The 57,780-nt window shown below is 39.9% G+C and overlaps 1 protein-coding gene and 2 pseudogenes across 1 annotated transcript; 1 reads left to right on the top strand and 2 right to left on the bottom strand.

Annotated features, from left to right (window-relative positions):
- Positions 1-28,636: 28,636 nt before the first annotated feature.
- LOC127675662 (ubiquitin-conjugating enzyme E2 C-like) lies at positions 28,637-29,171 on the bottom strand (annotated as a pseudogene).
- An 11,303-nt stretch (positions 29,172-40,474) lies between these two features.
- Positions 40,475-41,404, bottom strand: LOC127674592 (ribosome biogenesis protein NSA2 homolog; annotated as a pseudogene).
- A 190-nt stretch (positions 41,405-41,594) lies between these two features.
- Positions 41,595-44,227, top strand: LOC127675748 (melanoma antigen preferentially expressed in tumors-like). Its single transcript, XM_052171835.1, has 3 exons — positions 41,595-41,887; positions 42,352-42,936; positions 43,714-44,227. The coding sequence occupies exons 1-3, from the start codon at positions 41,595-41,597 to the stop codon at positions 44,225-44,227; spliced, it is 1,392 nt and encodes a 463-aa protein (XP_052027795.1).
- Positions 44,228-57,780: the final 13,553 nt, after the last annotated feature.

Here is a 57,780-nt window from a genome sequence, read left to right as displayed (position 1 = left end):
TTGCTGTTTACTATAAAGCCTTGACCCTGTAGACATTCAGGGCTCCTCCACCATCAAAACTATCCTTAGTGATGGTGGTGTGTTGGGGGTCCTGAACTAGTTCGAATAGAATTAAGGCCCTGCTGTGAGTTGCATCAGATTGGTTCTTGTCTTTTTTTGGGGGGTGGGGGGCGTGGAAGAATCAATAACATTTCCCTGGCACAACATTTTGGTGCGTTGGCTGAAAAGTTCCCCATGACGCACAGGACTACCAATCTGGAGGATCTTGAAGCCGGCAAAACTGTCTAGGTATTTGTGTTTTTATGTTTGTAGCATTGTATTAAACTTCCTGCTTTTTCCCTGTCTGAATACTGAATTGTCTGAGCTTTCTGGTGAGAGCTGCAGAGCAGAACTGAAGCAAGCTTATGTAGAGGTAAATGTGGAACTCTTCCAGACGTGCTGAGATGATTTATTTGTTTGGAACCTGGTGGACTGTGTGGCCATGGTAATTTTTCTAGGTTTGAGCTGCACTGAGGAATCTGAGTGTCAGATGTTTTCTTTGTGGTCTGAACAGGTGAGTACTTGCACAATGTCACAAAAGCTTGTGATTGGTGTGGCAGCTAATTTGTCTGAATGTTAGAAACTTTCTATGAGACCTACAGGGCATAACAAAAACTTGTGTAAAAAATGAGTTATGTTACCATGATGATTTTTACAGGTCTGAGTAAACATCTGTGAAGTACTGAGCGTTGTCATGTGTGTGAGCACCACCTTCTTTTTTTTCTATTAGATATTTTCTTTATTTACATTTCAAATGTTATCCTCTCTCTGGTTTCCCCTCCAAAAACACCCTATCCCATCTCCCCTTCCCCCTGCTCACCAACAGACACTCCTGCTTCCCTGTCCTGGCATTCCCCATACACTGGGGAATCCAGCTTTCTCAGGGCCAAGGGAGTCTCCCCTCATTATTGTCCAACAAGGCTATCCTGTGCCACATATGTAGCTGGAGCCATGGGTCCCTCCATGTGTACTCTTTGGTGAATGGTTTAGTCCCTGGGAGCTCTGGGGGTACTGGTTGGTTCATATTGTTGTTCCTCCTATGGTGCTGCAAACCCCTTCAGCTCCTTGGGTCCTTTCTCTAGCTCCTCCATTGGAGACCTTATGCTCAGTTCAATGGTTGTCTGGGATCATCCATCTCTATATTTGTCGTGTACTGGCAGAGCCTCTCAGGAAACAGCTATATCAGGCTCCTCTTAGCAAGAGTACCACCTTCTGGTTGGTTCTTGTTACTACAGGCTGTATTTTTTTCTGGTTTTGGTTGATTTTTGTTTCTTGTTCTGCCTTTTTCTATTCAATGATCCTTCTGGGTACAAGGCCTTGAATTTATTTTGGTGGCTAGTTGCAGTTAGGATAGATGTATCTGGGAGCCAGGGCTATGGAGGGGCCAGGAAATGTCCCGAGCCTCAGTTTGTGTGGGTGTAGACTCAAAGAGCAGAGGCTCCCAGACTACCAGTCTGGGAACAAGGCCTTGATTTTGTAAACATGGCTAGGTTTAGTTAGGATAGATGTATCTGTGAGCTGTGGCTACAGTGGGGCCAGGAATCGTACTGAGTTTCGGTCTGGTGTGGATGTGGGTTAAGGGGAGCCACGCTATACCCACCAATCTGGTTCTTTTCTTTTGCATGTGCACAACTTTCTGGTATTTCTCATTTCTGCCTCATAGAGAGAAAAGGTTGGCCGTGTGTTTTGGGTGTAATAGAGAGATCTTTTACATGAGCATCCCTTTCTGGTTGTTTCTTTTTTCTTCCATGGACAGGAAAGGTTTTATTTGTGTTTTTATATGTTGTGTTTGTGCTTCTCGATGCAAGATGACTTTGACAAGATGACTTTGACAAAGTGACTTTGACATTGATGGACTTATTAACATGAGACAGGTTACCTCTATCACATTCTACAGTTTCCCTTCACCACAGAAGAGGCCAAGTAGCTGGTTCCTGGCCCCACAGGGGAGTCCCCTCGCCCCCACAATATGCTTGCTTTCCCATAACTCACCCAGACTTGGATTTTGACACTGCTGAAGGTAAGAAGAGGCTCTTGGTCTACTGTCAGGCTCTGCTGGCAGGTCTTAAGGTGGCCACAGGATAGCCTACAAATTTGGATAGAGTGTATGGTATTAGACAGGGAGAAAATGAAGGGTTGCTTTTTTTTTTTTTTTTTAGAGTGAGTCATGGAGGCATTTGATAATACATCCCCATGGACCCTGAATCACCAGAAACGACAGCAGCCATCACTCTAGCTTTATTAATCAACCAACACCAGATATTAAGAAAACGCTCCAGAGAGCAGAGAGATTAATAGAAAAGAGTTTAAGAGTTTTCCTTTCCCAAGTCCAGGATAACCTTAGAAATAAAAAGAAATAAATGACTTCCCAGTGACAACAGAAACAAAACAAAACTAAATACCTCTTAGAGGCCCTAAAAAATTGGACTATTGAGTCTCCTTTTAGAAGGCCTTACTTTGTCAAATACAGGTAACCTTCCTAGACCTGGAGGATGCATATTCAGATTTGAGACCCTTGCATCAGCCAATGTGTGAATATGTCCCCAGTTGACAGAAGCTGCCCCTGCCCATTAGTGCACATTAGTGTAGCAATGACATCCTGGTTAAAGATGATGCCAGAATGATTCATTATCAGCCTCTCTCCTTGAATGCCTCTCCTTTTCAGCTTCCCTGCTACCTGACCCTGATCTCAATCAATGGGCCTCTGCATGACTGCTCAGATAGATACAGAGGCAATGTGGTTCACTAATGACAACAGCCTCATTCAGGATGGACAGAGGTATGATGGGAGTGGTGGTCTCAAACCCCAAGATCATGTGAGCAGAGCCACTCCTGGCAGGAATGTCAGCCTAGAAAGCTGAACTGGCAGCCCTGATCAAGGTGTTAGAGCTGAGAAAAGACAAGAAGCACAGATAGACGGTGTGCCTTTGCTCCCACTCATTTTTGTGGGGCTGCTTATAGGGAGAGAGGACTTCTGATGGCAGAAAAAAGGACTAAACTCTATCCCGGGGGTGGGGGCAACAAGATAGTCCAGTGGTCAGCCCTAGAAATTGTGCCTCTCATGTCCTTGATTGCTTTAGACCCAGGAGATCCCACATTCTATGACAATATAGAAGATGTGATATGCTCCCAAAACCTGCCCGTGTCTCAGTGTCATAAGAGATGACAAAGAACAGCTGACTAAAAACTAATTGTACCAGAGAAAATAGATGTATGCATACTGAAACAGATCCATTGTTCTTCAAACACTGGACCCCAGAAAATGCAGGGTTTAGTCCACCAGTCCCACATCATAATTAGAGATACCAATTTGGATACAGCTAAAATTGTTAAAAACAATTTGGACTGTCAAATTGACTAATGCGTTTGACAATGAGAAGAACCCTGGTACCCAATACTGGAGTACCAAGTCAGAGTCTATCAGGAAATGGACCTCTTGGTGATAAAACCAGGAAAATTCAGATACAAATATTTGCTAATATTAAAGATACCTTTTTAGGATGGACTTAGACTTTCCCAGTTAAGAATGAGACTGTGCAGACAGTAACAAAGAAACTACTAAAAGAAATTCTTTGAAGGTATGTTTTTATTTTTAAGTTTATAGGGTCAGACAATGAACCTATATTTGTGTACCAGGTAAGTTAACAATGTGTACAGAGCCATATTGGGGAGTCATGCCACATGGTAGGAACTTGACATTAGCCAAGGACAATCCCTGGCTTCAGGCAGGAATCTGACTTTAGGACAATAGAGAAGTAGGTTACAGCAAGAATTTCTGTCCTAGGGTGGAGAAGCTCAGAGTGAAGGTTAAGTTCATAGTTCCTCCAGGTTTATGAATTCCTGAATTAAGCAGGTGACCCACCCAGCTTGCCTGAGCAGTCGAGCCAAGGACCGCCAGGAGAAGCTAGCAGACTTCTGCCAGAACACAGCCAGGAGTCTGGGTGGAAGGGCTTGCCCAAACTGTTAAAAGATCTGACCACCATTAAAGTTGGGGCCTTGGTCGGTAAAATATCATCCTGGCCTCCTTTCTTTTTGCCCCTTCCCCATATATCCCTCAGCTTCTGTTCCAGCAACCCAGTTCGTAGTAGCTGCAGGCAGTTATTGAATACAACAACAATGGACCTCTATTTGTGTCCCACCTAAGTTAGAGATTAGCTAATATTTAGGAGCTTGATTGGAAACTTCATTGTGCTTACAGATCCAGATTTCAGGACAGGTAGAAGTGATAAATTGTAAAAGATAACCTTAAATAATTTGACCTTAGAGACTGGTGGTTACTGGGTGATTCTTCTCTCTTTTGTCCTTTATATAGTACAGAATTCCCCATACCAGGTGGGACTCACCTCTTTTGATGTTATCTCTGGTTCACATACTGACAAAAATGTTATTAGATGATCTTGAGGGTGTTCAATGGGCACACAAATGTGTTTTACTTAAACTTCTTGCTTTCCATAAAACAGGTCTACCTCCAGAGCTCCACCAACTTTAGCCTGGAGATTGGGTCCTAGTCAAGAGACACAGCCGGGGGTCACTAGAACTTCACTGAAAGGGTCCCTTTACTACAGAGTTGCAGCATGGATCTACCACACATCTGTCTGCAGTTGAAGATAATGGCCAGCAGGAGGAGAATTTAGCCTCAAGACTCCCTCCTGTCTCCCACTGATGGCTCCTATTATGCCCCAGGGACACCACAAAGACTTAGCCCTGTTACTTTTTTCATGAAGCTTCAGGAAGTCCCATGATTGGGACTTCGTCACAAGAGAAAGGAGAGGATGAGAAGCCAAATCTTTTAAGCTCAGACTCCATTTTAGAGAACCTGACCTAAGTTTGAACTCAGGTATACTAACAGACTGGTACCTAGCATTAGTTTCCAAGTTGCTCCCCAATAAAACCTGAGCCTAGCTCCAATCTCTAGGGTAATCCCCAATAAGACTAGAGTTTCCAGGTTACACCCTCAACAAGACCAGTGTCTTCAGGTTATTCCCCCAACAAACCTGTACCTCCTTGTTACAAGCCCACCCCTGCCTAATTACAACCAATATAGGGGGGGCGCAGAAAATAAGTTTATGATATGACTGGCAGTACCAGCCAATTATGGTAAAGGCCACACATAGTCCCTGTTTGCTGCTTACTGTAAAGCCTTGACCAGATAGACATTTGGGGCTCCCCCCCCACCAAAACTGTCCTTAGTGATGGCAGTATGTTGGGGTGCCCAAGCTAGCTCCAATAGAATAAAGACCCTACTGTGAGTTGCATCTGATTGGCTCCTGTCTGTTTTAGGGGGTGGGATCATTAACACTTCCCTGGCACAACTCGACCAAAGTTCCATATAATTTTAAAGGATATCACCACATTCTATTTTGGCATGTGGTTTGAAGCATCATGAAAAGGAGAATAGTATGAAAGTTGCTGCAGTCTGTTTATGTTTGAGTGAGACCAAGATTTAATGACCATTTCTCTCTCTAAATGGATCCTACAGATTGTGGTTGAAGTCCCTGACAGTGACCTACACCTAGGAAGTTAGATCAGTTATTTACTTGTATGAAGTCCATTTTTGTTCCTGTTGTATAACGTAATGATGTTTCTCTTTCCATATCTCTAGGTTTAGGATACTTATTCTTGAATGAATATTGTAAGTATTCAACGATAGGGCAATCAACATGCTTTTTATCACATCTGTTCTTGGGCTCTTAGTTGCTAATTATGATCATTAGCTAAGTTAGCAACACAAATGTTACAGGTTCACAAAGACTTTAGTTCATTTTCTGAAATTATAGAGATTCACCCTATGATTCTCAGGCAAAGTAGGTAAGACTTTGGTTTGGACTTGATTAGAATGAAGAAAAGAAAACAAAATCATACTTATGGTATATCCCAATCCTGTGAAAGAATGTTCTTATCATTTCTGAGGATGGAAGAACTGAATGTAATGATTATTCAAGAAAAATAATAAGGGATTTGAGTTTGTATTTGTCTAATGATGATCTAATTGATTTTTCCGAAGGATAGATTCCAGCTGGATGACACAGCCAGTTGAAATAATTAGTGATACATTTTTTTTTTTACTGAGATGGAATACTATCATACCATTATATGGCATGGTATTATAATTGAATATATGTTTAGAGTGTATCATAATCCAGAGAAATATATGTCCATGTCCTCAACAGTTAACTATTTTTATGTGTTGGAAAATTCATACTCTTCTAGTAATTTATAAATGTATCATAGATAAATGTATCATAAAGATTGATACATCTGGAAAGAAAAACAATTATAAAGATGTATGCCCTCAATATGAAACCAAACAACAATAGATCTAAAAGGTGAGAGAGATTTGAATATAATAGGTTGTGGACTTGAATACCCTACTTCCATGTGTCAGGTTTTATGTGGAGGTCCTTGATCCATTTGGAGTTGAGCTTAGTACAAGGAGATAAGAATGGATCGATTCACATTCTTCTGCATGCTGACTTCCAATTGAACCAGCATCATTTGTTGAAAAGACTATCTTTTTTCCACTGGATGCTTTCATCTCCTTTGTCGAAGATCAAGTGACCATAGGAGTGTGGGTTCATTTCTGGGTCTTCAATTCTATTCCATTGATCTGCTTGCCTGACATTGTACCAATACCATGCAGTTTTTATCACTATTGCTCTGTAGTAAAGTTTAAAGTCTGGGATACTGAATCCCCCTGAGTTCTTTTACTGTTGAGAATAGTTTTAGCTATCCTGGGTTTTTTGTTATTCCAGATGAATTTGAGAATTGCTCTTTCTAGCTCTATGAAGAACTGGGTTGGTATTTTTATAGGGATAGCATTGAATCTGTAGATTGCCTTTGGCAAGATGGCCATTTTAACTATATTAATCCTGCCAATCCACGAGCATGGAAGATTTTTCCATTTTCTGAGATCTTCGATTTCCTTCTTCAGAGATCTGAAGTTCTTGTCATATAGGTCTTTCACTTGTTTGGTTAGAGTCACCCCAAGATACTTTATGCTGTTTGTGGCTATTGTGAAGGGAGTCATTTCCCTAATTTCTTTCTCAGTCTGCTTATCCTTTCAATATATAAAGGCTACTGATTTGCTTGTGTTGATTTTGTAGCCAGCCACTTTGCTGAAGTTGTTTATCAGCTGTAGGAGTTCTATAGTAGAGTTTTTAAGGTCACTTAAGTATACTATCATGTCATCTGCAAGTAGTGATAGTTTGACTTCTTCCTTTCCAATTTGTATCCCTTTGACTTCCTTATGTTGTCTAATTGCTCTAGCTAGGACGTCAAAAACTATATTAAAAAGATATGGAGAGAGGGGGCAGCCTTGTCTAGTCCCTGATTTTAGTGGGATTGCTTCAGGTTTCTCTCCATTTAGTTTGATGTTGGCCACCGGTTTGCTGTATATTGCTTTTACTATGTTTAGATATGGGCCTTGAATTCCTGTCCTTTCCAAGACTTTTAGCATGAAAGGATGCTGAATTTTGTCAAATGCTTTTTCAGCATCTAATGAGATGATCGTGTGTTTTTTTCTTTGAGTTTGTTTATGTAGTGGATAGCATTGATGGATTTCCTTATATTGAACCATCCCTGCATCCCTGGAATGAAGCCTACTTGGTCATGGTGGACGATCATTTTGATGTGTTCGTGGATTCAGTCGGCAAGAATTTTATTTAGTATTTTTGCATCAATATTCATAAGGGAAATTGGCCTGAAATTCTCTTAGTTGGATCTTTGTGTGGTTTTGGTATCAGCGTAATAGTGGCTTCAAAAACCTGATACACTGAAACTAATAGAAAATAAACTGGGGAAGACCCTTGAGGACATTGGCACAGGGGAAAAGTTCCTGAACAGAACACCAATAGCTTACGCTCTAAGATAAAGAATTGACAAATGGGACCTCATAAAACTACAAAGTTTCTGTAAGGTAAAGGACACTGTCAAAAGGACAAAACGTCAACCAACAGATTGGGAAAGGATCTTCACCAACCCTAAATCCGACAGAGGGCTAATATCTAATATATACAAAGAACTCAAGAAGGTAGAACCCAGAGAACCAAATAACCCCATTAAAAAGTGGGGTACGGAGCTAAATAAAGAGTTTTCACACGAAGAACTTGGGAGGGCTGAGAAACACCTTAAGAAATGTTCAACATCATTAATCATTAGGGAAATGCAAATCAAAACAACCCTGAGATTTCACCTCACACCAGTCAGAATGGCTAAGGTCAAAAACTCAGGAGACAGCAGGTGTTGGTGAGGATGTGGAGAAAGAACACTCCTCCACTGCTGGTGGGATTGCAAGATGGTGCAACCACTTTGGAAATCAGTCTGGCAGTTCCTCAGAAAACTGGGCATGACACTTCCTGAGGATCCTGTTATACCACTCCTGGGCATATACCCAGAGGATTCTTCAGCATGCAATAAGGACACATGCTCCATTATGTTCATAGCAGCCATATTTATAATAGCCAGAAGCTGGAAAGAACCCAGTTGTCCTTCTACAGAGGAGTGGATACAAAACATGTGGTATATTTACACAATGGAGTACTATTCAGCCATTAGAAACAATGAATTCATGAAATTCTTAGAGAAATGGATGGAGCTAGAGAACATCATACTAAGTGAGGTAACCCAGTCTCAAAAGATCAATCATGGTATGCACTCACTGATAAGTGGATATTAGCTTATAAACTTTGAATACCCAAGATATAATCCACATATTAAATATTGTCCAAAAAGAATGGAGGAGTGGCCCCTGGTTCTGGAAAGACTCAGTGCAAGAGTATAGGGGAATTCCAGAACAGGGAAGGGGGAAGTGGTAGATGGAGGAACAGTGGAAGTGAAGAGGGCTTATGGGACTTGCAGGAAGTTGGGACCCAGAGAAGGGGAAATCATTTGAAATGTAAATAAAAAATATATCAATAAAAAAAGAATACCCTACTTCCTTCAGGAGATCAATAAGACAGAAAAAAAATCAATGAAGAAATAGCTTGTTAAACTATACTACAGGAAAATAAGCATACTATAATTTTTTTTAGAAGATTTCATTCAACAGCAACATACTGCACATTTCATTCCACCACCCTCTTTTTGACTTCCTGATAGTGGCTAGTAAAGGTGCTTAATCTTGACTGTATTAGCTGCTTACCTTTTTTCTAACAAAACAAAACAAAACAAAACAAAACAAAAAGACTATCTTTTGTGATAATTTATTTGGCCTCTTTCTTTGTTCACCTGCTGTGTTAAATTATTTTATATGGATGATTGGCATTATAAAGACAAGTGCAAAAAACAGCAACAGATTTTGGAATATAAGATCAAGAATACCCTATGGTAGAAAGTGTGATCAATGGACATATAAGCAGAGCCATTTAGAACCCATAAGCAGAGTTTCTAAAAGTGCAAAATGCATAGGAAATATACTGCAAATATTACTGTCGGGGAATTGTGGTAATATAATAAAATGGCCAGGATTTTTTTAATTTCTGGAAGAAGAATAGACTATATGGATAAGATTTAGGGCATTTACTGACTGGTTTTGTGTGTCAACTTGACACAGGCTGGAGTTATCACAGAGAAAGGAACTTCAGTTGGGGAAGTGCCTCCATGAGATCCAACTGTGGGGCATTTTCTCAATTAGTGATAAAGGGGGGAGGGCCCCTTGTGGGTGGAGCCATCCCAGGGCTGGTATTCTTGGGCTCTATAAGAGAGCAGGCTGAGCAAGCCAGGGGAAGCAAGCCAGTAAGAAACATCCCTCCATGGCCTCTGCATCAGCTCCTGCTTCCTGACCTGCTTGAGTGCCAGTTCTGACTTCCTTTAGTGATGAACTGCAGCATGGAAGTGTAAGCTCAATAAACCCTTTCCTCCCCAACTTGCTTCTTGGTCATGATGTTTGTGCAGAAATAGAAACCCTGAGTAAGTCAGGGCAGCAGGGAGGATCTTGTAGCAGTTTGGGAAGAGAAAAAAATCATGATCAAAACATACTGTGTGAAAAACATTTTTAATTTGAAAGCACACTCATCTAAAGAATAACAGTTTAATATTACCCAAATAAAAACCCAGAAAGTGGAAAGGAAAATACAGCCTTTGGGGGAGATTACTTAAAATAGATATACAATTTTTCTTAGTCAGGGTTTCTATTCCTGCACAAACATCATGACCAAGAAGCAAGTTGGGGAGGAATGGGTTTATTGAGCTTACAATTGCACGTTGCAGTTCATCACTAAAGATGCACTCTTATAGAACCCAAGAGCACCAGCCCAAAGGTGGAACCACCCACAAGGGGCCCTCCCCACTTGATCACTAATTGAGAAAATGCCCCACAGCTGGATCTCATGGAGGCACTTCCCCAACTGAAGCTCCTTTCTCTGTGATAACTCTAGCCTGTGTCAAGTTGACACACAAAACTAGCCAGTACAATTGACCCCTTGTCAACTTGACACACAAACACATCACTATTAAGCCTCAACCCTTACTTTCTTATTCATCCTCAAGATCTAAATTACTTTAAATCCCACAGTCTTTACATATTAAAAGTTCAATCACCTTAAAATATCCAATATCTTTAAAATTCAAAGTCTTTTAAAAGTTCAAAGTCTTAACTGTGGGCTCCACTAAAAAACTTTGTTCCTTCAAGAGGGAAACATATCAGGGCACAGTCACAACCAAAAGCAAAACTCAAACTCCAAATGTCCAATGTCTGGGATCCAAGTCACAATCTTCTGGGCTCCTCCAAGGGAGGAGTCACTTCTTCAGTCCTGCCCTTTGTAGCACACAGCTTGTCTTCTAGGCTCCAGCTGCCTGTACTCCACTGCTGCTGCTGTTCTTGGTGGTCATTGCATGGTACTGGCATCTCCAAAACGCTGCTATTTTCCACTGTAATTAGGCTTCACCAATAGCCTCTCATAGGCTCTCTTTATGGTGACAAGCCTCTGCTCCTATGCATGACCCCTTCAAGTCCTGGGCCATCAATTGCAACTGAGGCTGCACCTTCACTAAAGGCCTTCCATGGCCTCTCACTGTGCCAAGAGCTTCAGCTGCTCTTCATGACCCCTTCATGCCTTCAAAACCAGTACCATCTGGGTGACTCTTACACAGTACCTAGTCCAGCCACAGCACAAAATACAACTGTGGCTATCTCTGGAACACACTCTATGTACTCTCAGAAAACACTTCCAAGAAGATTTTACCTCAGTGGTGCTGGTCTCTTCTTAATCACTGCTAATTTCTTAGCTCCAGCTAACCAGCATCAATAGTCCCAGTAACACAAAGGTTTGCTTTAGTGGTTCTGGTATCTCACAACTGATTTTTCAGCCCCAGCTAACCAAAACCACAGAATCTTCACAATCAAAACATGGCCACAGTAAGAGTCTTTAATCTTCCCTCTGAAATTTCACAAGCCAGGCCTCCATCTTTTGCATTGTTCTTAACATTGTCTTCCAAGCTCCTACAGAACTTTCCACTGAGCTCTTAATATTCTAATGGCTTTTTTAGCTCAAAGTACCAAAGTCCTTCCACAGTCCTCCCAAAAACATGGTCAGGTAGTCACAGGAATACCCCACTACGCTGGTACCAATTTTTCTTAGTCAGGGTTTCTATTCCTGCACAAACATCATGACCAAGAAGCAAGTTGGGGAGGAAAGGGTTTATTGAGCTTACACTTCCACATTGCAGTTCATCACTAAAGGAAGTCAGGACTGGAACTCAAGCAGGTCAGGAAGCAGGAGCTGATGCAGAGACCATGGAGAGATGTTTCTTACTGGCTTGCTTGCCCTGGCTTGCTCAGACTGCTCTCTTATAGAACCCAAGAATACCAGCCCAGGGATGGTACCACCCACAAGGGGCCCTCACCACTTGATCACTAATTGAGAAAATGCCCCACAGCTGGATCTCATGGAGGCACTTCCCCAACTGAAGCTTCTTTCTCTGTGATAACTCCAGCCTGTGTCAAGTTGATGCACAAAACTAGCCAGTACACAATTTATGGCTGATAACTCTACACTTACACATTCTCAGTACTTTGACAGATTTTGAGTTTCTGCATTAACTACTGTCCACTGCTAAAAGAAGCTTCTCATAGGTCTGAGAGCTACACTAATGTACAGGAAAGATACAGGTTTTCCCGGAGCACTCTGGTACTGTTCTGTTAGAAAAGTAATAATAGCAGGTTCATCCCTCCTCCTTCCCAGGGGGAAGCTATGAGCCACGGGCTGGCTATTAGTTATTAGTAGTATTTACACTATCGGGCTCTGTTTTGTCCTGTGGATTGGGACTAAAATCCAACCAGAAAGCAGTTGGCCATTAAAATGGCATTTATGTCAATATTCCACCTTTGGGCAATAATAGCTGATATGATTCACAGCTGGGTAAAACTGTTGCTCACCTGTCTCTCCCTGGAGACTTATATAGCACCTTCTGATACTGTCAAAGCTAATACAATGGGAAGAAACTTGATTTATACATGTCCCAGGACACACAAGTATCTGATGTTTTACAGAAGTAGAGTCTTACTATCAAATGCTGGTGGGCAACCAAGAACAACGGCACTGTTCTATATTGCCAGGGACAATTTCTTTGACACCACTGACTACTGTTGGAGGAGATATCTCATACCTGGCACTGAGCTTTTTATTTCACAGCTTCTAGTCTCTGGGAGGACCATTATTCCTTCGGTAGTATTCATGGAATGTTATTAAAATGGGATAGAAAAAATGTCAGAGTTGTTGTGATCATAAGAAAAATAAAGAGGTATTAATATATGTTCTGTGGGGAGTGAGGTGTGGGGGAAGGGGGTACCTCAGTGGGCCCATGCTTAGGCATCCCTTCAACCTGAAGGACCAGACACACATCCGTATAGTATAAAATTGGAGTTTATTTAGGCCATGGGGAGGGGAGTTAAGGGGGTAGTAGGGGCAGAGAAAGGCAGAGAGAAGGAGAGAGTAGAGAAGAAGAGGCCAGCCATGAGAACATGGAGAAAGAGGGAAGGGAAAGGGGAGAGAGAGGGAGCAAAGGGGCAAGAGCAAAGAGAGAGAACAAGAACAAGAGAGAGAAGGGGGAAAGCAGCTCCTTTTATAGTGGGACAGGCCTACCTGGCTGTTGCCAGGTAACTGTGGGGGTTGAGTCCAGACAGAGTACCAACAAGAGTCAATACTGCGAAAGATGAGGGCGATATCTCCTAGATATGACAGGACTGATATACTCATGAATTCCCAGCAGTTATGGGTGTCTGTACAAGATCAAGCCAGTCCTCCTCCTGGTTCTCTGCTTTGGACTTTTAATAAATCTTTCCTTCATTTCTCCCTCATATCTTCATTTGAGTACCAGTGAAGAATGGCTTCTCTCTCTCTCTCTCTCTCTCTCTCTCTCTCTCTCTCTCTCTCTCTCTCTCTCTCTCTCTCTCTCTCTCTCCCTTCCTCCCTCTCCTCTCCTCTCCTCTCCTTACCTCCCCTCTCACACACACATACACATCTGTCTTGAATTGGCTTATTTCACTAGCAGAAAATAAGTGATGTACTTTCACACTCTTTTTAGACAGGCCCAGTGAGAGTGGAAGATAGAAGCTGATTAGGCAATTAAAGGTAACAACAAACAAAAAACAAGAAACAAAAAAACAACAACAAAAAAAAAAAACAAAACTAAAGAGAAGTTATCCTAGTCTAAAAGTCAGAGGTATTCCTTGGCCTGTTGACAGCATTGCCTTTGACAGAAATGTTTAGGCCCTCTGATCTCACATCTGACTTCTAAATGCTTCTAATGTATCTTAGTAAATGTTCTATTGCTGTGAAGAGACACTATGAGCAAGGCAACTCTTAGGAAACATTTGGATCTTGCTCATAATTACAGAAGATTAAGTCCTTTATTCTCATGGCATGGGGCGTGGCCTGTGGCAAGCTGGCATGGAGCTGGAGTAGTAGCTGAAAACTTTACATCCTGATTCCATAGACAGCAGGCGGACCGCATGCACGCGCGAGAAGGTAGTTTGGCCTTTGAAACCTCAAAGCCCACCCACCAGAGACAAGCTTCCTCCAACAATGCACACATCCTAATTCCTGCTGGCAGCTAAGTTTGCAAATATATGAGCCTATATGGACCATTTTCATTCAAACTAGCATATGGAGTTAGTAACCTCTGCAGCGGGGTGAATATTAGAGCAAGGCCTAGTCCTCTTCTGAAGGGAGACTGAGGAGAATTGAATCTGGAGTTGAGGGGGTGTGGTGGGAACAGAGTGGGAGAGAGAACTAAGGTTAGGATGCAATACATGAGAGAAGAATACATAAGCCATTAAATAAAAACCAATGAAGTCCTCCCTATTAAGGGAAGATATGTGGTCAAGAAAATGAAATCTCTGGCATGAGTAGAAAACTAACATTGCAGTTTGTCTGGGTCAATCACTTTGGCTAAGGGATTACCCATGGGTTTACTTTGAGCCTTATTAGAAAGATAGGAATAATTAGTCCCTTAATAAGATAATCCTTCTATTACTGCATCTAGCATAGTAGCCTACCAGGCTATAGCCAGACAGCTTTGTGTAGCTGATACTTTTATTTCCTAAGCATGCTTTCCAACAGTTTGGGATCACTTCATCTTTCTTCACCACTGCCCTGTGTGGCTGCTCATTCCTATGTGTCTCACCACCATGCCAGTTTAATGTCTTTTCCCTCACTTCTCTCTTCATCTGGGCAGTTGCTAAGATACAGGTTTCACTTGTTTGGTGTGTTTTGATATGTAGTTAACTGAATTTTTTCCCTCTCTTTTAAAACTGTTTTAATTGAAATAGAAATATATCACTTCATCCACCTACTGCCTCTAGCTCCTCCCAGCTACTGTCTCAACCCCCCCCCCCATGTCATTTCCCCACTCTCAAGCTGATAACATTATATACACACAAGGAAAAATGGACTCAGTAGCTTGTATTTATATTGGTATTTGTGTAAATTTAACTAAAGACATTTGTTCTTAAAACAGTAATAAAATTGTTCTCCAGCTTAAAAAAAATATTCAAGCCAGGTCAGCATTCTAGCATGGAGGTGGGGAGAGGCTTGTGAGCTTCCCATCCCTAATGGAAGAGCCATTGAGAGTTGATGGCTGGAAGAAGAGGAAAAAATATGTATCTTTAGGGGTATGCATGCTGGTAGGCTGATCATGGCCCTGAGAATGTTCACAAACCCATGCATACATGGACAAGACACATTGGAGCTTGGTATTTCAAAAAGGGACATAAGTGGAGCTGGTGGGGATATAACGGTTTTAGGCAAGAACTAGGGATGTGAATATGATCAAACTACATTGTATGCATGCATGAAATTCTCCAAAAACAAATACAAGTATTTTTAAAATACAACTATCCTCCTCTTAAAGTGATATGCTTGTTTACATAAAGTATTTCACTAGCCTCTGCCTCCCAGAGTGTTGGGATTACAGGCATGTGCCACCACTGCCCGGCCCAAAATTCTCAATATCAAACATTTAGATCATAGACTTGAAAGAATAAATTCATTCAGTTACTTGTAAACTATTTTTCACAGTAGCTATTTATTGGGTGAATGGTTAAGCAACCCATGGTAAAGTCATGCTATGGAATACTTCCAAAACAAGCATTAGTCTCTTTAGGACACTAAGTAAAAAACAAACAAACAAACAAACAAACAAACAAACAAAAAACCTAGTAATTTCCAGTAGTTAGGAATGGGGAGTTGTTATAAGAAGAAGATGGATGTACTTCTAAAAGTGTGACTTGTGAGTGATAATTTTGGTAATGGATCTTAGCCTAGCATCCTTTATGGTTGATACATGTGCACTTCCCCCAACCTGAAGCAGGTTAAACAGACCTTAAGTGTTTGCCACAGTTGAACCTTAAGGACTCTGGTGGAGTCTTCAGCTTTGCTGCACCAGCAATTTCCTTCAGGAGTGGACTGCCTGCTGAGCTTGCTTCGCAACATAATCCATCTGAAACAAAGCAACTCAATCTAGCTGAAAGAAAGGTTGGGGTTTGTGGGCTCTCTCTATAAAAATACAGTGATGAATATTAAACTTTGAGCCCTGATCAGAAACTTGGGTAGTCTGACCATATTCACCATTCTTTCACAAGAACTGGTTTTCTAAAAAAGTAATCTATTGACAGTTTTTCCATTGAACTATATTAATCGCAGCACTATATAAAGAAAAACATAATGAAGTCACAATAAAACATACATGACATTATCCTTGGTGCATGTGCACGAGAGAGGGAGAGAAAGAGGGAAACACACACACACACACACACACAGAGAGAGAGAGAGAGAGAGAGAGAGAGAGAGAGAGGACAAAAGAAAATGAAATGAAGATGAAGACAAGTGCAATATGGATCTTAAGGCCCATACATGTTATCTGAGAGAAGAGGTCAGATGGCTATTGAAACTGTTTTAGCTCCCTCTTCTGGTCTCTTTGAGTAGTGCATGCATGCAGTACACAGACATATGCAGGCAAAACAACCATACACATAAAATTAAAAAAGCTTAAAAAGATAAGGAGAGAGGGGGCAGCCCTGTCTAGTCCCTGTTTTTAGTGGGATTGCTTCAAGTTTCTCTCCATTTAGTTTGATGCTGGCTACCGGTTTGCTGTATATTGCTTTTACTATGTTTAGGTATGGGCCTTGAATTCCTGTTCTTTCCAAGACTTTAAGCATGAAAGGATGCTGAATTTTGTCAAATGCTTTTTCAGCATCCAATGAAATGACCATGTGGTTTTTTTCTTTGAGTTTGTTTATGTAGTGGATTGCATTGATGGATTTCCGTATATTGAACCAACCCTGCATCCCTGGGATAAAGCCGACTTGATCATGGTGGATGATCGTTTTGATGTGTTCTTGGATTCGGTTGGCAAGAATTTTATTGGGTATTTTTGCATCGATGTTCATAAGGGAAATTGGTCTGAAGTTCTCTTTCTTTGTTGGATCTTTGTGTGGTTTTGGTATCAGCGTAATTGTGGCTTCGTAGAAGGAATTGGGTAGTGTTCCTTCTGTTTCTATTTTGTGGAATAGTTTGAAGAGTATTGGTGTTAGGTCTTCTTTGAAGGTCTGATAGAATTCTGCACTGAAACCATCTGGTCCTGAGCTTATTTTGGTTGGAAGACTTTCTATGAAAGGAAGAAGTCAAACTATCATTATTTGCAGATGACATGATAGTCTACCTAAGTGACCCAAAAAACTCCACTAGAGAATTCCTACAGCTGATAAACAACTTCAGCAAAGTGGCAGGTTATAAAATCAACACAAGCAAATCAGTGGCCTTCCTATACTCAAAGGATAAGCAGGCTGAGAAAGAAATTAGGGAAATGACCCCCTTCACAATAGCCACAAACAGTATAAAGTATCTTGGGGTGACTCTTACCAAACATGTGAAAGATCTGTATGACAAGAACTTCAAGACTCTGAAGAAGGAAATGGAAGAAGACCTCAAAAAATGGGAAAACCTCCCATGCTCATGGATCGGCAGAATCAATATAGTTAAAATGGCCATTTTGCCAAAAGCAATATACAGATTCAATGCAATACCCATCAAAATCCCACCTCAATTCTTCACAGAGTTAGAAAGAGCAATTAACAAATTCATCTGGAATAACAAAAAACCCAGGATAGCTAAAACTATTCTCAGCAACAAAAGAAAATCTGGGGGAATCAATATCCCTGACCTCAAGCAATACTACAGAGCAATAGTGTTAAAAACTGCATGGTATTGGTACAATGACAGGCAGGCAGATCAATGGAACAGGATTGAAGATCCAGAAATGAACCCACACACGTATGGCCACTTGATCCTCGACAAAGGGGCTGAAAACATCCAATGGAAAAAAGATAGCCTTTTCAATAAATGGTGCTGGTTCAACTGGAGGTCAGCATGCAGAAGAATGCGAATTGATCCATCCTTGTCTCCTTGTACTAAGCTCAAATCCAAATGGATCAAGGACCTCCATGTAAAGCCAGACACTCTGAAGCTAATAGAAAAGAAACTGGGGAAGACCCTTGAGGACATCGGTACAGGGGGAAAGTTCCTGAACAGAACACCAATAGCTTATGCTCTAAGATCAAGAATTGACAAATGGGACCTCATAAAATTACAAAGTTTCTGTATGGCAAAGGACACCATCAAAAGGACAAATCGGCAACCAACAAATTGGGAAAAGATCTTCACCAATCCTACATCAGATAGAGGGCTAATATCCAATATATATAAAGAACTCAAGAAGTTACACTCCAGAAAACCAAACAACCCTATTAAAAATGGGGTACAGAGTTAAACAAAGAATTCTCACCTGAAGAACTTCAGATGGCGGAGAAGCATCTTAAAAAATGCTCAACTTCATTAGTCATTAGGGAAATGCAAATCAAAACAACCCTGAGATTTCACCTTACACCAGTCAGAATGGCTAAGATTAAAAATTCAGGAGACAGCAGGTGTTGGAGAGGGTGTGGAGAAAAAGGAACACTCCTCCACTGCTGGTGGGGTTGCAAATTGGTACAACCACTCTGGAAATCAGTCTGGCGGTTCCTCCGAAAACTGGGCACCTCTCTTCCAGAAGATCCTGCTATACCACTCCTGGGCATATACCCAGAGGATTCCCCACCATGTAATAAGGATACATGCTCTACTATGTTCATAGCAGCCCTATTTATAATTGCCAGATGCTGGAAGGAACCCAGGTATCCCTCAACAGAAGAGTGGATGCAAAAAATGTGTTATATCTACGCAATGGAGTACTATTCAGCCATTAGAAACAATGAATTCATGAAATTCTTAGGCAAATGGATGGAGCTAGAAAACATCATACTAAGTGAGGTAACCCAGACTCAAAAGGTGACTCATGGTATGCACTCACTAATAAGTGGATATTAACCTAGAAAACTGGAATACCCCAAACATAATCCATACATCAAATGAGGTACAAGAAGAAGGGAGGAGTGGCCCCTGGTTCTGGAAAGACTCAGTGAAGCAAAACCAGAACGGGGAAATGGGAAGGGGTGGGTGGGAGGACAGGGGGAGAGAAGGGGGCTTAAGGGACTTTCGGGGAGTGGGGGGCTAGAAAGGGGGAAATCCTTTGAAATGTAAATAAAAAATATATCAAATAAAAAATAAAAAAAAAAAATAAAGCTTAAAAAAATTAAACAGGCCAGAGAGATCTGACAGCGCCAGGTATGCAGACATAGTCTGAGGCTGACATTGCTTGGGTCTAAGCCTGTCAAGTTTTCCTGGCACCCAGGCCCTGGGGAGCTCTGTGGGCCAATTGTGTGCCAACCTGGCCAGGGTATCGTTTGCACTGCAGACAGCCCAGCACTTGCAGGGGAGCCCCGCCATCTTGGCTACTGGATGCCAGAGTGATCTAATGGACAGAACTAGCTATGCAGACATAGCCCAAGGCTAACATCACTTAGGTCTAAACCTGTCAGGCTTTTGCCTGCACAGAGGCCCTGGGCAGCTCAGTGGGCTGTCTGTGCTCCAACCCAGCCGGGGGTCATTTGCCCTGAAGACTGCCCAGCACTTGCAGGGGTGCACACTGCCATCGTGGCTACCAGACAGAACCAGTTAGCAGACATAGCCCGAGGTGAACATCACCTGGGCCTAAGCCTGTCAGGTTTTTACCTGGACTCAGGGCCTGGGCAACTTGGCAGGCCATTTGTGCACCAAACCGGTTGGGGGATCTTTTGCCCTGCAGAGGGATCAGCACTTGCAAAAGGTCCCCACAGCACCCCCCATCATCACTCCTCAAAAGAGCAGACGGGCAGCACCAGGTTCATAGAGACAACTTGGGGCAGAACACACTAGGGCTCCAAGGGCACCCAAGAGGAGGGCAGCACATTGGCAATCTGTGCCAGGGGAAACCCAGTCATCCAGAGGTGCTGAAATAGCCTTACAGGCTCACAGTTCAAGCACCAGTCAGGGACAATAAGACCAACTAACTCCAGAGATAAGATGGCAAAAGGCAAACAAACGTAGGAACGTTACTAACAGAAATCAAGGCAATATGGCAGCGTTTGAACCCAATTCTCCAACAACAGCAAGTCCTGGATACCCCAACACACCAGAAAAACAAGATTTGGATTTAAAATCACTGGTCATGATGCTGCTAGAGGAACACAAAACGGACAAAAATAAATCTCTTAAAGAAATACAGGGGAACATGAATAAGTTAGAAGCCCTTACAATGGAAACACAAAAATCACTTAAAGAAATTCAGGAGAATATGGGTCAACAGATAGAAGCCAATAAAGAGGAAATGCAAAAATCACTTAAAGAAATACAGGAGAACTTTGGTTAACAGGCAGAAGTCATGAAAGAGGAAACACAAAAATCTCTTAAAGAATTACAGGAAAACACAAACAAATGAAGGAACTGAGAAAAACCATCCTGGATTTAAAAACAGAAGTAGAAACAGCTAAGAAATCACAAAGGGAGACAACTTTGGAGATAGAAAAGCTTGGGAAGAAATCAGGGGCCATAGATGCAAATATCAACAATAGAATACAAAAGATGGAAGAAAGAATCTCAGATGCTGAAGATACCATAGAAACCATGGACTCAACAGTCAAAGAAAATGCAAAATGCAAAAAGCTTGTAACCCAAAACATCCAGGAAATGCAGAACACAATGAGAAGATCAAACCTAAGGCTTATAGGTATAGAGAGTGAAGATTTACAACTGAAAGGGCCAGCAAATATCTTCAACAAAATTATCAAAGAAAACTTCCCTAACCTAAAGATAGAGATGCCCATGAATATTCAAGAAGCCTACAGAACTCCAAACAGACTGGACCAGAACAGAAATACCTCCCGTCACATAATAATCAAAACCGAACATGAACTAAACAAAGAAAGAATATTAAAAGCAATAAGAGAAAAAGGCCAAGTAACATATAAATGAAGACCTATCAGAATTATACCAGATTTCTCACCAGAGACTATGAAAGCTAGAAGATCCTGGGCAGATCTCATGCAGACTCTAAGAGAACACAAATGTTAGCCAAGACTACTATACCCAGCGAAAGTCTCAGTAACTATAGATGGAGAAACCAAAATATTCCATGACAAAACCAAATTTACACAATATCTTTCCACAAACCCAACCCTACAGAGAATAACAGGAGGAAAACTCCAATACAAGGAGGGAAACTACACCCTGGAAAAAGCAAGATAGTAACCTTCTTTCATCAAACCCAAAAGAAGATAACCACTCAAATATAAAAATAACATCAAAAATGACAGGAAGTAATAATCACTATTCCTTAATATCTCTTAACATCAACGGACTCAATTCCCCAATAAAAAGACATAGACTAACAGACTGGATAAGGAAACAGGACCCTACATTTTGCTGCATACAGGAGACACACCTCTGTGCCAAAGACAAAAACTACCTTAGAGTAAAAGACTGGAAGAGAATTATACAAGCAAATGGTCTCAGGAAACAAGCCAGAGTTGCCATTCTAATATCAGATAAAATTGACTTTCAACCCAAAGTCATCAAAAGAGACACTGAGGGACACTTCTTGCTGGTCAAAGGCAAAATCCAACAAGAAGAACTCTCAATCCTGAACATATGCTCCAAATGCAAGGACACCCTCATTTGTAAAAGAAATTTTACTAAAGCTCAAAGCACACATTGTACCTAACACAATAATTGTGGGTGACTTCAGCACTCCACTCTCCCCAATGGATCGATCAGGAAAACAGAAACTAAACAGGGACACAATAAAACTAATTGAAGCTTTGTACCAATTGGATTTAATATATATATATAAAGCATTTCATCCTAAAGCAAAAGAATATACCTTTATACCTTTTTTCTCAGCACCTCATAGTACCTTCTCCAAAATCGACCATATAATTGGTCACAAGACAGACCTCAACAAATATAAGAAGATCGAACTAATCCCATGCCTCCTATCAGATCACTATGGAGTAAGAGTGGTCTTCAATAGCAACAAAAACAACAGAAAGCCCACATACACATGGAGGCTGAACTCTACTCAATGACATCTTGGCCAAAGAAGAAATAAAGAGAGAAAGAAATCAAAGATGTTTTAGAATTTAACGGAAACGAAGGCACAACATACCCAAATCTATGGGACACAATGAAAACAGTGCTAAGAGGAAAACTCATAGCCCTGAGTGCCTCCAAAAAGAAAATGGAGAGATCATACAGTAGCAGCTTAACGGCACATGTGAAAGCTCTGGAGCAAAAAGAATCTAATTCATCCAGGAGGAGTAGAAGCCAGGAAATCATCAAACGCAGGGCTGAAATCAATCAAGTGGAAACAAAGAGAACCATACAAAGAATCAATAAAACTAGGAGCTGGTTCTTTGAGAAAATCAACAAGATGGATAAACCCTTAGCCAGACTAACCAAAGGGCACAGAGACAGTATCCAGATTAACAAAATTAGAAATGAAAAGGGAGATATAACAACAGAAACTGAGGAAATTAAAAAAATCATCAGATCCTACTACAAAAGCCTATACTCAACACAACTGGAGAATCTGGAGGAAATGGACAATTTCCTAGACAGATACCAAATACCAAAATTAAATCAGGACCAAATAGATCATCTAAACAGTCCCGTAACACCTAAAGAAATAGAAAAGGTCATAGAAAGTCTTCCAATCAAAAAAAAGCACAGGACCAGATGGTTTCAATGCAGAATTCTATCAGACCTTCAAAGAAGACCTAACACTAATACTCTTCAAACTATTCCACAAAATAGCAACAGAAGGAACACTACCCAACTCCTTTGAAGCCACAATTACGCTGATACCAAAACCACACAAAGATCCAACAAAGAAAGAGAACTTCAGACCAATTTCCCTTATGAACATAGATGCGGAAATACTCAATAAAATTCTTGCCAACTGAATCCAAGAACACATCTAAACAATCATTCACCATGATCAAGTAGGCTTCATCCCAGGGATGCAGGGATTTTTCAGTATGTGGAAATCCATCAAAGTAATGCACTACATAAACAAACTCAAAGAAAAAAAAACACATGGTCATTTCAATAGATGCTGAAAAATCATTTGACAAAATTCAGCATCCTTTCATTCTGAAAGTCCTGGAAAGAACAGGAATTCAAGGCCCATACCTAAACATAGTTAAAGCAATATACAGCAAACCAGTAGCCAACATCAAACTAAATGGAAAGAAATGTGAAGCAATCCCACTAAAATCAGGGACTAGACAAGGCTGTCTCCTCTCTCCATATTTATTCAATATAGTACTTGAAGTTCTAGCTAGAGCAATTAGACAACATAAGGAGGTCAAGGGCATACAAATTGGAAAGGAAGAAGTCAAACTATCACTATTTGCAGATGACATGATAATATACTTAAGTGACCCTAAAACCTCCACTAGAGAACTTCTACAGCTGATAAACAACTTCAGCAAATTGGCAGGTTATAAAATCAACTCAACCAAATCAGTAGCCTTCTTATACTCAAAGGATAATCAGGCTGAGAAAGAAATTAGGGAAATGACATCCTTCACAATAGCCACAAACACTATAAAGTATCTTGGTGTGACTCTGACTAAACAAGTGAAAGATCTGTATGACAAGAACTTCAAGTCTGTGAAGAAGGAAATGGAAGAAGACCTCAGAAAATGGAAAAATCTTCCATGCTCATGGATTGGCAGGATTAATATAGTTAAAATGGCCGCCTTGCCAAAAGCAATATACAGATTCAACATAATACCCATCAAAATCCCAATTCAGTTCTTCACAGAGTTAGAAAGAGCAATTCTCAAATTTATTTGGAATAACATAACATCCAGGATAGCTAAATCTATTCTCAACAACAAAAGAAATTCTGAGGGAATCAGTATCCCCGACTTCAAGCAATACTACAGAGCAATAGAGTTAAAAAAAAAAAAAAAACTGCATGGTATTGTTACAGTGACAGGCAAGCAGATCAATGTAATAGGATTGAAGATCCAGAAATGAACCCACACACCTCTGGCCCCTTGATCCTCGACAAAGAGACTGAAAACATCCAATGGAAAAAAGATAACCTTTTCAACCAATGGTGCTGATTCAACTGGAGGTCAGCATACAGAAGAATGTGAATTGATCCATCCTTATCTCCTTGTCCTAAGCTCAACTCCAAGTGGATCGAAGACCTCCACATAAAACCAGACACAGTGAAACTAATAGAAAAGAAACTGGGGAAGACCCTTGAGGACATCAGTACGGGGGGGGGGGGAGTTCCTGAACAGAACACCAATAGCTTATGCTCTAAGATCAAGAATTGATAAATGGGACATCATAAAATTACAAAGTTTCTGTAAGGCAAAGGACACCATCAAAAGGACAAATCGACAACCAACAAATTGGGAAAAGATCTTCACCAACCCTACATCTGACAGAGGGCTAATATCCAATATGTACAAAGAAGTCAAGAAGTTAGACCCCAGAGAACCAAATAACCCTATTAAAAAAACGGGGTACAGAGCTAAACAAAGTATTTTCACCTGAAGAACTTAGAATGGCTGAGAAGCATCTTAAAAATGTTTAACATTATTAATCATTAGGGAAATGCATATCAAAATAACCCTAGATTTCACATCACACCTGTCAGAATGGCTAAGATTAAAATCTCAGGAGACAGCAGGTGTTGGCGAGGATGTGGAGAAAGAGGAACACTCCTCCACTGCTGGTGGGATTGCAAGATGGTACAACCACTCTGGAAATCAGTCTGGCAGTTCCTCAGAAAAATGGTCATGACACTTCTGGAGGACCCTGTTATACCTCTCCTGAGCATATACCCAAAGTATTCCCCAGCATGCAATAAGGACACATGCTCCACTATGTTCATAGCAGCCCTATTTATAATAGCCAGAGCCTGGAAATAACCCAAATGTTCCTCATAGGAGGAATGGATACAGAAAATCTGGTATATTTACACAATGGAATACTACTCAGCAATTAAATACAATGAATTCATGTAATTTATAGGCAAATGGATGGAGCTGGAGAACATCATACTAAGTGAGGTAAACCAGTCTCAAATGGCCAATCATGGTATGCACTCACTGATAAGTGGATATTAGACTAGAAACTTGGAATGCCCAAGAAACAATGCACATATCAAATGATGTCCAAGAAGAAAGGAGTGGCCCCTGGTTCTGGAAAGGCTCCCTGCAGCAGTGTAGGGCAATTCCAGAACAGGGAAGTGGGAAAGGGTGGATGGGGGAACAAGGTGAGGAAAGAGGGCTTATGGGACTTTCGGGGAGTGGGGAGCCAGGAAAGGGAAATCATTTGAAAGGTAAATAAAAAAATATTGAATAAAAAATTAAACAAAGCTTTTTTTCTCGAGACATGATTTCTCTGCGTAGGCCTAGCTACCTGTAACTCACTCTGTTGACCAGGCTGGCATTGAAGTTGGAGCTCTGCCTGTCACTCCCTCCCAAGCACTGGGGCTAAAGGCGAGCATCACCACCGCCCATCCAATAAAACTAATTTTTTAAAAGATTTATTTATTTATTTATTTTATGTATATGAACACACTGTAGCTGTACAATGACCTTTCATGTGGTTGCTGGGAATTGAGTTTTGGACCTCTGCTCATTCTGGTCAGTCCCACTTGTTCCAGTTAACCTTGCTCACTCAGTTCCTGGCCCAAAGATTTATTATTATAAATAAGTACACTCTAGTTGTCTTCAGACACACCAGAAGAGGGCATTGGATCCCATTACAGATGTTTGTGAGCCACCATGTGGTTGCTGGGAAGCTGAGCCATCTCTCCAGCCCAGAACTTATTTTAAGAGTCATGAAAACGGGGAAATATTATTATATGTCACTGTGTTTTATTTTTCAAGGGTAACTTTGTACCTCTTTCTAAATGTAATTTTTATTGGAATGTGGTAATTTTACTTGTTGATGGGTTGCACAGAGGCATTAGCATATGAGCATATCACATGACGTAATCACACTCTTTCCTCCATATTTTCCCTTTTTCTGTTGCCACTTCCAACTTTGGTTCCCTAAGACCATCTCATTTGTAATTGCAAAAATATAGTTTTATGTATTTCTAAAAATCCATAAATCTATAGGATCCATAAATGACACAAGCTCAAGATATTTGTCTGCCTTATGTAACATGATTATATCCAGGCTTTATACATTTTCCTACACGTAGCCTGATTTAATTTTTTTTTATAATTGAATCAGTGTTCATTCCTAGGTAAGAACTTGAGGTACATTAAATTAATATCCTTCAGAAATGCTTGTACATCTAAGTTTCTTGTGAAAACATTCACAATAGGTTACTTATGCAATTAGCCTACATGTTCTTCATAGATGAATGAAGGAAATACTAACTTTTCAAAATTTCCTGTGTTATTCAATTTGCACCGAGCAATGGTCCACCTAAACAAACCATTAAACATATAATCATCTCTCTGATTCTGATTGACTTAGGCACAAATGGGTTTCTACTTTGACCTTCCTGTTTTCTTTTTCTGTTTAGACTTCATCTGGGAAATTAGTGGCTTTAGGTTTGTCCAATGTCTGTTCTTTTGAAGGAGGCAGAGCAGACTAATTATACCTTCTTTAAAAACAAACATTCATTTGTGTGTGTATGTGTGGGTGAGTGAGTAGGTGTAGGTCAGATGAAAGTTTGTGGAAGCAGGGTCTATCCAACTACTCCTGAGACTCTAGGTCAACAGGCTTGGAATCAAATACCTTTACCCATTAAGCTATCTTGCCAGCTCACCTTTCATTTTAAAAAATATTTTAAAGAGATTTGTTTTCTGGACAATGTAAGCAGTTCAACTCACTAAGTAAATGTATGATACTATTTCATGTGGTTTGTGTTTATATATTTTCTTCATAATTTTTCTGACAGTTACTGTTGACAGGATCATAGTTTGATGTTTAGGTTGAAGGTGGCTCTGTGGGAATAAAAAAATCTTCAAGAAGTGAAAAATGAGAAATCAGTCAGACTCTCTTACTCAGCATTTTGGTAACAGGTACCCAATGATAATTATTATAATTAGAGACATCTCAACTCAGTCAAGTGGTTGTACTTAGCCTTATGTTTTCATTATCTAAATGTGTCCTGTTTGCTGCCTTATGTAGTTTAAATGTATTTGTATGTACATTTTATGTTTTTTCCCATAATTTACTTTTTTTTACTCATATTACATTCCAATTGCAGGCCCCCTCTCTCCTCACTTACCAATCCTGCCCAATACATCTCCCCATTAACCCCTGCCCTTCTCCTCTTGGGTACCCTCCCCACCCTGGGCCATCTAGTTCTGGGTTCCCCACTGAGGCCCGACCATGCTGTCCAGGTAGGGGAAAGACATCCAAATGCAGGCAACAGAGCAAGGGACAATCCCCCACTCCAATTCTTAGGGAACCTACATGAAGACTAAGATGTGCACATTTGCTACAAATTTTAAATATGAGAGTAGACTTTTACTCTCCTGAAATTATTGTTTAGTTTTTGTTGTTGTTGTTGATGATGATGATAATGATAATGATTGTGATGATGATGAGAGTTATATTTGATTGGATGGTAGTGTAGAAAAGAATAAAAAAGTATAGAATCAGTATTGTGGGATTAAAGTTGAACAGATGATTAGGCCTTTGTCCGCTAAATCCGACAATAAGTTATGGCATGGCCTGGTACATATATAGCCAGATAATAGCTATGTCTCCATTATAGGAGTTTATTTTTCCATTAATTGGTAACTAACCCTAACCTTAAACTTAATCACTAACCCCTAATCACCAATTCCTAAAGCGAAGGTAGGTGGTCAGGCACATAATCTAAACCAGCTAATACTGCTGCAGCAGGTCATTGGTCTCGAGGCACAATGGAAGTTACAGGTCTCGAGGTAGAGTATAGCGTGGCTGGGTCCGAGACAAGTCGGTTGACTCTTCAAAGCCAATCAGAATTATCGGCGGTCGCTTTAAATTGGACGAGGGACCGTTGAGGGGCAGCCGCCACCGAAGACTATGGCGCGCCCACCACCGCGAACTCCTCTCCAGAAATGAGCGGCTAACACTGCTGAGGGAGTGGAAAAGGCAAAAAAACCTCTCTGAATCCACCCATTTAGGTTATCTATAATAATCTACTAAACTTGTTTGGGACTAAATGACCAGGGTAGAGGGATTAATCTGTGATCTGGACTGATCGCTCAATCTTGTGTGATGTGTAAATTTCTTCCGAGGTGGAGGTACCTTCAAGTATGTGACTAACCATCTTCTACTTTCTCTTTAAAGTTCTCCATACATCCTTTCACCCCCTCTTCCAAGAGTTATATTCCTGAACCTGACGTGGTGGTATTTCCTGGGCTGTGAGAGGATTACGAGGTCTGCATCACCTGGGATACTGAAAGTGGTGAGACCTCAACTCCAAAGAATATTTCATATTTACATCTTAGTTTCATATGCCATTAATTCTATGTGCTAGTCTCCTTTTCCCGATGTGTATTTATTTAATATACATTGTAAGGGTTCAATCAGACTAAATTTAAAAGAAACAAACGAAACAAAAGTAACAACATGGCTTAACAATCAAGGAGAAAGGAAAGAGTCTAAGGACAAAGACGACACAAAAGAAAGGCGGACAGCTTGCGTCAGGGCTCTTGGCTGGAGACCTGCTTTGAATTGGTCTCTTACTGTGGGGTTTTTCCAGAGCTCCACAGCATGTGTGTTCAAAGGGCTATCGATGTTGGTTCTCTTAGCAGCCTCTGGATAGAGAGCAAGATGGTCTTGACATCATATAGTGCAGACCACTTATCCTTGAGGGTATCCAGGTAGATGTTGCCCTGGGTGTCCACGTTGGGGTGGTAGCAGTGTGTTAGGAACTTCACTGTGGGTACGTTGGAAGGGTAACCAATGGGGAACTCTAGGGAGAGTTTATACCTCAGGTCTTCATATACAGTGCCCTCTGCTCTGTGGATGGTCCCTACCCATTTGAACAGGTTGTCAGATTCAGGGAAGGCAGAAATGCTTTTGTCACCAGATCTCATGAAGGTCATCAGCTCCTACTGTAGCCACTTGCCCACAGGGCCCCAGTCAATGCCCCCCCCCCCCACCACCGCAGGGCTTGGCTCCTTTATGAACAGTGGCAACTCTGGCAGCAGCTGGGTCGCCGTTTTGTGAGGCCATCCTAGCGGTGCTGGCACCAAGACAGGAGTGTGGACACGAAATGGCAACTTGTGCTAGTGTCTTAAAAATAGCAAGGACTGAAATGTACAGATACTTTTTCCATTTCTATTGTATTCAATATTGAAAAAAAAAGTTTTTCATACCTGAAAAGTAAATACATGTCCACCTACCTGCTGTAAATAAGGGTGATTTCATTTCCTGTAAGGGGCTCTGAATGGCAGACAGTTGGTTTCAGTGTCACTGTGTAACTGCTCATTGACTTGAAATTTAGTTATCTTTCTCTTTCTGCCTTCTTGATACTGAAATTCCAGATGTATGTTTCCATACCTAACATCTTAATCCTGATTTTTTCCCACTAATTTTAAACTTGTTAGAAGGTGTTCACAAAGATTTTCTTAGTGTGTAGAAATGTTGTAAAAAGTATAAGATTGCCCAAACTAGAAGTATAGGATTATTGAAACTAGAAATATAAGATTATCCAAACTAGGAGATTAACATTTCAGATATGCTGATAAGTTAACTACAAATTTCATCTACATTTGGTGAATAATCTCAGTAATGTTTTCTTTGTATTCCAGGACATTGTTCCAGATATTTCGTTGAAGTTGATCAGCATTTTTCCATAGTCTCATCCAGAGAGATAGGTCTTCAATCTTCACTGGATTCATAACTCAGAAGTACTTGAAGATTCTTGGTCAGACACTTATTTTCAAAATTCTGACAATTTTATTTTGTCTCAAAGTTTTCACATAATGTATACAATGCTGGTTTTCGTAAGACATTCACACACACACACACATACATGTTTCTGGTGAATATGAACTGGACAGTTTTATGTTGCTGTGCACACTGCATTTTTGGTGAAAGTGTTAAAGCACATTTTAGTGCTTGCGTTCAAGTGTTGGTACTCTTTTAATTGTATGAGCTTGCCATTTACCCATAGAGAGATTATTTCACTTTCTCTTTTTTGTTTATAGCCCTCATTTTGCATTACTGCTATAGGCAAAATCTTCAAGCTAAAGTGGTTTAGAGAGCAGGTCCCATTCTCTTATTCACTGACTTTAGATGAAATGGTTTCTGCTTTCACAGCTTAGTATAGTGTACTCTACAGGTTTGTTATGTAGAACCATTTTATGTTAAGGTGTGCTCTTAGACTCTTCAGGGCTGCTGTCATGAACAGATCTCTAGCTTTTCTCAAGGCCTTTTCTGTGTGTCCTTCCATTTTTATAAATGTGTCCTTCTTAAGCAAGCATACTTTTCTGTACTTTTTAAAAATATAATCCTACAGGTGTCTATGGGGTGCTGTATTACCTTTATTGATTTCTGTATCATGAACCTCCTATTGTCACTGATAGGAAACCAACTTGATCATAATAATTTTACTGTGGGCTATGAGCATGCTGTGAGCAAAACCTAACCTGAGCTAAGTCTTCTCAGACTTTCACTTTATTATTTCTTTTTATGATATTGATGTTTAAATGTAGAATTTTCTTGTAGCCCCAGTATTCATTAGGTTAAGTGATACAATTTGTTAGTGAACCTTTTCACACTGCTTTTTGTTTGATTTTTTAAATTCTAATATTTTTATTATTTGTTTTCAAACTCAGTTTCTTGCTGATGTTCTCATGCATGTTTCTGGTTTGCATCTCCATATCTGTAACCGACATTCCTTCACCTGCTACTTTGTATCTTCTTTGAAACCACCGACTCTTACTTTGTGCAGAGTTTGAATTCTCAGTGCTTCCTTCCAACCACTTCATTGTCCCTAGCTGAAACAGTTACAATTGAGGGGTTATGATCATTTCCCCTGTTTTTCATATTGCTTGTGGTTCTGCGTTATTACTTCTACATCACTTGCTATTGGTATTTCTTCTAGTTTTATTTGGAGATGTTAGTGAGCAGCCTCCTCTTGCAGGCTAAATCTTTAGTACTGTTCAGAGAGGACAGAAATTAACCACTATTAACAGCTGTTACACCAATATAGACCATGTCTATAAGAGGCATGAAGCTGATTAAATCCAAATACCACAGCTCAAATGAGAATAGAGCAGGAATTACAAAAATAGTGTGCAGTGAACCATAACGTTAAAACTGAATGTGGATCAAAGTGGAAATAGTAAATGAACAAAGTCAGTTGGATGGGTGCAGGAGCCTAAGAAGAAGCAGTGCTGAGTAAAAGAAAGGAAAGTGGAGAAGAAAAAATGGAAGCACATTAGGAATATGCCTTCGTTAGGGTTTTACTGCTGTGAACAGACACCATGAACAAGGCAACTCTTACAAGGATAACATTTAGTTGGGGCTGGCTTACAAGTTCAGAGGTTCAGTCCATTATCATCAAGGTGGGAACATGGCAGCATCCAGGCAGGCATGGTGCAGGAGGGGCTGAGAGCTCTACATCTTTATCTGAAGGCTGCTAGTAGAATACTGGCTTCCAGGCAGCTAGGAGGAGGGTCTTAAAGCCCACACCCACAGTGACACACCTACTCCAACTGGGCCACACCTTCTAATAGGGCCACTCTCTGAGCCAAGCATATACAAACAATGACAGAAGCATTTTAGGAAGAGGAAGGGAATGAGGGAAAGAGTACATGATAGGAGTGCATTATTCAGAACAAATGTGTGAATGACACTAGGTAAATGCAAAGACAGGAATAAAAACTAGAAAGTTTAAAATGTTGTAAAGTGTAAATGATACAAAAGCATAGCAGAAAGGAAAGAATGAAACTTAATGGGCAAAACATTTTTATTTCTGGGTCCACTAGCTGGAGATTGTCAGCTGGACTTGGTAGAGAATTAAAATTAGATTATCTTTTAAAAATTGTTTATTTTTAGTGTGTGCCTCCTTGCATGAGCTTATATGAAACCCATGTGTTCTGGAGCCTGTGGAGGTTATAACAGGAGTTACAAATGGTTCTGAGCTGCCATCTAGGTTCTGTGAACCAAATCTTGGTTCTTTGTGACAGAAATATTTTTTCCTTAGCTGCTGAGACAATTCATCAGCTCAGACGTTGGATTATCTTACTATTAGTAACTTTTAAGCTGATGACACAGCCCCTACCAGTCAAACAGCAGTTGGCTAATGTAGCTGACTTTTAGGGGCTTCCTTATTTATATCCCTCCACATTGCTTTGATGGCTTTGAGGGCTCTCCTCTTAGAGAGACTTTCCAGTTTAAAAAGTATGAGTGTACTAATGTCCATGTCAGGGTATATGTTACAAGTGTCTTTTAAGACTGTGGGAAGGAAATAGAGCACCAAGATTTGTGTTGGAATTTTGGTCTCACTACACTCATTTCTCACCCAACAGTAGAGTATCTGAGAGGAAGGAGGCTGCTGCAACCTAAGCCTTTCGTGGGTCTGTAACTCAGGATTTCCAGTTTCAGCAATATCGACCCATACAGAAGGTGAGTGGCCCTACATGTGAGCTGCTCCGTGATCTCAAGCATGGGATCACCTGAGTCCTCGGTAGTTGCCTGGTGATGGGGTTTACTCATTATCACACTGGTGGTATGGCCTCTGAGCTGTGGCTCGTGAGTGTCTGCTGCCTGCATTGCTTTCAGTGTGTCCTTGTCTGTCATTCACCAAACCTCATCACTGCCTTCTACAGGTGCCTCCCACAAAACCAGTCTGGCAGCTTCTTATTTACCAGAGTATGTTGACCTTAAATATTTGTCATTTCTCAGAATTGCACCGGGATGGACAAACTTCTGAGACAGTATGAGTAAAAAAAAAAAACAACAACAACAACAAAAAAAACACATTGTTTCTTCATGATCATTTACTACACTTGTGGAGTCAGTGTCAGCCCACAGTTACTAATTTAATTTAAGATTTTGAGAAAATAGTAGGTGTGCTCTTCCCATAGAAATCCCAGTCTCAGGGTGAAGTGATGGCTCATAGGTTAAAAGATACCCTTCTAGAGGTGCTGGGTTTGGTTTCCAGTGCCTACATGGTAGCTTACAACTGTCAGTTACTCTAGTTGCAGGGGATCTCACCCCTTCAGTTGGCCTTCACAGGTACATGTGTAGTGCATAGTCATACAAGCAGGCCAAACAGACACATACAAAATAAAATGAAATAGAAATATCAGACTCTCCACTGGGGCTCATCTGTTTTACATTTTGGATGAACCTTTTCCTTCACCAGTCCTGACAAGGAGCTGATGTTGAAGTCTTGTGGTGCTAGCTTTTTTGAGTTGCATGACCTTTCTGGTCTTCCATACTCTTCACCTGCCCTGATATTTGATACTTCAATGCTCTTCTTGTCCTGTTTTTTTTTTTTTTTAAATAGAGTCCATATTTTCTTTTCCTGACTTGTTTTATGTGTTATTTGGTTATTTCTTTATTTAGATCAAAGGTCTGATGTAGCCCAGGCTGGCCTCAAACTCTCTATGAAGCCAACAATGACCTCAATCTCCTGATTCTCTTGTCTCTATCCCCCAGATTATAAATGTAACTACCACACCTAGCTTTTATACTGGCTCCTTTAATTCAGCATTTGATATGAGGGAGTTTCTAGTCTGCCAGCTTCCTCCTGACTTTCATATATTCTAATGATTGTATTGAAGTTATTCCTTTCTGGCAAAAGTTACCTGTTTTTCTGTTTTCATATTCATCCCTCTGATGCACATTATGCCTTCCATAATGTTTCAAGACGGGTAAGTGTATGATACCCAACAATGAACGGATACAACACAGAGACATTTACTAGTAACACATACTGGTTGCTAAATAAGACTGGTGGATATCACATGGTAAGAAAAACCAGAGAGGAAAGTGAGCAAGCAATTGATGTGTGGGCATACATAGTACCAAGAAGGCACTGGAATAGCCTTGTTAGTACAAGGATGATTTGCCTGCTTGAATAATACTGTGGACTTGTGGAAAATTGAAATCTTCCACTAAGTCCTAATTAGGCAGTGTGTTGCAGTCCACATGATAAGGAAAGAGGCTACTTTAGCTAGGGACGCTCTTTCCGCGTGAAAAATGGAAAAAGGACAACTCATTGTTCAGTCGAAGTCCACTTCATTTTTCTTCCTAATGTCAAAGCATTCATATTTTTTGGTATTTCTTTTTAAATCTCATGCCATATTCCCTAGTTTACATCCTGTCAGGGTGGTACATTGTATATATATGTTGCACTCCCGGTGATGTTTCCCTCAGTTCTGTAATTAAATTGTAACATTTATGTTGCTCCAGTGCAGTGCTACTGTTAGCTCCTTAAAACCATGGTGAAAGAAACAGTGTAGGATATAAATTATCCTCTGTCTTCTCAGACTTTGACTCACTTCATTTAGAACTTTTCTAGAGACTAGCTTGAAATGTATTACCTAATGGTGATCTTCAGTTTTCTTCATTCTCATTATATATATTGCCTGGAATTTCTATGAAGGAGAAGCTGTCTTTTCCTCACCCCTCATTTATTTTTTCAGTTTTATTTATATTGATATATGGTTACAAGTGATTAATATACCTTATATTATAATCAGATTAAAATATAATTTTGTTCCTTAAATTTTTTTTAGGCCTGGTCATTGGGAATTCCTTTATAAACATATCTCTTCCTTACAGTCATTTTCTGACACTATATAGTTTGCAAGTATATCTTATACATTTTCATACCATGGTCTTAGAGTAGGACCACTTTCTCAAGGAAGCTTGTGCTCCCTCCAGAATGATAGTTTCTAACTGATGTTTTGTGTAACATGATTATAAATTGGGTATCACTTTGGCTGGTCCTACTAAAATTTAGGATTCAAATACAAGCGATTCCAATCTATTCTAGCCTTACCTATTAGATACTTTTTGCTGATGTACTTTAAATCATCTGTAACATATATTTTGTTCATTTCTAGTCAGTATATTCAGAGAGTAGTTTCAAAAATACTAACCAAAATACCTGTTAAAATGATTTATTAACAGATGCCTGTGTACAATTCTTTCAGTCCTTATTTTGATGAATAAAGTTAACTTGCTGCTTTCCAACTTTTCTTTACAAACCATTTGCTTAGCCATTTCTCCATTGTAGTTGCATTTATCTGATATACAGTTAGTTTAGGGAGTAGGACGTGCCCCCCTTGGTAAAGTGCTTGCCACACAAGCATGAAGGGACCTATGTATCTATAACATGAATGAAACATTCAGACATGGCTGTGAATATTTGTAATCCCTGTGCTGGGAGAAAAAAGACAGAGACAAGCACAATCTCAGTACTCAGTGGTCAGCCATCTTGGCTAAATCACTGTTCTCCAGTCTGAGTGGGAAACCTTATATCCAAAGACAGGAAGGGATGAGATAGAGGAAGACAACTTATGTCAGTGTCTGTCTTCTACATGCACACACATGCACATGAATACACATGCATGAACAACCCCCAAAAGTATTGTTAGCTTCATTTGTTAATTATTCAGTCACTTCCATATTCTGGTTATTTTTAATTGTTTTATTTTTTTCCCTTGCTGTCAACAGTACACAGGTTCCAGGAAACCATCAGTGAGTTTTCACTAAAATTCTGTGGAAGTTCATGAATTGTATCATATGTATAGTATTGGCATGTAAAGTACTGTATTATTTATTATACATTAATTCATCTATAGATTATGTACAGCTTCTAAATCAGTGTAAATTACTGTGCTGTGTTACTTAGGGAACAAAGGCAAGGAGACATGCTGTACATATTTACTACAGATAGGTTTTTCTTGATATTTTCTGTCAGTGGTGGGCAGAATCTGTTCACGGGAGTGAAGATAAAAAGGAGTGTTTTGGCTATATGAGCATTACTATTATTCAAAAAACCTGAATTGTACAGACTATATTTGGAGAAGTACCATCCCATCCCCCTCCCTTCTACACTGTTCTTACTTCCCATTTTCTCTCTGTTCTTCCCCTGTAGGAACATCCAGTGCTTTCAGTTTTGGGACTATTCTCTCCTGTACTCATTTTGCAAAAAGGAAAAGTTACTCACTTTGTTATATTGCCCTATTACATTAAAGGTAACATACGATTTGTCCTTCTTACTTTCAATTTTTTGTTTAGCAACATTTATAGGAATGACACCCTGCCATTTCATACAGATTTTCATTATTCTTTTTCATTTTTGAGTCAGAAACGTTTGTATGACCATACTATATTTTTACTTAAATGTTCATCTATGTCTGTTTTTAATATTTTGAAATTATAAGTAATGTTTCTATGAATATCTTTAGGCATGTATATTTTTATATGAAAACAGATCTCCTAGGATATGTTCAGCAGTATTGTTGGGTCAAATTTAAGATCATATGTAGTTTTGTTAGGCAGTTCAAATTTTTTTCTGGAAACATTTTATTAGTTTTCACTTACACTAAGAAATGTATGAGAATTGCTGTTTTCTCATAGCCGCATTCACAGACTATGGTGCCTTACTTTTAAAGTTTTTGCATATAGTTGACATGAATTAAATGGTATGTGCATGATTGTACCCAATTGTCATTAAATGCATCAAATTTGTCATTAAAGGCAAATGTACCCAATTGTCATTAAAATTTTGCATTTATCATTTGTGGATTGTGCTTTTACATTATTGTATTAATTAATAATTCACATCTTTTCCAGACTTTTATATCAATTTTCTGGTCCATTGCCTTTCAATTTTAGATTTCTGTGGATAATTAGTATATTATTTAATTGTTCGAGATATGTACTGGTCTTTGAAATTTTTCTGTTTCCTTTTGATTTAGTTGTAATTTTTTATATTTTGAATTGATTTCATGTTAATGTGACCAAATTGCTTATTGCTTTCTCTCATTGCCTCTAGACATTTGAGTGACATTTAGAAAGCCCCTTGCTACGGTGAGATTAAAGAAGATATTTTATCAAGAAACTGTGTGTTTTAACTTCTTTTGAAATGACTTCCATTTTATGTTTATGGGTGATTTCCCTGGATGTATGCATGTGCAATATGTGTTTTCCTGGTATCCTTGGAGGCCAGAAGAGAGACACTGGACTCCCTGGAACTGGAGTTATATAGGTTCTTGTGAGCATGTGGGTGCTAGGAATTGAACTCAGTCCACTTAACCATCTCTCTAGCCCTTGGTTTTACTGTTTGTTTAGATCTTTAACCCATGTTATGTAATGTAGATGGTACATTTTATGAATCTACTTTAAACTTTATTCTAAATGTATCATCCTCCCCCTTTGCTCCAGTGTTTTTACAAGCCACCTTTGTTTATTATGCACTTACTTCCGTTAGTGTTGACTTTTATTTCTAAGTTATCTATTCTTTTAATTTTTTATTTCACTTTTTGTGTCTGAGTGTTTTGAATGCATGTATACCTATGTCTATAGAGGTCAGAAACAGTGTTTGATCCCCTAAAACTCAAGATACAGATGGTTGCAAGCTACCATGTAGATTCTGGGAATCAAACCTGGCTCTGAAAGATAAGCCAGTTCTCTTACTTAACTGCTGAACCATGTCTCCAGCTCCCATTTTCTCTTCTTCCAGAAGGAATATGATGTTGTCAATAGAAAGGTTTTCTAGAATTTGGGGGGTGATTTTTGTGGAATAAGTCCCTTCTCATGTGCCTTCCTTTACACTTATCTCTTCATGCATATTCTTTCATGCAAGAACTTTGACGTCAAGTTGTTTATTTCCATTAATTGTTTGCAAATATTTTGCAGTTGAACCAGACTTACATATCTACTCAGGGAGAATGAACATTTTTTTGATACTGAGCTTGTTGGGGAAAAATAAAATCAAGATAGCAGCATTGCTTTGGTACCCTTAAAATGGAATCTTCAGTCTTGATAAACCAGACTTCAGGCACATCTACCACTAATGTTTTGAACTACTCTGTTTGAGTATTTGAATGCTAAACATTTTGAATATTCACAGAACAGGCTGTCCTTGGATACTAACATGAAATTCAACTTTTGAAACAAATTTCACTAGCATTTGTAACAGTTTGTGATATTATTATCACCCTTGTTTCATGAGACTGCCCAGCCACTTTTTTACAAGCAAATTTGACTTTTACTTCAGACAAAAGAATCACAGCTTTTGACAAAGGGGGCCAAAATTAAACTCTCTTGCTTCATAAGCTGTAAAAAGAGCCCAGTTTTTAGAACCTTGAAACATGTTTTTCAGGATTGCTTGAATGTTGTGTCTCTTGCGATTGCAGTCCTAAGAAGTCTCAGGTTAATATAATTCTTCTTTGCCTTTGAACAGAGTAATATTTACCTCAGTCGGCAAGTTATTCTGTACAAGAACCACCGGTGTCTGAGTGGCAAGTTATTCTATCCAAGGACGGTGTCTGAGTGTACGGGCTGATACTAAAGTGCCCTAGACTAGGTATGTGACAAGAAACAGAATGTTTATTTTCGGATGGTTTTAATAGTTTTGCTTGGAATTTTGCTTATTTGTATGATATTGCATTGCTATATATGTATATATATAATCATTTTATGTTCTAACACCATTTTTTTGTGGTAGAGAGAAAGGTTATGAATACTCTGATTTCATTTCTTATATATTCCAAGAGTCTTATTTCCTGCTTTTGTGTCTTTTCTTATCATTACCAAAGTGCCTGGCCATGCTTCCTTCTTCTATCTCTGATTTCATCCTTCCCCATAAGCTCTGTTGTTCAAACAATGAAGTTTCAGATCATTCATATCTGTCACTTAATGCCATTCATCTACTTGTCAGCTTGTATTAAGCACATGTCTGACTGGGAGTCACTGTGTTGTTTCACAGCTGTTTCAGACTTATGTTTATCATATACTACCATGCTTGTTTTACCCTCAATTCTCAGCTTTGCATTCTTTCCAGAGCTGAGAGGACTCACTAGTCTGTTTTTAGTTTGGTTACTTTTTGGTTTTGAAATATGGGAGAGCACATTAAGAATTTCAATTGAAATTTTTAATGGAGGCTCTTTTCTAAATGGTAGCTACTTCTTTTAGTATTGGGACACACTTTTCTTCTTTTAGGCTTGTTTTTAACACAATCGTTGTGTCTGTAGTTTTATGTCAGATTGAAGTCCCTAATTATATCTCTTTATTTGTATCTCTTGCAGTTTTTGTCTGTCTGCTTCACTACCCAAAGTGTATGGTGATGGAGTAGGACTGAAATTTCAATATTTTTCTCTTTGATAACTATCATTTTGATGTTTTCTTACTCTCTGTTTCCAAGATGATTGATAATGATGATTATGTCACTATCACATACATTTACAATTTCATTCTTAATGCCTTGTAACTTTCTAGAGGACATACTGGGTACCAGGTAGATAGGTAACTGATACTGCCTTCTACTAACTGTTGATTTTTTTCCCCAAGTACATTTTTTATTCGATATATTTTTTATTTACATTTCAAATGATTTCCCCTTTTCTAGCCCTCTACGCCCTGAAAGTCCCATAAGCCCCCTTCCCTTTCCCTGTTCTCCCACCCACCCCTTCCCATTTCCCTGTTCTGGTTTTGCTCTATACTGCTTCACTGAGTCTTTCCAGAACAAGGGGCCACTCTTCCTCTCTTCTTGTATCTCATTTGATGTGTGGATTATGTTTTGGGTATTCCAGTTTTCTAGGTTAATATCCACTTATTAGTTAGTGCATATCATGATTGATCTTTTGAGACTGGGTTACCTCACTTAGTATGATGTTCTCCAGCTCCATCCATTTGCCTAAGAATTTCATGAATTCATTGTTTCTAATGGCCGAATAGTACTCCATTGTGTAAATATACCACATTTTTTGTATCCATTCTTCTGTTGAGGGATATCTGGGTATTTTTTTCCAGCTTCTGGCTATTATAAATAGGGCTGCTATGAACATAGTAGAGCATGTATCCTTATTACATGCTGGGGAATCCTCTGGGTATATGCCCAGGAGTGGTATAGCAGGATCTTCCTGAAGTGAGGTGCCCAGTTTTCGGAGGAACCGCCAGACTGATTTCCAGAGTGGTTGTACCAATTTGCAACCCCACCAGCAGTGGAGGAGTATTCCTCTTTCTCCACATCCTTGCCAACACCAAAGCCCACATACACATGGAGGCTGAACAATACTCTGTTGATTTCTAATGGTAATCTTTCATACATACATATATACATGCATACGTACATACATACACACATACATACATACACATGTTTGTATATACACATGCAAACCTTTGTACATTCAGAAAAATCTGTTTCTAATCTATGCATACAGTAGAGATTTCTGGAAGTAGCTATCAATTTTTATCACAAATTTATTGTACAACTAATATATTTTCTCCATTGCTCCTTTTCTCCATTTGTTTTTTTTAATTGAGCAATGTTTTATTTTTCATCATAATTTAATAAATACTTCTTGATTACTGAACATGGGGTAAAGCGGTTGGTGGTTCAGAAAGATCCCAGTGATAGTGTTTTCCTGATAGTGTGTAGTCTTTGGTAGTGAGTGGAATGACTTATATGACATCACTGTCAAAGCCAGCAAGACCACATTTATGCAACCATTGTTTTCAAGGTTGTTGGTAACTTGGGCATACTTTCCCCAAATAACCTTGCCTCCTTGTGTTGCAAGGCCCAACTTGCTCACATTCACATCAATCACTGTACCTTTGGAGATCATACCCAGGGTTGTATATAGTGGGGATGGTGGATTCTTTTTCATACCGAGGATAGGCAGGCAAATGGTAGCTTTCAGCTCAGGGTGTGTGGCATGGGCTCTTTTGAAATGTAGACCCATTGGCCTAATGAACCTTTCATATTTATGTGGTTTTCTTGTAAAGCCATCACCACCAACAAAGCAGACTTTAGTAACCATTCTCTTCCATGCCTTCTTTTTCTTTTCCTGTTCGAATAACTTTCAATATTTCTCAAACCTTCTTTCAAGGTTTCTCCTCTCCGGCACGAACTTTGGGTAGAGGGAACTCCCATTTTCCCGCCTCTTCCTTTCAGCTTAATTGTGTTGGAAAGCACTTTTGCCCCCCTCTGTCCAGCAGATAGGTGGGCACTGCTCCCTGAGGAGTCTTCTCATCATCCTTCTGCTTGGTGTTTCTCTTTTCATGCATCTTAATAGTCTTTTCCATTTGTATTTTCTCAGCATAGCCCTGTTTATAGTAGAGCTTAGCCTTCAGGCCAATATTTTTTTTCTGCCTTCTTTGAACATTCATGGGCCTCCTGACCTTTTTTTTTTTTTCCCTCTTTTTCTCATGGTAGTCCGCATGATACCCATATTGCTTATGGTGCAATTAATATATTTATTTTGTCGCATGATGAAAGCCTTGGAGCAGCTTCCTGCCACCTCCCAGGTTCCAAAAACCTCTTAATTTCTGCGTGCCACTGGTCCACGAGCCTACTTTGTTCAGGCCAGCATGGGAAAGGGTTCACATTTGTCTTAAAGAAGAGTCTGTGAATATCTTCTAAGGACTTCTAAATATCTCTCATCCTGATATAGGTTTAAGATGATGGATGAAAGGGACCCATCCTCACTTTTGGATCTTGCAATACAGAGTTTACTGAGCAATGAGCCTGTAGCAATTAATTCCCTGGAGGAAATCCCAAGGGAGCTTTTTGTTCCGTTGTTCTCTGCTGCCTTCATGGGAGGATATAGGAAGACACTGACAGCAATGGTGAAGATTTGGCCCTTTACCTGTCTCCACATTGGAACATTAAGTGTGCAGGAACCCCAGCGTGAACTCCTGAAAGCCATGGTTGAAAGTCTTCAATTCCTTCCTGTCCAAGACTGTTCTTCTAGGTAAGACCCCCTGTATAATAGATAGTAAGACACAGGAGGTTATACTGCAGACTGTCACTCTTCCAAAGTTAGTAGCTAGTGAATGCTGAAGATTTACATGTGAAGCTGTTGGCCCAACACTTGGTAACATATTAAAGGCTAATATACTAAATGTTCATTATGAAATTTATGTTACTGAGGGTACACATAGCAGGTGTTATTACATGGGAGAAAGACACTAACTTAAGCACTGTAAAGGAATTGAGGTGAATAAAAGACGAGGAAAACAATTAAAGGAGGTTGAATTTTCATGAGATAGGCTTGTTGGTATTTGGCATAAAGAGTGCAGATCAAGTCCTCACATACCATTGTTGATCCTGTGAGTTTACATTAAAATGTGTGTACTCACATATATAAAATAAATAAATATATCTTTTCAAACTTTGCATATCTCTTAGATGTTGTCTCTTCTCTTTTCCTTACAGGAGCCCTAAACTGAGGATCCTAGATGTAAGGCAGGGTGTTGACTGCAGGACAACATGCCCTGAATTTGGTGTCAGATCTCCAACTTGTTTCCATGGCTGTACTCATTCTTCACGCTCTATTCTGAAGTTAGAAAGCCAGTGCAGCATTGCAGATCCAAAGCATGAGAGTCAGTCCTCAATGCAGCCTATGGAACTACTAGTAGACCTTTCCCTTGATGGCACCGTGAGAGAAAGGGAATTTTTTGCTTTGCTTCTGAATAAAGTAGAGCAGAGCTCAGGGTCCTTGCACCTCTGCTGCCGAGATCTACAAATTGATAGATTTGCTTATGCCAAAAACGCTCTGAAGTTCCTTGATCTAACTTGTATTCAGAACCTGGCAGTTGATCAGGCTTCACTGAGTGAAGTTACCACTCTTCTGGCTCACATGATCTATCTGGACAGCCTGAGTCTCTCTAAAATCACTTGTAGATCTTTGCATGGGAAAGTCTTTCGAGTGTTCCTCAACTATCTTGGGCGGATGCATTGCCTGAAAGAGCTCAACCTGTCTTCCTTTAGTCTCACAGATCATCTGGACAGCCTACTCAGGTGAGGGCTTGGAATAATTACCTGTGTTTCCTAAACTGTCTATTAAGATAGAGGGGAAATCATTGCTAGGGTTCCCGAGAGCCTTAACAACTCTTTATGCCTTCCATCTCTGTCCTCTTTAGAGTTTGAGAGTAGCCATGCCAGAAAGTGTCTGTCATAGTCTGAGACAACAGGGTCACAAAAACCTTAGTCAGCAAAGCATGGGCAGGTACTGTGCTCAGTCCAGAAATATAAAGGGGAAAAGATGAATGCAGTCCTTCTCTAGCAGTCAAGAGAGGAGGAACTAAGAGAAAGACTTTATGTCTCGGCGGCACAGGTGCACATACTTACAGCTGAATACCCATAGTCTGATGTCAGATGATTTTCCAAATCTGCTATCTCCAAGGTTCAGGCCATGAATTTGGAGGCTGCCATTTATGGACTGGCCAAGGGAGTTTCCAGTTGGTTGCTCCTTCTGTCCCATCTCTTCCATGCAGGTGAACTAGTTCCACATTCAATTGTGTTGTAATCACTAAGTAGATAATATTTTCACTAAAGTTATTTTCCACTAAAGATTTTCCACTAAATCTTTGGCACAAACCTGTATCATAACATTCTGTGAAAATTCTCCAGGATACAAATTATGAGAATAGAAAAGTAACTTCTCAGGGTTACACATCTGTAGACTGAATCAAAGCCCCTATTGTTAGTTGCTGCAATGTATTGTGCAAAACTGCTTAGTCCTCAGACTGCTTTGCTTCATATGACACTCACCCTATCTTTGTTTTCTCTCCACAGAGCCTTACCACCTAATTTGGATTTCTTATATCTGCCGTTCTGCGAAATTTCTTACAGGGATCTCAAATTTCTATCCCAGAGCGCTCAGGCCACCCACTTAAAGCTGTTGAATCTTAGTAACAACCCAATGTATTGGGATGATTGTGGGCCTTTTCAGATTCTTTTGCAGAAGCTCTCAGATACCTTGCAGCATTTGGCCATAAATCACTGCCATTTAACAGATGCTGTCCTCTCTGCTATTCTGCCAGCCCTATCTAAGTGTTCCCATCTCCGTGTGATTAGCTTTGTCTCTAACCCTATTTCGATGCCTATGCTCATGAGAATTCTTCACTACTTAACACCTTTGATGGAGCTAAAATACGTGATTTACCCTATCCCTATACATTGCTATGAACAATGGCATTTTCATGGCAGCTTAGACCGGCAGAAGCTCTCGGATGTCCAAGCACAACTGAAGGCAATGCTACAAGCCGCAAAGAGGAGTGACATGAATTGGATCACTTATTCTCAGTAAACTTACAAGTTTAACCCAATTTCAACCCCAAAATTTGACCTGATAACTGTCCAGTGTTCTTTTCTCTAGCTCCCAGAATCTGATGTAAGATTCTTATGTTATAGAAGACTAAAGTTAGGAAGTATAACTGATTAAAATAATTAACTCTAAGAAAATGGAGAACTTTGAGAGTCCGTTTACTGTTCTTGATCTTCATCTTAGTGCTAAAGTGCTGAGTATATGATATGCAATGACTACATCATGGTATGCTGAATGTTTCATCCACTCATAAATACTTAACATAATTTAATACCACTGCAACTTTTCCTGGATTTGTTTGTAGAGCAGGAGGTGTCTTTGAAGAACAAGCTTTTGCTCCTCCACCTCAAGTTACTTCCAGAGATGATGCACCTAACCCTCAAGAGCCTGGAGGCCTCAGGGAGTTTAGACATCAGATGGGGTGGGAAGAAGGGACATCCACTTGGAAAGAGGGGAGGAGGTATCAGATGTTGAAAAGTCGGAGGGTGGACAGAGGTTGGCAGGGTGGGGAATAAAACACAAAGTGTATAAAATAATTAATAAAAAATTCTTGCAAAAATAAATTACTCATATTTTAGGCTTCCTTGGGCTATTTATGAGCAGCTACCTGGAATTACCAGTGAGTAATAATTACCTATTATTACCTATTATTTCCTCCTTTCCCAGATTTCAGATTATTTTATATATCACATATCTATTGAGGGTATTGTTTTAAGTACTAAGAATTAGAATGCAAATAAGACTAATCTCCTTTATGAAGCTACTTAGAGTCCATTTGTTTACATGTTTAATTTGTCCTTCTACTGTTTCTTAAGCTACCACTTAGTAATGTTATTTTATCCATTTGGACCCCAAATTTTGCCTTTCTTTTTCTTGTTATACTCTGTTCAATAGAAAGTAAACACCACATTGTTAGATATCTACTCAAAAGTTCATGGCTTAACTATCACCTCTTCAAAGAGCTTATTCTCTTATGTCTGTCACTCTGGTTTCTGGCATGGAATATACCAGAGATAATTGACGTTTAGGGAGGAAAAGATTTTTCTTGCAGAGGTTTCATTGTATACTTGCTTAGTTCCATCACTTTGGGACATTGGCAAGGTAGATAGAGCACTGTAGCACAGAGATACAGTCTCACTTCATGAAGGCCAAGAAGCAGAGAGAAAAATGTGAATTTTGGGGTTCCAGTACATGAGTAAAGAGCACAAGTACAATTAGTTATTTCCTTGAATAGGTCCACTATAAAGCTTCTACTACATCTCAGAAATCCATTGGAGGGGATCAAGATTTATCACCTAAATTTTTAGGGGAAGTATTTAGGAGCCAACCCAGAATACCTTCTATGCTTCCTCTAATTAATTTCTTTTCTAGCTGTCACTTAATGCAGCAGATATGTTTTCCAACATAATGGATCATGCCCTGAGTATTCACTACTGCTGCATTTCCATGATAACAGCTTTATTGGATATGTTACATTCCTACCACATGTGTGTAAGAGTCCTAGATATACAAGACTTACAGAGAAACAAATAATATAAAGCTAGCAATTACTAATTTACTGATGATGCTGTCATTATTTTGAAATCATAATGTAAATCATTTCAAAGACATTTAAAAGTCCTTAAGTTTAATATTAGTCCCTGTCACATGTTCAAGTTCCGACACAACTGCATTCCAATGATATAGTAAGAAAAATAGTAGAAAATTAGTAATAGTTATTGTACAGTACTTTTTGTTGAAATACCTTATTTTGGTTTTTCGAGACAGGGTTTCTCTGTGTAGCCCTGGCTGTCCTGGACCTCACTCTGTAGACCAGACTGGCCTCAAACTCAGAAATCCGCCTGCCTCTGCCTCCCAAGTGCTGGGATTAAAGGCGTGCGCCACCACTGCCCGGCTCTTTTTTTAAATTTAATTTAATTTTTTAAATTATTCACTTTACATTCCACTCACTGACCCCCATCCAGTCACCCCCTCCCAAAGTCTTTATCCCATCCCCACTACCCTTCTCCTCTGAGCAGATGGGGGAACCCCTAGGTATTCCCCAACCCTGATACCTCAAGTCTCTTCAAGGCTATGTGCTTCCACTCTCACTGAAGCCAGACAAGGCAGCCCAGCTAGAAGAACATACCTCCCTTGGACAGGCAACAGCTTTTGGGGCAGCCCCCACTCCAGGTTCCAGTTGTTCAGGACCTACATGAAGAGCAAGCTGCACATCTGTTACATATGTTCAGGGAGGCATAGTTTCAGCCCAGGTATGCTCTTTAGTTAGGGGTTCAGACTCTGAGAGCCGCAAGAGTTCAGGTTAGTTGACTCTGTTGGCTTTCCTGTGGTGTGCCTATCTCCTTCAGAGCCCACAATCCTTCCTGTTCTTCCATAAGAGTCCCCAGGCTCTATCCACTGGCTGTGGGTGTCTGTATCTGTCGAATCAGCTGCTGGGTGTAGCCTCTGAGAGGACAACATGATCCTTTTTGCAAGCATAACAGGGTATCATTAATAGTGTTAGGCACTGGAGCTTGACCATGGGATGGGTCTTAAGATGGGCCAGTTATTGGTTGGCCATTCCCTCAGTCTCTGCTTCCTTCCCTATGCCTGTATTATTTGCAGACAGGATAAATTTGGGTTTGAAAAATTTGTGAGTGCCTTGGTGTCCCTATTGCTACAATGTGGTTCCTGCCTGGCTACAGGAGGTAGCCTCTTCAAGTTCCATATCCTCAATGTTGTGAGTCACAGCTAAGGTCACTCTCATTGATCCTTGGGCATTTTCCTTAATACAGGTCTCTGTTTCTTCCTAGAGATGCCCCGACCTCCCCACCCCCAACAGATGCATATTTCCATTCATTTTAATGGCCATCTAGTCACCTCTCTGGTTCGTACCCACACCTGATCTTACTGCCCCCACCCACACCCTGTTTCCCCTCCATATCCATTTCCCTCTTAGTTCCCTCCCTCCATCTGCCTCTTATGATTATTTTATTCCCCCTTCTAAGTGAGATTCAAACTTCCTTGCTTGGGTGTTCCATTTTGTTTAGCTTCTTTGTGTCTGTGGCATGTAGCATGATATCTGTATTTTATGGTTAATATCCACTTATAAGTACATCCACACATAAGTATATACTGTACTGGCTGGTTTTGTGTGTCAACTTGACACAGGCTGGTGTTATCACAGTTAGAAAGGAGCTTCAGTTGGGGGAAGTGCCTCCATGAGATCCAGCTGTAAGGCATTTCTCAATTAGTGATCATGGAGGATGGGCCCCTTGTGGGTGGTGCCATCCCTGGGCTGGTGCTCTTGGGTTCTATAAGAGAGCAGGCTGAGCAAGCCAGGGGAAGCAAGCCAGTAAGGAACATTTCTCCATGGCCTCTATCAGCTCCTGCTTCCTGACCTGCTTGAGATCCAGTCTTGACTTCCTTTAGTGATGAACAGCAATGTGGAAGTGTAAGCTCAATAAACCCTTTCCTCCAAACTTGCTTCTTGGTCATGATGTTTGTGCAGGAATAGAAACCCTGACTAAGACACATTGGTACCAGCGTAGTGGGATATTCCTGTGACAACCTGACCATGTTTTGGGGAGGACTGTGGAAGGACTTTGGAATTTTGGGCTAGAGATCCATTCAGTGTTAAGAGCTCTGTGGAATGTTGTATAGGAGCTTGGAAGATAATGTTGAGAACAGTGTAGAAGATGGAGGCCTGGCTTGTGAAATTTCTGTGAGAAAATTAAAGACTCTTATCAGGGCCATGTTTTGATTGTGAAGATCCTATGGCTTTGGTTAGCTGGGGCTGAAGAATCAGCTGTTATTAACAAGATACCAGAACCACTAAAGTGAACCTTTGTGTTACTGGGACTATTGATGCTGGTTAGCTGGAGTAAAGAAATTAGCGGTGATTAAGAAGAAACCAGCATCACTGAGGTGAAATCTTCTGGGAAGTGTTTTCTGAGAGCACAGAGGCTATGTTCCAGAGATAGCCAAGGTTGTACCTCATGCTGTGATTGGACTCGGTACTGTGTAAGAGTCACCCAGGTGGTATTGGTTTTGAAGGCACGAAAGGGTCATGGAGAGCAGCTGAGGCTCAGCACTGTGAGAGGCCACAGAAGGACACTGATGCAAACTCAGTTACAATTGATGGCCCAGGACTGAAGGGGTCATGAAAAGGAGTTGAGGCTTGGCACTAAGAAGAGAGCCTATTAGAGGCTATTGGTGAAGCCTAGTTACAGCAGTAGACAGCCGTGTTTTGGAGATGCCAGTAATATGAGATGACCGCCAAGAACAGCAGCAGCAGTAGAGTACAGGCAGCTGGAGCCTAGAAGACAAAGTGTGTGCTACAAAGGGCAGAGCTGGAGAAGTGACCCAAGCCCTTGGAGGTGCCCAGAAGATTATGAATTGGATCCCAGACATTAGATGGTTGGAGTTTGATTTTGGCTTTTGATTGTGAGTGTGTCCTAGTATTTTTCCCTCTTGAAGGAAGAAAGTATTTTAGTGGAGTCTACAGTTAAGAGACTGAACTTTTAAAAGACTTTGAATTTTAAAGATATTGGACATTTTAAGGTGATTGAACTTTTAATATGTAAAGACTGTGAGACTTTTAAAGTTATTTAGATCTTGGGGATGAATAAGAAAGTAAGGGTTGAGGCTTAATAGTGATGTTTTTCTGTGTCAAGTTGACAAGGGGTCAATTGTACTGGCTGGTTTTGTGTGTCAACTTGACACAGGCTGGAATTATCACAGAGAAAGGAACTTCAGTTGGGAAAGTGCCTCCATGGGATCTGGCTGTGAGGCATTTTCTCAGTTATTGATCAAGGGTGGAGGGCCCCTTGTTGGTAGTGCCATCTCTGGTCTGGTGCTCTTGGGTTCTATAAGAGAGCAGGCTGAGCAAGAGAGCAGGCTGAGCAAGCCATGGGAAGCAAGCCAGTAAGGAATATCCCTCCCCCCGCCCCCCCCCCCGTAGCCTCTGCATCAGCTCCTGCTTCCTGACCTGCTTGAGTTCCAGTTCTGACTTCCTTTAGTGATGAACTGCAATGTGGAAGTGTAAGCTCAATAAACCCTTTCCTCACCAACTTGCTTCTTGGTCATGATGTTTGTGCAGGAATAGAAACCCTGATTAAGACACATACCATGCATATCCTTTGGGGACTGAGTTACCTCACCCAGGATGATATTTTCAAGTTCCATCCATTTGCCTGCAAAATTCATGATATCCTTGTTTTTAATAGGTGAAGAGTATTCAATTGTGTAGACATACTGCATTTTCTTTATCCATTCTTAAGTTGAGGTGCATCTGGGTTGTTTCCAGAATCTGGCTATTATAAATAAAGCTGCTATGAACACAATTGAGTAAGTGTCCTGTGGGATAGTGGAACATCTTTTGGGTATATGCCTAGGAATGGTATCGCTGGATCTTGAGGTACAACTATTCCCAGTTTTCTGAGAAACCACCAAAGTGATTTCCAATGTGGTTGTACAAGTTTGCACTCCAACCAGCAATGAAGAAGCATTCCCCTTGTTTGACATCCTTGCCAGCATGTGCTATCTCTTGAGTTTCTTATCCATTCTACTGGGTGTTAAGATGGAATCTCAGAGATGTTTTGATTTAACAAGTATTTTGAACATTTTCCTAAGTGCTTCTAGGCTATTCCAAATTTCTCTGTTGAGAATTCTGTTTAGCTCTGTGCACTCTTTTGGGTTGGGTTCTATAAACTTTTTGTATGTTTACAGGCATCTCATTCTTTAGGTTTGGAAAGTTCTTTTATATGTTTTTTGAGACTATTTTCTGGGCCTTGAAGCTAGGACTTCATCTTCTATTCCTATTATTCTTCAGTTAGGTCTTTTGAATCAACTATTTACTTGACTGATGTATCAATTTCTTCTATTGTATTTTCTATGCCTGAAATTCTCTCTTCCATGTCGTGTTTTATATTGGTGATGCTTGCATCTGTTCCTGTTCCCTTCCCTAGGTTTTCCATCTCAGGATTCCTTCAGTTTGTGTTTTTTTTTCCTTTTTTGTTTCTATTTCTACTTTCAGGTCTTGCACAGTTTTATCTATTTCCTTCATCTGATTAATGCTATTTTCCTGTATATATTTAAGTGACTTATTTGTTTCCTCTTTAAATACTGTTTTATTGTGTTTTCCTCTATTTCTTTACAGGATTTATTCATTTCCTCTTTAAAGTCCTTTATCATCTTTATAAGATTGTATTTAAGGTCATTTTCTTGTGTTTTAGTTGTGATAACATATCCAGGGATTGCTGTAGTAGGGTAGCTGTTCTTTGGAGGTGTCATATTGCCTTGGCTTATTTTGATTATGTTCTCTTTTGAGGGCCTTTTGCCATATGAATGGCTTTGGTCCCGGGATGTTCCTGTTGTAGTAGGTATTGGGAGAGGTGGTCCTGGTGTGGCAGGCTTCTTATGGGTATGCTTGGTCTGTATGGTTCTGGCCCTGCAGGTCTGTATATTTCAGGAGCCTCAGGTCCAATGAATATGGACAGAGAGGTAGCAGGAGAATGTAGGTCCCTCTGGGATAGCAGGCTATTCAGGGCACCTTGGCTTGACCAAGAAGGCTCAGAGAACAGTTAAGATGGGTGGGGAAGGGAAGCTTACCTGTATTGTTCAGGAGTCTCAGGTCTGATGAAGGTGGTGGAGAGAAAGCAGGAGAATGGAGGTCCTGTTGTGATAGTAGACTGCTCAGGGCAGCTTGGTTTGGCCCAGAGTGCTCAGGGAGCAGGGCTTTATACTTCAGCTTATAAAAAGAGAAAAAAAGTTAAAATAACAAATACAATACTTACATTATATTTGTAATAAAGGTTAGCATTGTATTATACTGACTTGATAAAATAGTAAAAATTAACTGAAGTTTTTTGTTCGTATCACATTATCCTCTTAAAATGTAGATGAATATAAGGCATCTCCTAGGTCAGTCGAATGTATTTTACTGATTCTAGTTTTGTTGATCACAAATTACACTTTTAAGTTGGGAAGTATGACATGTTCAGATGCCATATAATTCACATGTCATATTTCCTTTGTGATATAGTATTTCAAGTACTTAAAAGCAAATGAAAAGTTAGTGATTTATTCATATTTTTCATATTGCTTATATTATGAAACAAATATGCATGAAATTTCAAAGATATTTTTAAAAAGTCCATATAATGAACAATTGCTTTATATTGCTTCTCTGTTAACACTTTTTTTCTTTTCTTCTTTCCTTTCTTTTTTTTTTAGTATTTCACTTTTTTGGTTATCTGTGTACTTGTTTTTATTTTAATTTAATTTAATTTTTTATTTCATTCGATATATTTTTATGTAGATTTCAAATGATTTCCCCCTTTCTGGTCCCCCACTCCCCAAAAGTCACATAAGCCCCCTTTCCTCCCCCTGTTCTCCCACCAAACCCTTCCCACTTCCCTGTTCTGGTTTTGCCCTATACTGCTACACTGAGTCTTTCCAGAACCAGGGGCCACTCCTCTGTTCTTCTTGTACCTCATTTGATGTATGGATTATGTTTTGGGTATTCCAGTTTATTTCACATTTAACAAAATGTTACTGAGATTATGCTTTCCTGTTTCTTAATACTTTTTCTGGTTTATACTTTTTCTAATATTACTCCTACTAAATGTTGTTTTCAAACACCTTGTTCCCATTCTGATCAATTTAGCAGTAGAATGATACTTGGGAGTAAGCAATTGGAGCAAGATTTGAATAGTTCCTTTTATCTTACACTTTGGCTCTTATCACTGTATCCTGAGATGAAAACAAGAACACGCACAATGAACTGATAATTAGGAATACCTTTTTTTTGTACAACTGTTTATACAAATCCAGCAAAGATAAAACACCACCTTTCAGGGAAAGGAAATATCACCAAACAAACAATCGATGGCACACATGGGTGCAGAAGTTGACAACTAGAAAATAGCCAGCTTACCAACTTAAGTGAGAACTGAAAACTTGAGAGGAGGGGGACAAAGGAGAAGGTGTGGGCACATTTATTCTATTTGATTTGTGGTATAAATTAGATCTATGTAAGTAGAATATGAGAGCTCCTCGTGATTGGAGCAAAACCCTCCTGAGTATAAAGGCTGAAGTCTGTATTCTTGCACTGATAATGTGAATGACCAATTCCTTTTGTAAGAAAGTAGATTTCAATTATTTGTTTCTAGCACATTTGAAATATTACCTAAGTGACTTTGAGATGAGTAATGATTCAAAGCAATTATTTTTTATTAGGTATATTTTTTATTTACATTTCAAATGTTGTCCCCCTTCCTGGTTCCCCCCCCCCTGAAAATCGCATAAGCCATCTCCCCTTCCCCACTCAACCCTCCCCCGCTTCGCTGTCCTGGTATTCCACTACACTATGATATCAAGTCTTTCCAGGACCAAGGGCTTCTCCTCCATTTTGTGTCTAGCAAGACTGTCCTCTGCTGCCAATGTGTCTGTAGCCATGGGTAACACCATGTGTGCTATCTGGTTGATGGTTTCGTCCCTGGGAGCTCTGGGAGTACTGGTGACTCATATTGTTGTTCCTCCTATGGCTCTGCAAACCCCTTCAGTTCCTTGGGTGCTTTCTCGAGCTCCTCCACTGGGAACCCTGTGCTCAGTTCAGTGGCTGGCTGAGAGTGTCTCCCTCTGTATTTGTCAGGTACTAGAAGAGCCCTCCCAGATGACAGATATATCTGGCTCTGGTCAGCCAGCACTTGTGGGCATCCAAGATAGTGTCTGGGTTTTGTAACTGCATATAAGATGCATCTCTGGGTGGGGTAGTCTCTGGATAGTTCTTCCTTCAGACTCTGCTCAACCTTTCATCTTTTTATCTCCTTCTGTGGGTATTTTTTTCCCTTTCTACAAAGGACTCAAGGATCTATACTTTGTTCTTCGTACTTCTTGGGCATCATTTGATATGTGAATTGTGTCTTGGGTATTCAAAGCTTCTAGGCTAATATCTACTTATCAGTGAGTACATACCATGAGTGTTATTTTTTTGTGATTGGGTTACCTCATTCAGGATAATATTCTCCAGTTCCATCCACCTGTCTAAAAATTTCATGAATTCATTGTTTTGAATGGCTGAATAGTACTCCATTGTGCATATATACCCCATTCTTCTATTGAGGGATAGTTTGTTTTCTTTCCAGCTTCTGGCGCTTATAAATAGGGCTGCTAAGAACATAGTGGAGCATGCATTCTTATTACATGCTGGAAAATCCTCTGGGTATATGCCCAAGAATTGTATAGCCGGGTCCTCCGATAGTATTATGCCCAGTTTTCTGAGGAACCGCGAAACTGATTTCCAGAGTGGTTGTACCAGCTTGCAATCCTGCCAGCAATGGAGAAGTGTTCCTCTTTCTCAACATCTTCTCCAGCACATGCTGTCTCCTTGGGGTACATGGAAAGCCCCATAGCTTCTGTCCTGGTGTCTCCCCAACCACAGGGGAGAGGAGTCACTCTTGGTGCAGTGCTCAGGTCTCATGTTTGTGTTTTTAGAAAAAAAACTGCTAATAAATAGTGGATGTTTTACAATAAAGTCATTTGATCTTTAAAAAAAACCTGCCATATCCCAAGAATTGACTGCTAATGTATAACCAAGCCCCTCTATTACTATTTGTTGGTGCAACAAATGCAAGTCAGCAGAATATTTCCCCCATACTAGAGGGCTTATTTTTTATTGCATTATTAACCTGAAACAAATGTAATTCCTCCGATAGAGAAATAGAGTCTGAAGGATAAGGAAGCTTCAGAGTGAAGAGGTTGACTGCCGCCTATGTAATCTATACTTATTTGGAAAGAACTGTATTTCCCATCATGTTAAGGCTAATATGCGCTCGCGCGTGCGTGCGGGCGTGCACACACACACACACACACACACAGAGAGAGAGAGAGACAGAGACAGAGACAGAGAGACAGAGACAGACATAGACAGAGACAGAGAGAATGTCAATTGAATCTGTCAAACAGCTGAGGTAGACTCAATTCCATGGAGGATTCAGCCTCTCCAGAGAAAAGCTGAGTGCATAAATCTGTGTGCAACTTGAGAAGGGGGAACACTATAAAAATGTGTTAGAATAAATTAGCTGAGTATTGTAATGAATTGTTAATGATCAGGTATGGCAGTATAGAACCCCGGAAGCTTCAGACAAAGGGGAGTTCAATTCGTTCTCCATGGTGTACTTCTACTACATACAAGGCATGAAAACCAAGATGTAACATCAGCGTGAACTGGCTTAGTACAAGCCTATGAGAAGTAACGAATCACTGCTACAGAAAACAAACAAACAAAACTCCAGCAAGTTCTGATCCCCTGTCTGTACAGTTTCCTGAAAGGGATCAAAATACTAATTGGCCTTTACTACTTAAAGTCAAGGGTAAACATACAAAGAATGGAAAAGTTAGAAAGAAAAAAGACCCTGCAATAAAGAGAGGAATAAGACAGAGTCATAAGTACATAACCTTTATCAGTAATATTACAGAGTTACAGTATTGAAAAATAGAGGCCTGAAATTCACACAGAATTACCAAATAAAATCTGAGTTTGGATCATTCATTCCCTAGAAACACACACACACACACACACACACACACACACACACACACACACACACAGTGCTTGTTTAAGATGGAAACAGAATGGAGGATGTTCTGCTCATTAATAACAGGCCAATAACAAATGCTATACATTTCGAAGATTATTGAGAGAGGTGTGGATGCTGTTGTAAAAGACATGGCTCAAATGGGAGGATGTAGCAAGACCAATTTGTAGAGGAAGCTTTTGGACAGGGCATGATGCGACGCACCTGTAATCCTGGCTCTCCATAGGTCAATACAACAGGATATGGAGTTCAAAGTCATTTCACCATGTCTCTAATGGTGAAAATGTTTGCTACATGAAACCTCACAGGGAGGATAAGAACTCAAATCTATTCGGCCACATAAACAATGCAGAATGATGACACATTTTTAATCTAATGAACTTTTATTATATTTTGCCTTTTGATTGTAGACTATGGTTTGGTTTTGTCACTTTAAAATATTTTATTTCCTATTTTTAATAATTCTTATATATTCTTCCAAAATTTCACACATGTGTATGATGTATCTTGAACATACCCCATGCTTCATTTCCTCATCGAACTCCCTCACCCAGGACCCCAACAAATCTCCCTTCCAACTTCTAGTCCTCCTATAATTATTTATGTGTTTATTCTGACCCACTAAATTCAATTAGTGCTTCATGTATACACATGGTTGTGGGGTCATCCACTAGGGCATGAGGAAACTGACTTTGCTTTGTTCAACAGCCATCAACTGTAAATATCTCAGGATCCCCTCCCCCTATCTGTGATGGACTTTTTAACTTTCTTGATATTGTAGAGGCCTTGTAGTGGTACTGTGTGTTCATGTGCACAAGAGCCATGGCACTATCCAGAGGAGATTTCACTCTTCTCATCCTTTGGATCTTATTTTTTTTCTAACTTTAGTTTATAGTGTTTCCTGAACATTTAGGGTGAAGATTGATATTAGATGTCCCATTTATAGTTGAACATTCACCATTCACAGTTGATTGTTTGCATTATTGAGATTTTTATTCCATGGCCCATGTTTTCTGGGAACATTATTCACAAATGTGGGGGACTTCTATTCAAATTGCTTAAAAATCTATATTGTTAAATTTGCTTACAAATTAGGTTTTATAAGACTTCTTCATATATCCTTAGTTTTGATTAACTGATTCTCATTATTCTGTCTCCCTCTCTCCATCCCCCTTAAACTTATCCTTGCATTCTCCTCCTGTTCTATCATATATATATTTACTATTCTGCTTACTCTATTTGTTTTACCTGATGTCCCAGTTTGCTTTCTATTGCTGTGATATAAAACCATGACCAATAACAACTGTGCAAAGAAGGGTTATTTGGCGTACAACTTCTAATCACAGTCCATTACAGAAGGGAAGTTAGGGCAGGAACTCAAGGCAGGAAACAGGACACAGGAATTGAAGTAGAGGCCATGGAGGAATGATGCCTACTAGTTTGTCATTATGACTTAGCTCTGCTTTCTTTCTCTTTCTCTTTCTCTTTCTTTTTCTTTTTCTTTTTTCTTTCTTTTTTTTGTTTTTGTTTTTGTTTTTGCTTTTTTTTGTTTTTGTTTTTTTTTTTTTTTTGGAGACAGGGTTTCTCTGTGTAGCCCTGGCTGTCCTGGAACTCACTCTGTAGACCAGGCTGGCCTTGAAATCAGAAATCCGCCTGCCTCTGCCTCCCAGAGTGCTGGGATTACAGGCGTGCGCCACCACCACCCAGCTCTGCTTTCTTTCCTATACAACCCAAAACCATGTGCCAAGGGCTGAACTGGGTCTTTCCACATCATTAACCTAGAAAATGTCCTAAAGGCGAGCCTACTGGCTTATCTGATAGACATTTTCTCAGTTGAGTTTCCCTCTTCCCAAATGATACCAACTTGTGTCAAGTTGAGGAAATCTAACAAGAATAATTGATCCTTTGTTAACATACAAATGCATCACTATTAAACCATAACTTTTACTTTCTTTTTTTACACAATATCTTATGTTAATATCACAATTTAAAATAGGATAATTTTGAAAGTCCCAACGTCTTTTAAAAAATTCGAACATATTAAAAGTTCCTTCGTTTTCCAATAGTCAACATTTCCAAAATTCTGAAGTCTCTCAACTGTAAAATCCTATTAAAAATAAGTTATGTACTTTTTGTTTCAAAGGAGAATGATAATGGCAGTGTTATAATCAAGTTAGAACAAATCCAAACTCCAGCACTGTAAATAATTCAATACCTAGTATCTGGACTTTATTCACATTCCTGTGGGCTCCAAAAGTCTTAGGATGTCCCATATTTTTGTCTTTGTCATCTACAGCACATTTAGCATGTCTCATAAGCTCAGGCTGGCTCTACTGGACCTCTGCTGTTGTCATTGGTAGACAACGTATAGTCCTAGAATCTCCCATGTCCTAAGTTCTCCATTTCACCTGAGGCTTTACTTTCACCAACAGCCTTTCCAGACCTCTCCTCTGGGACCATAATCCTGCCACATGATGCCAATTCTTAAACATGATTCTTTCAATACTTGGGCATCCATTACAACCGAAGCTGCACCTTCACCACTGCCTTCTATTATCTTCTCAAAATGTGAAGCTTCAGGTGCTCATCATGAGCTATTTCTATTCTATTCTATTCTATTCTATTCTATTCTATTCTATTCTATTCTATTCTATTCTATATTATAACTTTAATGTCATCAAAAACTAGTACTATATGGGTTATTGCTACATTACTACATTTGGCTTCCAGCTTGAGATGCAGTCCTGAACCCCTAATGGGTAATAGCTTCTGTGGGCTGACACTGTGAAAAATACTCTTAGAATTTTTCTCTCCAATGATGCTGGTTTTTTTCTTATTCACAGCTGATTTATTTCATTTCAAGATAACCACTAACTATCATCCCAGCAAAGCAAAACATTCATTTCAGTGGTGCTGGTCTCTTGTTAACAGCCAATTCTTCATCTCAAACTTTCC

This window comes from Apodemus sylvaticus, chromosome X (assembly GCF_947179515.1).
Source record: "Apodemus sylvaticus chromosome X, mApoSyl1.1, whole genome shotgun sequence".
In the NCBI taxonomy this organism is placed as follows: Eukaryota; Metazoa; Chordata; class Mammalia; order Rodentia; family Muridae; genus Apodemus; species Apodemus sylvaticus.
This window is presented reverse-complemented; position numbering and strand designations above follow the sequence as displayed.

Coding starts and splice junctions, on each gene's coding strand:
- LOC127675748 (XM_052171835.1), top strand. CDS start 41,595: ATGATGGATGAAAGGGACCCATCCTCACTTTTGGATCTTGCAATACAG. Junction 41,888..42,351: donor GTCCAAGACTGTTCTTCTAG/GTAAGACCCCCT, acceptor TTTTCCTTACAG/GAGCCCTAAACTGAGGATCC. Junction 42,937..43,713: donor CATCTGGACAGCCTACTCAG/GTGAGGGCTTGG, acceptor TTCTCTCCACAG/AGCCTTACCACCTAATTTGG.